We start from the raw sequence: 72,089 nt of genomic DNA, 5'->3' as shown, positions 1-72,089 counted from the left end.
TACAATGTGCCTCTGTCATGATTGTCTTTTTCAGCTCCTCATCATCAGGGACACACCACCTACCATCGAACCTCAAACTACCATCTCAGTATGAATAGAAAATCGGGACACTTTCCCTTTCTCTACTTCAGACTCTCCACTCAACCATCTTAGGATCTCAAGCTTTGTTTACCTCGAATATCATCATAAAGATCGGGCTAAATCACAAATCTCCCACAAAGATCCCCTCTCTCGCATCATATGTATCCCAAACTTCCCCACCTCATCTCTCAACCTCATCAAAGATAGAGCTGTACACAGGGAATGTACACTCTTCCTACTCAAAGCATCTGCAACAACATTGGCTTTCCCTTCATGGTAGATAATATCCATGCCATAATCGCCAATCAGCTCCATCCACCTCCTCTGTCTCATGTTCAACTCCTTTTGAGTGAAGATGTACTTGAGACTCTTGTGATCCGAAAATACCTTAAAGGTCGCCCCATAAAGGTAATGTCTCCAAATCTTGAGAGCAAACACCACAACACCCAACTCTAGATCATGTGTAGGGTAATTCTCCTCGTACGGCTTCAATTTCCTAGAAGCATAGGCAATCACTTTACCGTTCTGCATCAACACACATCCCAACCCATTCTTTGAGGCATCTGTATAAACCTCAAAGTTCTCGATCCCTTCAGGCAATGCTAAGATAGGAGCTGTGGTCAAACGCTCCTTTAATGTTTGGAATGCCTTCTCACAACTCTCATCCCAACGAAACCTGTTCTCTTTCCTCATCAAAGCTGTCATAGGTCTAGCTATCTTGGAGAAATCTTTCACGAACCGCCTGTAATATCCAGCTAAACCCAAGAAACTCCTAATCTCAGCAACATTCTTTGGTGCTTCCCACTTTGTCACTGCCTCAATCTTCGCCGGATCCACAGCTACTCCCTCCTTAGAGATCACATGTCCCAGAAAAGCAACTTTCTCTAACCGGAACTCACACTAGGACAGCTTAGCGTACAACTCATGGTCCCTCAAAGTCTGCAACACGATCCTCAGATGCTCCTCATGCTCCTCCTTAGTCTTAGAGTAGACTAAGATGTCATCGATAAACACCACCACAAACTTGTCCAAAAACTGTCTGAAGATTCTGTTCATCAAATCCATAAACACAGCCGGTGCATTAGATAACCCAAACGGCATCACTACATACTCATAATGACCATACCTCGACGTGAAAGCTGTCTTTGGTATGTCCATCTCTCTAATCTTCACCTGATGGTACCCCGACCTTAAATCAATCTTGGAGAAGACTGATGCACCACTCAATTGATCAAACAGGTCATATATCCTTAGCAAAGGATACTGGTTCTTCACACACACGGTTCGGCTCTCTCTAGTGTAGTAGTCTATGCACAACCTCAAACTCCCATCTTTCTTCTTCACAAAAAGAACTGGTGCTCCCCACGGCGATACACTAGGTCTAATGTATCCCTTCTCTATCAGATCATCTAACTGTTTCCTGAGCTCCTCCATCTCTTTAGGACCCATCCGGTACGGTGCCTTAGAGATTGGCCCCGTCCCGGGTTTCAACTCCACGGTGAAATCTATCTCCCTCTTCGGTGGCAACCCCGGAATCTCCTCTGGAAAAACATCTGCAAACTCTCCCACCACCGGTATCTGATCAACTGTCGGACTCTCTATCCGGTCATCTCTCACATGGCACAAGATCAAAGGACATCCCTTCCTCAGATAAGACTTCAAGGCGACATCTGCAATCAACTTAACTTTGGGTTTGACTAGAAACCCACGATAAGACACACTAACACTCTTAGGCCCTCTCAAAGACACTTTCTTTTGATGACAGTCTATCTTAGCTTTATACTTTCCTAATCAATCCATCCCGACTATCATCTCAAAACCGTCAAAAGGAAACTCTAGCAAGTCTACAGGTAGATCAACTTGCCCAACTATCATAGACACCTCTCTAAACAACCTCCCACATGATACAGACTCTCCCGAAGGTATAAAAACTTTCTCACTCACATACTCATATACTCTCAAACCCAACCTTTTAACATGACTCGAAGATACAAACGCAGTAGAGAAGCCCCGAATCAAACAAAACAAAGGTATGAATACCGTTAACAAGAAAAGTACCAGTGATAACATGGGCATCCTCCTCACCGCTTTCTTGTCCATCATGAACAGACTTTCCATCGGTCTTCTCCACCTCCCTGACAAGATCTTGGTGATGTGATCGGCTTAGCACCCGACCCCGATTGTTGTTGTTGTTCGTAGGCTGGTTTCGATAAGAATTACCGCCGTTGCGGTTACCTCCACCCCGATAGCTCGACTTCCCGGTTAGACCATGACCCAGGACGGTCTATTGCTCGCATAACTCGAGCGGGTCCCCGAGAATAGCTCCCCGAGCCGATCCCCGAAAAGCTCCCGCATACTCGTGCACTCATGTCTCTTGTGGCCCACACCGCCACACCAAAACAAAACAAGTCATACCCCAACTACCATCAAGTTTGCTACTCACACGGCCACGCCCGAAGGAAGCCCCAACACTAAACCACGACCCGAAGAAAACCCTCTAGCTTGATTGTGGTTGCCTTTCTTGTGACTAGACCGCCTCCACCCTCACTCTCGGCCTTTCTTTTCTCACTCACGCTCTCTGAGCCATCTCAACCAGCCTCTCAGCTCTCCCAGCTCTCTCATAAGCTTCCTTAACATCGGTAAGGACTCCCACGGATAACTTATCCATAATCTTGGGTGGCAACCCTCTTTCAAGCCTCAGCGCTAGGTTCTCCTCACTCAGACCCATATCCACAGCATACCTAGACTTCTCATTACACTGCTTGTAATACTCAGCAACTGACATATCAGATGTCATCTTAAACCCATCAAACTCCTCCCTCAGCTTACTCCTCACATGTTCCGGTACAAACTTTTTCCTCATAGCTCTCCGAAACTCTTCCCAAGGTATAGCAGGTAAGCCCTGGTTCACATACATCTCCCTAGCACCCACCTTCACCGTATCCCACCACTTGCCAGCTGCGTCCCTCAGGTAGAACGCAGCTTGTTCTACTCTCATCTCATCAGGACAATGAACCAGGTCCAGGATGTTCTCCATCTCACGATGCCAGTTGTCAAGAAGGTTCGGTTCCCCGGTTCCCGTGTACTCTTTTGGGTTAAACCTCGCTATATAGAGACTGATCTTAGAGTGATCAACCTCCTTATCCTTATTCACTTTCTTTAAAGCCTCAGTGAGAGCATCTTGGTGCTCCAACATCTTAACAACATCATCTATGTTCATGGTCTCCGCTCTCGCATAGTAAGCGTTTCTCTTGGGCGGCATCTTGAACTATATATAAGAAAGGGTAGACATAAACACACGCACTAAACCTCAAAACACGAAAACAGGCTGCCCAGGACATACTCGATCGAGCACTCAAACCTACTCGATCGAGTAAGAGGCTACTCGATCGACTGCCCAGCATACTCGATCGAGTGCCTCGACTCCAGAACCCAAACAGACCTTTTGACCTCTAACATACTCGACCGAGTAGCCCGACTACTCGATCGAGTGACCCCCTACTCGATCGAGTGCCCGAGGTACTCGATCGAGTGCCCAAAAACACGATTCTGGATTCAAAATCGTCAAATACCCACTTGATCGAGTTAAACCGTCTCGACCGAGTATCTCACCTACTCGATCGAGTATCCCCCTACTCGATCGAGTCATGCTGACTCGCCTAAACTACCCGCATGTTATCTCACATCTCCCAACATACTAAGCAACATTATAAACTCAACATGTGATATAGCTAAGCATGCAATTCTACCAAGCTTTTCATAAAATCAACGAAACAGTTATATCATATGATCAAATGCCACATAGTAAACATCCAACATGCTTCTTATTCCAACACAGTTCTTTATGTCTCATCAATCTTTCATTCATATTCTCAACCTTTTACTCCAAGCATTCAACAATTACGACATACTTCATCACATCCACACACAAGCTGACAAACAACAGATACGACTTGACATACATCCCCCCATTTGACCGGTTCAAAATTGTAGGGCGATTTCGCAACTTTAGGACGTCTCCCAAGCCTTTGCATTAGCTCCTACAACCTTTACCCCGGGTTCATTTTAATTGACTCCCTATATTCATTGGGTTCATTGGTTACAGGTTTCAGGATCGTCACTCTGATACCATTTTGTAACACCCCCATACTCCAAGTGCCTTACCAGGACCACCCAGGTATAAGGATGTTACAATCTCGGTTACCCGAGGCAATGATAATCAAATAAACAATAGAGAAACAACGTTTAAATAGAAATACTTAGTGAAAGGTTACAATCTCAAAACCAAAACCAAAAGTACAAATACATGTTCTTAAACTGACTGTTTACTGATCTAACTGAAATGTCATGGAAACTACTAAGCTACAGCGGAAGACTTCTGTCATCATATCGTGGCACATCCCAGCTATCCCAGTACTCATCTCATACCTGCTCAATATCTGCTAAGCATCCCCGAATGGATCACCGCAGGTTTTAAAACAATAATCGGGGTCAGTACTAATTACATAAATCATATAACCAGCTGAACAGAAAACAATACAGCTCATACAATCATACACAATCATCCACTCCACTCCATCTCCGTCACCGACTGTCCACCGGACCAGCCACCCAATGGGGACCGCAGCCGTTCCCACCTAAGCCCCGCTCATCATACCGAGCGATAACCTTGTCCCATTAATGTGCACATCCCCTTCCGTGGCGGGTTCCACGAAGGGCGAAACTAGGGCGTGAAGCCACTCAGCCGAGAACGCATCTCGAGAACCAGAGACAAACAATCACATCCATCAACAACAATCAATCAACAACCGTCACGAAACCAAACAACAAGCACTAATTACAGCACAATCACCACACATTATGTAACTAATACTGAGTAGGGAAACCCTACCTGGAAAGCACAACAATCAGACGATCTCACAACTGATATCAAAAAGCTTCATCTACGAATCCTCCTCCTAACATACAAACATATAATCACTACCAAGCATAACATACTACAAAACCCCCAATTCCCAAATTAGGGTTTAACCAACTTTAAAGAAACATTATAAAAATGGTATATAGGTCTTACCCTTGACGCAAGGATCACAACGGTATAAAGAACGATGAAATCTGACCTCCCAAACTCCGGGATTTGCTAACAATGCGATTAAGGTGATGAACGTACTTTGCTTTCTCTCTTGACAGTAAATTAGGTTTTGAAAAGTGTTTAGAACAATGACGGAAAAGATTATATACCTTAATCGCATAATTAACAAAACCCGAGAAATAACTCCCCGTAAACCGGCTACTCGATCGAGTAGCTAAGGTACTCGATCGAGTACCCCCTTACTCGATCGAGTATCATAGTTACTCGATCGAGTACCCAACAGGTCAGAAACTATTTTAAAACGCAACTTACCCTTACTCGACAGAGTAAGGCCTACTCGATAGAGTACCCAGAGACTTATAAATACGGAGTATTACAGGGGACATAAGCCCTCCAGACAGGCAATAACCCCACCCATGACACAAACAACTGGCCAGATCCAGCGCAAGGAAACCTGGCCCGATCCAGTCGAATAACTAGCCAGATCCAGTACACATCTAACACTACAAATATGCCTTATCAAAACACAAAGAGAATCCATCAAAGATCAATTATTTGAAAACCGAGACAAGATGTTCATTCCAAAAATACCAACCCTATAAACCACACACCTAAAAAGTAACAAGTATCTATTCCAGGAACATCCCCCCTGGATGGGCCAAAACAAAAAACAAAAACACAAGTCTAAATAGGTTTCGAATCAGAAATCGACCCACAACCTTCCACCATTTCCTGATCAGCAGATTTCTCCTTGGAAGGAGGAGAATCCACTTCTTCTTCATGACCCATATTGGCCAAATCATGATACTGGGTGTCCAGAGCTGCCTCATCCCTATCCGGGTCCCACTTAGCCCGGTCAGATTCCGGATCCCTCATTGCATCAACCCGGCCTTTCCCAAAGAAGTACTGAGCAGCATTAGCAAGCCGCGCCTCCACCAGCTCCTTCTCAGCACCAAGATCTTCATTTTTCCTCGGTGATCTGTATTGCACCTTCTCGGCAGTAACTCTCTCTTGACGGCTTCAAGCTCTTCCCTTATAGCTTTGAGTTCTTGCTTGGCTACTTTCTCAGCATTTTTTGCAGCCACCTCGCAAACCAAAGCAGCCCTAGATGCCTCCCTGGCCGACCTCAGCTAAGACTGAAGTACTACCTCATTAGCCCTGGACGTGTGTAAATCATGGTTAACCTTATCCAATTTATCTTCCAAGCCAGTAATTTTAGCCCGGGCGTCCTTAAGCTGACAAGCAGTAACCAACCCAGCATCCAAGCCCTATAGAAGAATGAAAGGAAACCAATTAACCAAACCTAAGGGAAAAAAAGTAATACAAGAATACATAATAATAAAAAAAACCTTTTGCAACTAACCTCCTTAGCTTGAGAAGCAAGAGCGGCAGCCTTTGTCACAAGAGAAGACAAGAGAGACATGACTTTAGTAGAAGACTCAAGGGCATTGTCAGACAAGAACTGGACGCCCATATTGGCAGAAAAATCATTTACCTGTGCCCGAGCAGCATCCATATCATCCAACCGAGTAGGCACTTGCCTGACGCTCCTGATTGGCTGGGCCTGAATAGGCTCTTTCTCTTTCCCCTCTTCCTCAGGAATGACAGCTTCTCTTCTCCTCTTGGAAGGCTGAACAACCTCTGGGGACACAAGCCTGGGCAGCTCCTTGTGAGGCTGAACATCAGAAACCAAAATATCAAGAGTCTTGTCGCTCCCACTACCAGTAGCCTCTTGACTCTTGGACTGCTCAGCAATCCTAGCAACCCCAGCCTTCAAGTCGGCAGCACTGAAGCTAGCCAATTTAGCAGAAGATCTATATACTGAATATATGAAAAATATATATAAATAGGTATCAGGAAAGAAATAGCAGAAAGATGGCAGTCAACACAAAAACATAAAGAAGACATACAGGAAAGAGTAGTGGAGCTAGGCTTGCCTTTAGGTACTCTGACTACACTCAGCTTAGGCTTCATATACCGGGGCAACAAATCCCTGCCCAGACTACCAGGCCAAGTCCTCTCTTCCTCAGGAAGAGCAAGAAAGGCCTATATCCTTGAAACGGATTCCTCATCAAGAGGATCAAAGTTCCAGTCAGGAGCTGCAAACATCCCCAAAATACACAGGTAAAACTTAAATATTCCAAATTCGTACAATGTAAAATGCAAATTAGGAATACAGGAAACCTACCACTCTCCAGAGGAGGATATCTCAGATAATCCAGACCTGACCCTAGAGTGTCAGTCCGGATAAACAGGTAAGTCTTCGCCCAGCCTTTATCATCTCCAGAATCCAGGTTAGTAATTAATGGAGACATTTTTGACTTAATTCTCAAATTGAAACGACTAGTAGAGGGATTTTTCAGATGATATATTGCCTTGATGTCATTAATAGTAATCACAAGTTTATGTTTAGCACATAAATTTTCAATAGAGTGGACAAGTTTCCAAACCATTGGCATAATTTGGAAAGGTGATACTTCCATGGCACGAATAGTATCAATCATTAAAGGAGTAAAAGGCAACTTACAACCAGCCTTGAACGCCCACTCGTAGATGCAGAACCAACCAGGTGACACCCGTTAGCTCGATCGACAAGATTCGAGGATCCAAACTTGCTGAATCAGGGATCAATTTTTTCTCCCTTAAAACCCCATCATAGTTCATTTTCAACAGATTTTCTTCAGGGAAAGAAGATTCAAGAGATAGGAGAGCAGAGAAAACAGAATCCTGGTATTTAAACGCTATAGCACGAGCAGGAGGATCAATTTCAACCACCTGCTCCTCATGAGTGTCTGTTGGTTCAGGTTGTCGCAGCCTTCTGTGAAGCAGGACATTTTTTGACTCCCATATCCTTTATTCTTTTATTAATTTTTGTGGTAGATTAATAAGATTAATTGAAATATTACAAGTAGCAGACTAAAATTCCTGGGAAATAGGAAAGCGTTTCAGAGAGAATATAGCAAGAGAAGTAGAAGAATTTTGGTAAAGAATAAACTCATCATCATTACCGTATTCATAGGGGAAGTATAACGGTGCCAAAACCGTAGAAAACGCAAAACTGTCAGCATGACATCACGTAGCTAGCCGTTGCAGTGTTTAACGGTCACTAGAAGTCTAAGAGTCATTGAGCAGTTGTGATTCTTTTTTATTTTCTGAGCCCGGTAAATTGACATCTCACCCCTGGCCTGATCCAGCACGGGTAAAATGTCAAGGGGCAATTGTTAGGCCCAATTTAGCCTGGTCTGACTTCAGTCTAGCCTAACTTAATTAGGCTGGTTGGGGCAACCAGAGGTCGGGCAATTACAGTTATTATTTGACAGGGAAGCTACTCAAAAGGCCTAGTAGAAATCTCTTGCAGGCTAATCAATCAGCAAATCAACAGGATAATTATGCACAAGCCATATTTCTGCGGAAGACCAAATCAAACTATAAGAACGTGAACATCTCCACATACTGCAACGTGCAAAAAGGAAGAAGGGGAAGTTGTTAAACAAGAATGAGTCAACCGGATTAATAGGGAATGCGCCCTATTAATCACGAAGTGGTTTCCAACGGCTAGGAAGTGTGTGAAGATCAAATGTAAACGTTAGAATAGAGAGGCTATAAATAGATGGGAGAAACATTTGTAAGGGATACAAAACAATACACAAAAATCTTATATAATTAAACATGTTATTCTTATTCCACTGTGTTCTTTCTTTCATTATTATCAGTCAACTGATCCAGCAACATAAACATTGTTATTCTCTTATAAATTATTCCATCCATCATTTTACATCTTTCCAACAATATTAGAACTAGATACCTACACTACTAAATCTTCAGGCCGGATCCTTTCAGGGGAATTCAGGCTAAAACAATTGGCGCCCACCGTGGGGCATCTAGTTCATTAATCAAAAAATCTTCCTCATCACTTTTTCATTCAATACTTATACATAAAAATGGTAGAACTCACTCCAGAACAACAATTGGCAGCCGCCTTGGCTAAGATCAAAGAATTGGAAACAATTCAAGAGCAGGCGGCTCAAGCAGAGGCTGAGATCACAAGGCTTAAAGAATCCGAGTCTAACCTGAGAAAGAAATTGGAAAGTCAGGCTTCAGGCTCCAAAACCAGATTCAAGCCAGGAACCCCATTCTCATCCATTATCAAGCACATTGACTTCTCCAATTTTGGAACTCCGGAGAAGGACACCCCATCCGGTCCACAGATCATTCCCCGACAAAGAAATGATAAAACGAGGCAAAGAATAATGATGGCTATGCTTCAGGAAATTCAGAAACTCTATAACAAGATAGAAAATATACCCGGAGTGCCAGATCCTGTGGCTGAGGTGGAAATTGACAGCTTCGCTGACTCACCCTTTGCAAATGAAATTGCAAAGATTGATCTCCCCAAGAAATTCACCATCCCATCCATGAGAACTTATGATGGAACCTCTGATTAACAAAACCACGTTGCTATATTCAAACAGAAGATGTTAGTCGCCTCAATACCCAGTGAACTCAGGCAGGTTTGCATGTGTAAAGGTTTTGGTACAACTCTGACTAGAGCAGCGTTGCAATGGTTCATCAATCTCCCAAATGGAAGTATCAAGAACTTTGCAGACCTGGTCAATGCCTTTAATCAACAATTTGCAAGCAGTAGAGACATGGCTAAGAGACCCAGTAACTTGTTCAGGGTAAAGCAGCTCCCTGAAGAATCTCTCAAAGAATTCCTGGCCATATTTGTCAAAGAGAAGGTAGTCATTCCCAGGTGTGACGAAGAGACAGCGGTAGAAGCTTTCAGGCAACTGATCCAGCAACATAAACATTGTTATTCTCTTATAAATTATTCCATCCATCATTTTACATCTTTCCAACAATATTAGACCTAGATACCTACACTACTAAATCTTCAGGCCGGATCCTTTCAGGAGAATTCAGGCTAAAACACTTGTCGTGTGAGGGCACTCAAAAGTGGACCCTAAGGATGATATGGGTTTGTCCCGTCCTAGGTAGCAAAGTATTTTAAGACTCCGTGTATGGGTCAAGGTGAAACTGGATTGGATATTTGGAATATGGGGCTCGGAAATAAGAGCCTTTGATGAGCAAATCTCTGGAGCTTGATTTTATGGAGTTAAGGCTTGATAGGATTACGGCTTGTAATGTGGCTTGGAAATGGAGTCTCTTGCCTTGACATAGCCCGAGCACATAAAGGTAGGTTAAAATGACGTGGGTTCCAGTTTTCGAGTCTTGGCCCTAAAGGATGGGCATACTTGACGAGCTTGAGAGGATTCTCAAAATTCGTAACTATCTCCCTGTAACGGTCTCGAGAAGGACTTAGGGTGTGTGATATGAAAGGCTAAGTGAGGGTGCTAGCTGACCATCTTCGTCGATGTCTTGATTCAGACTCAGATTCTTAGTCTAGAATATATCTTTGCTTTTTGCTCAGATTTTTGATTCGTTTTTTGAAGATCAATTTGACTTTGGATATTGACATGGCTTGCTTGATTGAGCCTTCTTCTTTTGACTCTTTTGTCTTGGATTACGGGCATAAATGCGGCCTTGGATATTGATCTTGGTCATTTCTCTTGATTGAGCCTTTGTCTCTGATCATGACTCATATCGTCTTGGATTTGCTTGCTACCATGGATTTGGGCCAGACTAGCACCTTTGGTGTGAAACGGGTTGGTCTTTAGTAAACAGCTTGTTTATTGTGGGGAATGGGCTTGCCTTTCGTCACAGATTGTTAACAAGGGAGATGGTCTGGATTCGTCCTAGAATCTCTTGAGATAAGCTCGTCCTAAATTGGGGTATAGTGAGGTTTCTATTGCCAGACATGGAATAGGTAAGAAAAGAACACGGAGTTTCAGGTCCTCTACAACTTGGAATGGAATATCGTTTAAGTGCACTCACATCGACTGACATGCGTTGCTCGTTATTTGTTTTAAAATGTCTCAAATCAATTCTTGTTGTCACAGGAAAAGGATAAAGGAAGAGGTATGATAGAATATGTGAATTGAAAATTGTACTTTTATTGAAATGAATAATAAATGTATTTAACATAGACTCGAGAAGACATGTGACTCATGGGACAGCCGCAGATTGTCACTAGAAATGGACACAAAGAAAGATACTAGTACAATTGGGGAAACAAAGCCTAAGACTCGGACTCGGACTTTGACTCTATCTTAGATCTAGACTCATAATCATCGGCCCACGCTTGAACATTTACTCTTCCAGCAACTGGTTTCGGCATCTGGCTTTGAACATTCATCCATTTGAGCACCTCGTCCTCATCATTGGGAACACTGGAAGGATAATAGTCAAGAAGAGTTTCCTGATAAGTGGAATATCCATGAGGATTGCCTAAGTTGCCTTGCGAGTTAAAGGTTGAGAGGGACAACTTCCCGCTTTCGATCATATCTTGAATCACATGTTTGAACTTATGGCACACCTCAGTATCATGTCCCTGCTCATGTGATATTGGCAATAGGCATTCTCATCCCAGAACCTAGACTTTTTTTCTGGATCTGGTGTAGGTCCTATAGGTTGAAGAAGACCTAAAGAGGATAATTTGTTCAAGGCTAGGGCATAAGGTATGCCTAGATTGGTGAATGACCTGCGAAGGTTGTTAGGTTTCTTTGACGAAGGCTTCATGAGGTTGTCTTTGTTGATTTTGATTCTTGGATGAGAAGAACTAGAGATAAGTTGCTAATTTGTTGCTTTAGGACTGTCAGGTTGAGGGTTTGGAAACTTTTCATCTCAAGCTTCTTAGCCATTTCAGCAAACTGATTCTCTATGTTGGAAAGCCGAGAGTTTAGGTTATCAAGGGCTCCCTCTAACTTGGAAAATTTATTATTGAAGGCAATGGAAATCATGAGCATTCCACTTTGGATATCATCGTCTTCGAGGACATTGATTTCTTCATCGTCACGAGGATCGAGAAGATGAGAACAATCTAGGGATGGTTCTACATCATGTTTAGTGCTGCTAGACCCGGGAGGGTTGATCTTCTTGGATCGCTCGACAGAAGGTGGCACTAGAAGCTTTCCCTCTTCGATCATATCATGGATGGTGTGTTTCAAGAGAAAACACTCTTCAATATCATGGCCTCTACCTTGGTGATATCGGCAATATTTGTTGCCCTTCCAGAGGTTCACTTGCTTCTCTAAAGGTGGATCTAGAGTCGGACCTATTGGATGTAGCTTACCTTGGGCAGAGAGTCTCTTTAAAGCATTGGCGTAAGACATGCCTAGATCAGAAAGCACCCTTTGATTCCTCTCGGGTTTCTTCTCGGTTATCTTCGGCTTTCTAGGACGACAGTTATTGCAAGAGGTAAGCCTTGGACGACCTAGACTAGAGGTTTCTCTAGGTGGCGTGTTCTTTTCCATCCTCCCATTTTCAAGGGTGAGGACGCGAATGCTCAAATTTTCCACTATAGCTTGAACTCTAGGACCATGGCATAAACGTCTTGGAGAGACACGGTGATTGTGGCTTGAGCTTCTTCGTGACTTTGCTGACTGGTAGAACTTGCTGGATTCCTACTCGACAGAAATGACGCGCATTACAACTCGATTCGACATGGGATCACGCACACTAAGGCAATAAGCAACGAACACATGAAGGGACAGGTAATCACGAGGATAAGACGAAAAATCTAGACTTGACTTGTGAATTCGTGAAATGTCGTGAGCGACTTCTCGTGTTTGAATTCATGGTGCTTGACTTTAATTTAGACTCGAGTGTTGACTTTTACGGAGTGACCCTTATATGGTTGACCTTATTCACGGGATTCATGACGTGTGTTGATTCTAGACTCGGGTATAAGTGTAGATACCCGAGGTATGCTTACAAGTGTTAAGAAGACGACTGCATTTTAAGACTCAAATGTGAGGCCCATTTAGACTCGTGTGTTGAGCCTCGGGACGTGTCATTAGGGAGGTTTTAAATAAAACACGGCTTTAAAAGAAAACCATTAACTCTTTTGTGCACGACTCAGGTACGTGTGACTTGAGATGTCGGAAACGTTTAGATACTAACGGAATTGGGGTATAAGGGTCCAAAATGACGGCGTGACGCCTTAGGACTTGGCTTGAATTTGAAAAGACCCAAAATGTAAAGGAATCCAGGTTTATGACTCGACAGAGTTCCGACTAGGACATGGTCGGTTTGGATTTTGACTCTAACTTAGCCCAATTGAATTTACATGTTTACATTTACATGGTTTGAAAATATTTTGGTTTAATACGTTTTTTTTTTTTTGGATTTTTGATTTTTTTTTTTATTTTGCTTTGAGAATTTACAATGGATTTTTGAAAGATTTTTTTTTTGTTGAAAAAAATAAAATTTGAAAAATCGTAAAATTCGGCATTACTTAGTTTATATATGGGACAAAAAGATTTGAAAATCAATTTTATTGACATTATTTAGTTTATAAACGAGGAATTTAGACACATACAAAGTACATATACAAACAGGCATTATAACGGTATTCTGAGTGCATTTAAAGGGTTTTGGCTTAAAAAAAGGTGGGCTGCCATACCAAGTTATCAAACCCTGGTCTGTGGAGAGGTCCGTGCCAAACATGTGTAAGGTCGGTTCCTAGTCCATTTCCTCGAGTAGTGAAGGCTCTTGATATAACATGAGTATGTACCACGGTATGGTTGACGTCAATCGCTATCTATCCTTAGGCCTAGATAAGAATTTGGACCGTCCAGACGGGAGGATTAGTCGAATAGGTTGGGTTGAGCCTAGGAAGGCCGAATAAAACGACCTAAGAAGGTCGAGTAATGAAAACCGACAACTGTCTCATATAAACTATTCCCTAACCTTGTTCAAGTTTCACCTTTGGCAACACGTAAGTGTATTACTCCCCAGCGGAGTCGCTAAACTGTGGACACGGGGGGCCCACGGGGGCGCTTGGGAAACAAGCGTTTGCATTTGTGGAGTTGCCACCAATTTATTGTGGAAAATTGGAAACCGTTCGAATACTTCGCGTCATGTCAAGACACAAAGTAATGACATAGACACTAAGAACTCGTTACCCTTAGCATTTTATGTCTAGAATGCCTCTCGTAGATGCCAATGAACACGGATGTTCACAAAGATCTGAAGAAAGGTGTGAGGGTACGTATTAGAAAGTCCTTTTAATGAACACCTAATCTCGTCCGCCTTGATAACGGCCTCTACTAATGATCAGGGAAATTATTCATACTCGATATGCTGTCGATTATATGCATGCAATGCAACAAACAATGTTTTGAGCCTAGCATGTGAGAATTAACTAAGCCGGTTAACATGTAATTTAGCACTTATTAATGTCGAAGTAGGGTTTAGGATTAATTACATGTGAGAACAAATAAATAAATCATACAATACAATAAAATAAATAAAGAACTATAATTAAAATTACAATAATTACGACGGTTAATGATTTACGTCAAAAATATATTTAAGATGGATAATTTGAGAAAAACAAGAGAAAATAAATTAAGATAACACGGATAGATTAATGGTGATATTAGGATTAATAGTTGATTAATACGTAAACTAATGAATAAGGCAAAGCAAGAATGGAAGTTCAGAGACAGAGCTCAACCCGGAACAGGCGCAGCAATGCTGCGTCTATTGGAAGAAGCGCACTGGTTACTGCGTCTGTTCCTGAGGTGAGTTCTCGTTGTGAAGTCAGAACTGCGATTTGTTAACGTTCGTTGGTTGATTTAATGAATGATTATTGATATTTGACTCGGATAAAAGTGATTTAACATGTCACTTACATATGAATTGGTCATAAAAGCGGTAAAAACGAACTAAAACGAATTGGAATTGTTTAGGTTAAACTATTAAGACGGAAATCGTGTTAAACAGATGAAAACATATACAAAAAGTCGAATTCCAGAGTTTTGATATGAACGAATCGAATCTCAAAAATCCGGGTTTGATTTGATGACGAAAACCCGCAAATATTGATTATAAGGTATTTAAGTCGGGATTTAAAGGTGATAAATCATTATGAATACGTGTGTTATAATTATTATGTGCGAATTAAAGAAATAAAACACGAAATTAAGACAAAAGGGACGGATTAACAGAGGACGGAGGAAGAAGAAGAAAGGCAGGAACTACGGCAGCCTCATGAAGAGACGCAGCAGATGCTGCGACTCTTCGAAGAGGCGCAACAGTTGCTACAATAATAAAAGATGGGATTTACACCCTCAGACTTACATGTTTGACGAAACGAGATTAACGAAGTTAACGATTATTGATTGCTCGACTCGAATGTATGATGAAAGTGCCCTCGTGAGAGGATTTAGATTAAATTGATTGATTGATTGAGTGGAGTTGGTCAAATTGGTCGGTCATGCAACGTGACTGGTACTGAGAAGGATCCGAGCTTACGTGGTCGATTGATCAAGCACGTAGACGTCAATAAGCTTAGAGCACGGTCTTAGAATGCAAAGGGAGAAGAGAAGGGCGGACACTCGCATGAGAAATATGAGGAACGAAGGTCCCTATTTATACTAAACACACGGAGGAATTATGGAATGAGTAAAACTTTGGAAACAAATCTCGAAAAGATCTGAAAATACGCAGAAAAGAGTTGGGGAAGAGGCGCAGCAGCCACTGCGACTCTTAGAAGAAGCGCAGCAGGTGCTGCGTCCTTTCACCAGAGGTTTCCTCCTGCGGAAGAAAGATTTTCGCGTATCTTTTATGGAATTGCGGTAGATCTCAACTTTCTTATTCTTTAAAATATGATTTTCGGGATATATTTTACCAAAAGAATATAAAATTGAACTATGGAATAGAAATATCCGGAATATACCAGAACATTCCGACTCGGCATTTTAAAACGGTTTATTAGAAAATGAAGCGGTTTTTGACCTGGACTCCAAATGAACTCTAATTACTGTCAAAACGACCGTAGTGGTGCGTAGATGACAACCAAGGGGTAGACACAGGTATTTGAGCTATCACTTGACAATAAACTTACGAACTGTTATAAATCGTTCGGTGTACCAAACATGCGGCCCAATCATCACCGGGTGGTTTGCGGGAGGTGCAGAAGTGAGGTATCTACAGAATTCTAGACTTTGCTATTACTATTTGACATCTACGTGCTTGATCAATCGACCATGTAAGCCTGATTCCTATCGTGGCCCTGTCACATTTGGCATAGACGACCCAATTTGACCAACAACGCTCATATAATTAATCAATCTAAATCCTTGTTAAATCAAGGGTAATTTCACCTTGCAAAAAGTTTGAATCGAGTTACCACTAAAATCGATTTAGTGAATCTTGTGACGCTAACATGTATGTCTCAGGATGTAAAATCCCACTTCAATACTATTTTTATTGTTTTTGTAAGTTTTCATACGTTTTACGTCACATATTTGCCGAAACCATCTTCAAATCTTTCATAAAAATCAAGTTCTCAAACCAAATTAAGAAAACAGACCTTATCAGACGTTAAGAGAAAACACAGCAATAGGCGCGCCTCTTATAAGGATCGCAGCTTCTGCTACGCCTCTTCTAAGAGTCGCCAGTCTAGTTGCTGCTTCTTCTTGTCTTGGTTTGCGTGCTTAATTCATTGTAGATCCGAGGGTTTCACATATGCAAGAAAGATCAATTCCTTTTTTTTTTTTTTCCAATTTCTTTAATTAATTCCAAAGTTTTAGTCTTTATTAAAATTAATTCGGTTTGGAGCACTAATAGTCAATATTAGTCGGTTTAAATCGTTCTAAATCAATCAATCTTGCATTAAGAGGTTCACAAATCTATATTAGGCTCCCTTAGTTTACGTGTTGTATAATTTAAGATCTAATTTTGTATCTTTTAAGTTTTTAATTCGATTCTCATAGGTTTAAATCCAAATACCATTCTGCAATTCTTAATAATCAATATTAAGCAGTTTTAGATCGATTCTTCACATTTATTTCATTAAAATCTTTTGTTTTTTTACTCTCGACTTTCTATTTCGTAATTAACCAGTAAATCAAATTGAATGTCACATGATGAAGATAATAGATTAAAGTTGTATTATCAATTATGATCATGATGTATTGTGTACTATTCATTCTTATGTTACGATATCTAAATTGACTTGCTTGTATTAGATTATGCTTATATTGTTTTTGCTTATATTGGTTTTGATGTAATATGGTTGGGAGAACCATGGTTTACTTCCCACTAACTATGGCATTCATTTTAATGAATAAACAGGTAGCAGGGCGATGCTTATTTACAACGATTGACCTTATTCGTTGTAGTTTATTTTAGTAGTTCGTATATAATTTGTGTATTATCAAGGGATCGAGATCCCGTGAATTCATCTAAGTGGTAGTTTGTATTAAAGTATTTCTTAAACTAAAATTTTGGTTTATGATTTAGCGACTCCGTAGTTTTTAATATTAAAATTTTTAAAATCTCGCATTTTCCACTGCAATATTTGTGTTTTCTTTATTGTATAACTGTGGGGGTTCTCAATCGAAATTTATGATTTGATAATTAAAATTTAGTTTCATTAAATCAAATAAACTAATTGATTACATTGTCTTTAAGAAAATAAAATACTTGATTATAAAGTTCAAAAAATTACTCATGAAAAACCTAAATTTCAGTTTATTCGGTCTGGGGGAAAAAACAATCCCGGACAAGACCAAACCGAAAACTGAAACTTCAAAAAATTGAGGACCGAGGACCGGATTTAAATAAATCCAGTCGGATTTCGGTACAAACCAAATTGTCTTGTCCATACCTAAACTTTGCTCACCATGGGGGGAGTGGCAAGTAAATTTTTCACGATTTGTTTTTAAAATTTTATAGTATTGTAAAAGTATTCGAATAAAGTCTTCAAGTATATATCTATGAAAATGTAGTTTCTTCTGTAAGATTAACTTAATAAAACGAGTTTCATTATATTACTTACTTTTTTTATGAATCTGATTTATACGGTATACGTAGGTCATATTATAAATGAATTTAGTTTCAGTTTAATTCATTTTTAGAAACTAGGTCAATTCTTCATTTAAGTTCAATTTAATTTAATTCAGTTTATTTCAGGTAGTGTCAGCCTAAAAGAATGGGGCGTTATACTCATAACATTTCGAGACATGTCATTTATAATTTTTTTTTGTAATGTATGCGCAAAACTTCTAATAATGAGTATATATATGTAAAATTATATTTTTTTCTTTACGAACTTTATATGTAATACTCCACTTAATCGTAAACGTTATTCGGGTGAGGTACCCCCCCTTGAAGAGATCAATTGATAGGCTTCAATGACTAATGCTTAAAATGATTGAAAATACTACTCATATCAACAAAATGCACTTTCTTTTCTTCTTATCCATACGAAAGAACTCCACTAGTATTAAACGTGCTTGAATGGGAGTAGTCTTAGGAAGGGTGACCTCATGGGAAGGTTGTCGGGACGAGCATGAGGGAGGACAAAATGCGTTAGAAAGGACCTCTGTTGATCTGTGTGCTATGTACACAACATGACGAGCTATCTTAAGTGACCGCTCCCGACCCTAAATTTGGGCTGGGGTGTTACAAGTGGTATCAGAGCAACCCCGTGATGAGCCTATAGTCAGGAGTACCCGGGTCACCCACCTATAGCGGGGAAGGATTTTGGGCTTGTCTGCGGTCAGATGCTGCCAGGGGCAACGAGGACGTTGCATTTTTCAAGTGGGGTGTGTAATACTCCACTGAACCGAATATATTATTCGGGCGGGGTACCCCCTTGAAGAGGTACATTGATAGGTTTAAATGATTAGTGCTTAAAGGGATTGAAAGTTCTACTCATATCAATAACAAAGTGCGCTTTCTTTTCTGGTTATCCATGTAAAAGAATTCCACAGTTAAACGTGATTGACTGGGAGTAGTCTTATGATGGTTGACTTCTTAGGAAGGTTCCCCAGGATGCTCATGAGTGGAGTGAGAACAAAATGTACTGGAAAGGACTTGTGTTCCTCCCTTTTCTTTTGGGCACAAGATGAAAGTGAATTTGGACCACACAAAATACACTATCCCACATAGGGCTGAGCAAAAAATCCGATACGAATTTTTTATCCGAATTCGATCCGAAATCCAAATAAAAAAATCCAAATATGTGGATACCATTTAAATTGGATATCCGATCCGATTTTTTCCGATTAAACTGGATTGGATGTGGATTGTGAAATTTTGAAATTTGGATATCCGAATTTTAAAAAAGTTAAAAATAAGAGGAAAATTTTAAAAACAAACCACGACACACATTATATAATAATAATAATAATAATAATAATAATAATAATAATAATAATAATAATAATAATAATAATAATAATAATAATAATAATAATAATAATAATAATAATAATAATAATAATAATAATAATAATAATTATGCAAGGGAGTAGACACAATTACACAAACTAACAAACCTAAACCCTAATTCTCATCTCGCCTCTCTAATCTATTAATCCCTATCATCTTTTTCTTTTTCATCCTTTCATTCTCCAGCTCACCAGTCATCATTATTCATAATTTCATGAGGTACTTTCTTTCTCTTATTTTATAATCTTTATTTGATGTATTTCAGTTGATTTTATAATTACTTTCCCCAAAAAAATTAGTTGATTTTCAGTCGAGATGATTTCATTTGCTTAATAATATGATGTATTTTTTTAAAAAAATCTAACTTTAAGCTATTGTAAATTAGTATTATCATGTAAAATTTGCAGTTTTAAGATTTGTAAATTAAGGCAGGAATGGATTGAGTTATCTTTTCGAAACAGACAAAACTAAATTGAGGCGGACTTTATTATGCCTTATAAAACTGGATCGGATCCGGTTTCCGAAATCTGGATATACAGATTTTCGGATTCCGGATTTCTAGATATCCTAATTATTCGGATCTGATCTCGATCCCCAAACTTCATAATTTTAAAACTAGATATCCGATCCGATTTTGAAAGCTTGATTGGATATCTGGTTTTGCTCAGCCCTGTGGCACATACATCGGATGTGGCACATACATCAGATTTTGGACCACACAAAAGCTTCCAAATAAAGAAATAGGGAAGAACATCTACCTTAATTCAAAGAAGAAAGAGAGAAATGTGGAAACTAGTTGGAGGGAGTATCTATCTATCTTATTAAAAGAAACTTTTTTCGAGCGATTATAGAGCCTCCACCTTTTATGAATTACCTATTTATTTTTAATAAATAAATTTTAATTAAATAGGTAATTGAAATCTTATCATACAATGATAGAGTTGAATTTAATTAAATAGATAGATAATTAAATCTTATCGTACAATGATAGAGTTTGAGTCATTCATAAAAATCGGTGGACTCAAAACTTTCAATGCCAATATGACTGATAACAGTTTGCTAATTTGTTGTAAAATATTGTTAAAAGATAATGAAGAAAACTCATTTGATTGTTTTTAGAGTTTGTGTTAAAATTGGAATCGTAATAAAAAGAGAAATTAATAAGTGTATATAAGTAGAAAAAAATTACGTCTTCATTGCCCTATGCCTTTATCCCTCCCTCATACTTTCTCTAATACAGGGGCGGATCCAGGATTTAGAAGCAGGTTGGGCTACGTTGACGTCCGTGATGGTTAGACAATTGAAACCCGTAAACCATATCATTGGAGTTGCATATAGTGTACCGACATAGGAATGATGGCGAAGCCTTTTTTTTTTTTGGAGAATTATAATATCTATATATATATATAAAAGAGAGTTTTTTCGAGCGATCTGAGAGCGTCCACATCATCAAAAATCAATTTAGGAAAGTATAATTTTTGATGTAAAAAATAGAGTGGAAAATCTTTTAATTTTTTTAATAAGTATATTTCCTAAATTATATTCAATTGATATTTCCAATTTTTATATCAAACTTTTACATTTCCTTTGGCAAAAAAATATCGTTAAAAAAATTATGAAAATAATATAATTAGCTTTGTGTTAAAAAATGCTATCATTAGAGTATAAATTTCATATTATTTGCACATATTAAAGATGGTGTACTTCTTAATACGTAAAATTGTATAATTTTTATATATTTTGTCCCACATTGGAAAATAAGTAGGTGTGGTGAATATACTACATATAAATAGTAGAATTGTCCCACATTGAAAGATTAGTATAAGGTGATGTGATCCTATGATTATAAATAGGATGCATATTTGGAACTTATATATCCACCAAAAATTTTTTGAGTCTCATAAATATTGTTTTAAAGAGCTCTTAAGATTTTCTATCGTTATCTACGATATGATATAAAAAATAAAGTGGAAATCGTTGGGAACTACTCGGGAAAGAGTTAAGAATATGAACAAGAAAATCAAAAAATAACTAAAGGTTGAACAAGAAAATCAAAAAATAAAAAGGTTTTACTAATGGTAGTCTCCTGACACACTACAAAACTAAAGATTTTACTAATGGTTGTCTTCTGAATGCAGTAATAGAGCTTTAATGAGTCGTTATATGTACGATGTAGAGATCCATATCTAATGATCGAGACTAAGTGGTTTTTACCTTCAAAGAAAAATAATATGTATACAATAGTGGTTTTTTAAGAAGATACATGTATTTCTTGGTATGTTATATCTTTCACATTGAAAAATAATGTAGGCATTATGAACATACTACGTCTAAATAATTAAATTATGTATCTCACATTGAAATAATTGTATACGGTAGGGTGATTCTATAAATATAAATAGGAGGGATCCTTGAAACTTAGGTATTAATCCAAAATTTTTTGATATAAAAGATATATAATTTTTAGTATGTTATATGTCTCACATTGAAAAATAATGTAGGTGTTGTGAATATATTATGTATAAATAATAGAAATGTCCCATATATATACATTTTCTATATTATATTAAAGTGATGCATGTTTATTATTTTGATATAAAAGCTTTATATTTCATTTGAAAAAAAATATCGTATGAAAATTATATAATTAGATTGTGACAAAAAAAATGCTATCATTAGAGTGTATATTGTATTGTATTGTATTTTCTCATTACTAAATCGGGCTGATGTCAAAGTAGGTACAAAAAAAATGGTGTACTTAGTAGTTATATGTTATTTGTCCTACATTGAAAAGTAACGCAAGTGTGGTGAATATACTATGTATAAATATTAAAATTGTCCCACATCGGAAGATTACCGTAAGGCATGGTGATCTTATGATTATAAATAGAAGTCATAACCCAAAATCTTTTGATTCCCTTAAGTATTGTCAGAGATAACTCTTAAAAGAGTTTATATTACTGTCTCTACAATAATGATTTCTAACCTAAGTTAATGTTTGGAAAATCTTTTAGTTATTATAATATATACTATGTATTTCTTATTTTATATTCAAGTGATGTTTCTAATTTTTATATAAAAACTTTTAAATTTCATTTGACAAAATAATGCCGGTAAAAAAATTATGAAAATAATATTATTAGATTCATGGTAAGAAATGCTATCATTAGAGTATATATAGATTTCATATAATTTGCACATATTAAAGATGGTGTATTTCATAGTATGTTATATCCCCCACATTGAAAAATAATATAGGTGTGATAAATATACTACATATAAAAAATAGAATTTTCCCACATCAAAATATAGCATAAGGTGGGTGATTCTATGAGCATCCTTGGAACTTAGGCATCAACCCAAAATCTTTTGAGTCGCTTAAGTATTGTCTTGCAGAGCTCTTAAAAGTTTATATCATTATATTTTCTACCTATAGATTTTATATGTCCATATTGAAAAATAATGTAGGTGTGGTAAATCCGTAAATATACAATGTTTAAATAATATAATTAGAATTGTGTAAAAAAATATTCTATCATTAGAGTATAGGTTCTTATCATTTGCACATATTTTAATTATGATAAAAAAAATAGAAAACAAGCGTCCATGGTAGCATGTGTAATCTATCAAAGTTCAAGGTTACCATGAGAAATTTCCAATATTATAATGATATATTTAATTAAATTTGCATTTAAAAGAGAGATATCCGTACCAATAAAACAATAAAGGGGGTATTATTTTTTAATTGTTATTTTAATGCCACACCATCAAACTGAACGTCCATTTAACAGCCTTTACATTAGGGGGGTACCATGGGCAAAAAAATGGAACCTCAAGAGTACCATAGGCAGATTTTTAAAAGTAGGGGTAACATGAAAAATCTAACAAAACTAAGGAGTACTACCGGAAATTTCCGTATCTCAATTATTTTAAATTTTTTTTGAAGAAAAACAACGTACAAATATTAATGGAGAGTACTTGATCATATTATTAAATACAAATATAACTATTAGATATAATGAGTAGCAATTGTCTGTGTTCGGTATTCGAGATCCGGTTGGTTGTCGAACTAAGTGCAAAAAAGATGGTGTAATTCTGAGTATGTTATTTGTCCCACATTGTAAAATAATGCAGGTTTGATAAACACATATTACGTATAAATATTAGAATTGTCCCACATCAGAAAAAAAAATCCAATTTTTGTGAATATATTACTTATAAATAGTAGAATTGTCCCACATCGAAAGATTAATATAAGGTAGGGTGATTATATAATTATAAATAAGAGTTAACCCACGTATATATTAATTTTTTTTTTTTGAAAGAGATATTTTAATAATATGTAAACAAATCATCAGACATATAATGTAAACATTAAACGCTTATAACGTTTTTTTTTTTTTTTTTGCATTCTAAATAAGTTAATTACCCCGTTGCAACGCACGGGCATTCAAACTAGTAGATCATTATCTTTGAATACAATATTGTTGTATTCACAAATAAGCGGATGTCTCAAATTTGTTTTAAGAAAATTTAGTAATGATCAAATTATTATGGGCTCCGTTTTACTTCTCGTGTTAACAATATATGGAATGCCAAACAAAAAACAAAAAAATATGTTAGTCGTGAGATTTGAACCCCTGCCTAGAGCTGGCAAAAGTTGACCCGATCCGAGGAACCCGACCCGACCCGCCCGAAACCCAGCCCGATACAGCCTGAAAATTGGGTGAACAGAAACCAAACTGACCCGACCCGGACTGACCCGATAACCGATAACAGCCTTATTTTTTCCAACCCGAACCCGACCTGAACAGACCCAACCCGACCCGTGACCGGATATTTCTCAACCCGATAAATGACCCGATAATGAACTAGCTTAATAATGGTTTAAATAACACCAAATTGACATTTATCTTAATTATTTTAACTTAAAACTACAATTAATACACATGCCCATTATTTAAACATAAAATTACCATCTAAAACTAAATATATAAGATAAAATATATGTTGATAACCAGACCCGACACCGACCCGCTAATGACCCGACCCGACTTGCCACCCGCTGATGACCCGATCCGAAGATTACCCGACATGAACCGAACCGACCCAAACCCGTCACTGACCCAACATAACCCGAACCCGATATGACCCGACCCGCTTTGACCCAACCCATAACCAACCCGAATGACCCGATTGCCATCTCTTCCCCTGCCCCTTACATCAAAGGGGGAAATTCATGTAACTACTCTTGCCAACTGAGCTAGGTTGAAACAATGAATATTTAGTGTGAACTGTTTATATTCCTAAAACTAGTTGGGCTTAAGTAGATCTGGCAAAACGGGTCAACGGGTCGGGTTCGGGTCGGGCCAATTCGGGTCAGGTCAATTCGGGTCTCTCGTTGAGTTCGGGTTAATTCGGGTCGGGACGGGTCTTTTCGGGTTTCGGGTTTGTTGCCGGGTCTGTTTCGGGTCAAGCGGGTTGGGTTGTTTCGGGTCGGGTCATTTTCGGGTCAATGAATAATAAAAAAATAGCCATTTCAAGTCTTTTCGGTTTAATTAGAGTTATATTTTGTCGGGTCATTTTTGGGTTTGGTGGTTTCAGATCGGGTCATTTTCGGGTCGGGCCAGTACGGGTCAAGAAAGCTCGGGTCATGTTCGGGTCGGGTCGAGTCAATTCGGGTTTTCGGGTCACATTCGGGTGATGCAGTTCGGGTCACTTCGGGTCTCGGGTCAGCTTTTTCGGGTCGGTTTGCTTTTGCCAGGTCTAGGCTTAAGCCCACATAGCCTCTTAGGTAGATTCGCCCCTGCTCTGATATCATCAAGTTTATTACTCTTATTTTTAATACTCTCTTCATTTGAATGTTTCTACAGGTTCATGCAACCAATCCCGGTCCTTACCAATTTCACGTTTTATGGTAAATTTCTATTTATACATCGTCTACTTAGTGGTCGTTACTAACCATGTATATGAGTCGATTATAATATGTTTCACGCTTACAACCGTGTTAAATAAGTATTTTCGAGCAATTACCAATAAATTTAACTAAAAAATGTATCATAAGAGCTACTATTTGCATCATTGACGGAGTTGGAAGTTGTATCCAAGAAGTGTCGGACGCGGATCAAATACGTTTTTTTAGATCTAACGTCTTGGTTTGTATTAATTGTATTGTATAGCCAATTTTATTAGATGTTCTGATTATTTTCGGTGAGTAGCGGAACTCTACGCAGCTTTGAAAGAGCAAAAATATGGATATTAACAAATTCCCTTCGTTGGAAAACTCATATAACAAAAAGATACTACTCTCACGTCACATGCAATTCGCAGCAGACTAAAATTCTTTACTAATTGTCAAGATACATATCATTTACTACAAATGTGGTGAGTGACAAATTCTAGAACAGCTATTAGCTATTGCATAAGACGTTTTTACACTGCGAAACAGTTTTATTATGTAAAAATACAGCTCATTTATTAGCAATAAATCATTTATCTTTTTTACAAAATTGGACTGCCTCACGGTGTGAAACCGTCTTATTTTATAATTTGTGATTTTCATTGATTTAAGTCCAAGTGTTTTTCGTGGATGACATAAATGCATTTAAGTGGAAAATTAATTGTACCTATATTATGTACTTAAAAGAAAGAGAGCTAAAAAAAGCATGGTAAAAGACTCGAGATAAAAAATGAAATGGAGTGAACCTTGCGTATCATAACTTAAGTACTTAACGTAAAAGATAATACTAGCAGTTTGTTATAATATGAACGAGGCCTTAGAGTATTATAGTGACACATTACATAATAATAATTTAAGTTGACTAAGGGAAAAAAATGTAATCTAGGAAAAACATGTATGTATCAGATTAACAATCTCAATAAGCATGATTATTAAGATGGGAGGAAAGAAATATCACGAAGATGGGAGGAGAGAAAAAGCATGATACTTTATAATTAAGTTGACTATAAGAGTGTAAGGAAAAATAAGAATTAAATGCATACTTTTATACATAAGTATCTAAATAAGTAACTTATCTAGAATATCAATCTTAATAAGTTCATTCAAAGGTACTGTATCTAATAAAATACTCATCTTCCCTTAAAAAAATTAAATAATTAACTTATCAGTTTTATAACTTTATAACACTTCAAATAATTAACTTATTAAATAGTTCAACTCCTATAAGTTCAATTCAGAAAAGTTAAGCTAATTTTATACCCAATTTTTTATAAGTTAAGTTTATATAAGTTCAAGTCGGCTTCTATAAGTTCAGTTTATAAAAGTAAGTTCAGTTCAAAAAAGTTAAATCTCTTATAAGTTCAGTTCGGAAAAGTTAAACTCATATTTTTTTTGTCAAATTAAATATTCTTATGATATATATTGATAATTATAGTCGCTACATATTTTAAGAATAATCGCTCAATTTCACAAGTGATCCAAAAAGTGTACATAGATGACACATCTCGGCGATGATCTTATGTCCAACCAGCTCCTATAAGTTCAGGTCAGCTCATATAAGTTCAATACAACTTCTATATGTTTAGTTCAGCAAAATTAAGTACGCGTAAAAGAGCAGGGTCACCTTAGAATATTATTGCATCAGAATTGGCACAAATATTACAAATTGGCACGAATTTTGCCCGAACATTAAACCTAGTTATTTTTTTAAATGAATTTGAAACAAAGAAAGCAAATGACTAATATAAACAGGCGAGTTAACTAACACACACGGACTAGGTATTTAAGTCATAGTTTGCGGTTTGTTGGACAGATCAACCCATGTGTTATAGTTATAAAGTTAGAACATAAAATGATTATATATATCCCATTATGATATGGTACTCCATAATAAAATAAATTATTATTGTTACTTATAACACTAGATAAGAAAGAAAATGTGGCATGTTTTAATGAGAAAAGGGCAATGGCTTTGTAATGATACGAGTCGTTTATTGAGACCCTTTACAGTGATGATATGCCCTAAAAAATGGTGACTGAGATTTGAATGAAAATAAAAATAGGGCTACAACCTACAATGCTACATCATTATTGTCAGAACTTAATTCATACGAAAACTAAAACAGTCAATTGCATGTATTCACCACTTCCTAATGTACCAATCATATTTGACCAATTCAATGGCCCGTGTTTTGTGCTTCACTTGGGATAAATAATTAAATATACATATAAAAAAGAAAGGGTCTGATTTCCTTTAAATATCTGATCTGATTTTTTCGGGTGAGGTCAATTCGGGTTACGAGTCACATTCTGGTGATGTAGTTTGGGTCAATTTCGGATCTCGAACCAATCTTTTCAAGTCGTGTCAATAGGGTCGGGTTGCTTTTGCTAGGGTTAGTCGTACCATTATTTCACGGATGACTTGGGTATGAATTTAGAATTTGTATACAAAATTTTGTGGATTTGGTTTAACTTTTTTGTGGCTAAGCGGGGTTGTCTAAGATCAGGTGCAGCCATGGATGCGGGAATCGGGTCTATTAGAAATTGAGAAAAGATAATTCATAAGAGAAAATGTGTTATTGATATTAGTTCGTTTGTGTCTCGAATGATTACATTGCCTCGATATTTATAGTACTCACGAGATCTAAATCGTATCAACTAATATCGCAATATAATATAATTATTCTAATACATATATTATTCCGATTACGATAATATTATCGTAATATTCCTCTAACATCCCCCTCAAACCCATGGTAATTTGTCAAAATTTCCATGGGTTTGCAAGGTAGACAAAGAGAAACGGCTCTCTTTTCGAATCAGTTTCGTCGGATGAGAACGTCATCGCTTTTCGAATCCACCAAATCGTTGAAATTTCGTTGTCAAGAACGTCGTATTTTTTCGAACTTGACAAATATCGGTGCGTAACTCGCCAGTCGATGCATATAGGACTCGCCAGACCGAATTTCGTGTAAATCGCCAATAATTATAACATACCACATCACCAATCAAAATTCGATCTCACAAAAAAATCCCAACATGCAACGATTGCATTGCTTTGTTGCTGCTTTTAAATTGATCATTCATTAGTCAATTCTATTCCTCAATCACGTAGGATCAAGTTACGAACAAAAGAAATGCCAGATCGCTTGGCAGGTTATCGGAATTTTTTTTCAAATAAAAGAAAAATATATTATCGTGATAAAATCCCGCCGGAGGGCACCGTAATTCATTAGCCTCTCCGGCAGGGCAGCGGAATTTCGTGTATTTTAGGCCTCAAGAGCGTGAGGCTCTGATACCATATTAGAAAATGAGAAGAGATAATTCATAAGAGAAAATGTGTTATTGATATTAGTTCGTTTGTGCCTCGAATGATTACATTGGCTCGATATTTATAGTACTCACGAGATCTAAATCGTATCAACTAATATCGCAATATAATATAATTATTCTAATACATATATTATTCCGATTACGATAATATTATCGTAATATTCCCCTAACAGGGTCTCCGATTTTTGTCACCGAATTTACAAGTTTTATTGATAAAATTCAATACAACCCTCGAAATATACTATACTTGTGCATTAATATTTGAAGCTTTAATTTTTTTGTTATCCACAGGGGCTTTGTAAAACGTCCCTAACGCTATAGATAAACGATCTAATGAAGGGTTGGTGAGTAAATTACCACATCATAGGCGACTTCCAGTTTTTATAAGAAGTTAAATTACTACATTTATACAGTGACGGAATTGAGTTTAGATCCTCTATTTCCTAAAAAAAATGGAGGGTCCATTTACCTCCCACAAATTAAGGAAATATTACATTTATTTTTTCATTGCTTTTCCCTTTACTTGTCGGTATAAAATATGGATCGTTAGATCGTCGTTTGGTGAAATAATAAGCGTTGAAATAAAACGGGTCCATGTGAGAATTACATGTTGGTTTCCCACATTGAAGGAATAGAGAAAGTGATCTACTTTATAAGTAAGGGACTACTTCACCCATTGCTGATGGAACCTCCTTGGACTTTTAAAGGGGACAATCTCGCCTCCTCAACGGGCGGGGCCCATACCCATATGCGACTCCAATATGGTATCAGAGCCCAAGGTTTAGTCCTGGGTTGTGAGACAAAGATGGGTCTGAAAAAGCGACGGCGTTCTCGTATGACGAAAGGCGAAACCGGGCCACTATTTGGCGGGTCCGAAAAGCGACAATGTTCCGCCCGTCGAAATGTTAGATTTTGAGTATGTACGAAAAAGGAATTGACAATAAAACTGCACTGAATCGACTCCGCTTTCCTAATAGAATAATTCGACCCTTAACAGTGCCTGGGTATAATCGAACTTTCTACTAAGATAAGACGGTGCCCTCTGATTTTTGGCACAAAAATCAGAGACGTAATATAGAAAATATTTTGTGTAGAATGTTAAACGTTCTTTTGATGCAGTAGAAGATTATAATTTTCTGTAACTTTTCTTCTCATCCTTATTCTATTTATATAGAAAGAGAGCCCCCGTCATAGTTATTCGAACGAAAACTATTCCGCAATCCCGTAAATAATTATACGAGCGTACACTCCGTACTTCCCGAACTCGTATTATATTATTTAGAAATTACCCATCATTGAACCGATATTAATTACGCCAAATGAACCGGTAATTACTCTTAAATCACCAACAAGAAATAGATTCGAAAAAGAATGACGTTCCTGCCGGTCGATCGAAAAGGAGATCTTACATGTGAGGGGGCGTGTGAAGAATCACATGTTGGTCTCCCACATCGGAGAAGGAGAAAAGTGTAATCTATTTAACATGATATCACAGCCTAAGGTTTAGTCCTGGGTTGTGAGACGAAGTCGGGTTCAAAAAGCGACGACGTTCCGGCCCGACGAAACAGGTTCGAAAAAGAATGATGTTCCCGTCGATCGATCAAAAAGGATACCTTACATGTGAGACGGGGCATGTGAGAATCACATGTTAGTTTCCCATGTTGAAGATTTAGAGAAGAGTGATTTGCTTTATAAGTCAAGAGGCTACTCCACCCATTGCCAATTGGTTTTGGGATGGAACTTCCTTGGACTTATAAAGTGGACACTCTCTCCTCCTCAATGGGTGTGGCGCAGACCCATATGCGACTCTAACATTCACATTTTTTTAAGGAATAGAGAAAATCCTAATTGCATAGTATCTTTTAGCGTACAATCTGGGTTATTTCTCTCTTGACTCGCATTGATTTAGCTTTAACCTCCGGATTAGCCAGCAAAAGCTGCTTCTGAAGAGTAATTAAAAGCCACAAATTCTCCTTTACGACGGAAATACCCGTCGCAAACTTGCGACGGGTCAATTACATACCATATTTTTCGCGGGTCGGGAAACATGGTATAGACAACGCACTGGTGATCATTTATTGCATATTGTACGTGTGTGTACTTTGCATGACACTTATTGTCAATTATTTGCAATAAGTCCTCATGGCCTTTAATGCCATATATCTCCATATCTCTCTCATTAATGCCACACTTTCTTCTTCACTCTCCTGCGTCTTCTTCTTCAGTTCCAAATTGTGATCCTTCCCATTCAAATGAGTCTATTGTTCAACATTTTTAAGAAACCCCAAAAAAATAAATCCCATTAAAATCTTGCTTGTGTTGAAATTATATATGCGTCTTAAAAATCAGTTGTCAAAATTTACATTCATAATATCTCAAAAAGGACTTCTTGCAAATAATGGCTGACGAAAATGGAGCCTTAATTGATGTTACTATGGTGGACGAAGATGATGATTATGTCATCATTCAAGGAGGGTTTACGAATAATAGTAAAGGTATGTATAATTAGGACACATTTTTAATGCTTACAACAGAATGTTCACATTTCTTTCACAAAGGTGTTTACTTTTGGGGCAGATGTCAACTGTCAACTAGAATAAGGCATATAATGTAAAATGCAGTTGTTGTGTTTTATTTTATTCATGTCAATACTTTTCCTTCTCATGTGACCACTTAACTAGATTATGGCAGTTCATATAAATGCACATGTTGGTATTCATAAAGGTCTACACTTTTAGTTCAAATGTTACCCTGTCAACTATAGAAAGACAGATAATAGAATTTGCAATTGTTGTTTAGTATTTTATTCATGTCTATATTTTTTTGTCAAATGTCACCCTGTCAAGTAGACTATCTCAGTTTGCAATTGTTGTTTAGTAATGTATTGTTGTACATACCTTATGGGCAAATGTCACCCTGTCAATTAGACTATCTCAGTTGGCACATGTTCTTTAGTATTGTATTGATGTCTATACCTTTTGGGCAAATGTCACCCTGTCAATTTGACTTTCTCAGTTTGAACGGACAAAATATAGTTTATTTCTGTCTATATTTTTTGGGCAAATGTCACCCTTTGAACTTCACTATCTAAGTTCATTTTAATGCACTTGTTCTTTTGTATTTGATCAATGGCCATACTTTCTTATCTAATGTAACCCTGTCAACTTCATTAGGTACTAATTATTCCAAGTCACTATCGGGGAGGACAACAGATAAATGGGAAGAGATCTACGAGATGTATCGGAAACACTCACAGGCTGTTAGTTTCAGCATTAGGAAATCAACTTCTCGTAGAGCAAACGGGCCTGGCACACCTGAAATCGAGAGATACTTTGTGTGCTCATGTGAAGGAAAACATGGGAATGGTTTACCTCATATTGCTCTTAACCAATCTAGGAATGCCGCAATCACGCGGTGCGAATGCAGAGCTGGCCTAAGGTCGCAATTAAACGAGGATGGGCAGTGAGAAGTATTGCAACATATCACAGTTCACAACCATGCATTGACTCCCACACAGTGGCAGCAGCATCACCGATCTGAAAGGCGAATAAGCGGTGCCGAGGCAGAGACTATTAGGGCTCTGACAGAAGCGTTAGTCCGCCCATCTGTTCAATACAAGGTGGCGACTGTTGCAGCGGGAGGTGAATCATTTGTTGGACACACAAAGAGGGATCACATTAACTTTGTACACAGGCTGAAGAGTAACGCGATTGAGGGCGGTGATGCAGCGACACTTGTTAATCTTTTAACGAAAAGACAAGCGGAAAACCCTGGTTTCTTCTTCCGTGTGCAATTCAACGAAGAAGGGAGGCTATGTCACCTATTCTGGTGTGACTCAATGATGAGGGAGGATTATCGATTGTATCATGATGTACTTATCTTTGACACAACGTACCGCACCAATAGGTACAATCTTATATGCGGTGCCTTTGTCGGTATAAACAACCACTGGTCCAATGTGATGTTTGGGTGTGCTTTTCTATCGGACGAGAAAGAAGAATCATTTCAATGGTTGTTAAACGTGTTTAATGAAGCTATGGGTGATGATCTCCGTCCTGTCTCCATTTTCACCGACCAAGACAAAGCAATGACAAACGCTCTTGAAGCGGTATTTTCTGTTTCAATTCTTAAATTTCGCACATGATCCAACAATTCTTTAATATGTGACCACTGAGGCTATGTTTTGTCAGTAATCATTGTAATGTCAACATTTAGGATAAATTTGGTCACAATTTGGTCAGTAATTTATCACCATGTCAACTGAGGTTAGTAGATATTTGACATGTCAACATAATTCCAATATGTGATGACATGTAATACCGTTTAATTATTGCACAAAGTTTACACATGTGACCATATTTAGGACTTATGTTTACACTAATATCAATTCCAGAGATATAAACATCTACCCTCGAGATGGTAACACTATTTTCTATGTTGAGCAGGTGTACCCACAAAGTAGACATAGGCTATGCCAATGGCATATCCAACAAAATGCCATCTCTCACTTTGGAACTTTGAAGTATGATAGACCATTCCAGAATATGTTCAACCAATGCCTCAATGGTTACTTTAGTGAAACTAAATTTGAAGCGACTTGGCGAATTATGACGACAGAGTATGGCCTCGATAACCACCCATGGTTCAACCGACTTTACAGCCTACGAACCAAATGGTGCACTGCGTTCAATAACATGTACTTTTCAGCGGGTATTCTATCTTCGCAAAGGAGCGAGAGCACAACCATACAATGGGTTTTCAAGCTTCAAAAACAACTTCAGTTACCGAATTCTTTGGTATATACGAAACAACTGTCCGGAGATGGAGAGGAGAGGAGGAGCCGAAAGAATTCAATTGTATTAGAGCGACCCCGACCTCCGTGTTCCTCCTTGTGGACCTCTTGCAACACGCCTCACAGATTTACACTCTACATCTGTTTCGTGTTTTTGAGAAAGAGTTTGGCCTTGCCATGGGTACCCGTGCATCTATTGTACAATCTGAGGATTCTACCCTATTGTACAAGGTCCACATCGACGGCAACGAGGGATCATCCCATCACGTGACCTATCATTGCGAGAACCACCTAACTTACTGCACTTGTAGGAAGTATCAAGTGATGGGTATTTTATGCAGTCACATCATTAGGGTCCTCTACATGCACTCTGTCCAGGAAATCCCGTCTGCATATATTCGAAGGCGGTGGACGAAGTTCGCAAAGACTGAGGTGTGGAATCGTTTACTCCCGGCAGACATGCGCCGAAGCGCTGCAAACGAGGCTGTCAATTGGTGACGTTCAATGTTTACAAATGTCAACAATCTGATAACAAAGAGCCAGAGCGTTAAAGAGGCTAGGTCAATTGTCGAGAACTTCTATGGTACGGCCAACGCTGGAGTGACCTCTCTACTTCAAAACCTTGCTATGGACGTGGACCATAACACTCAACCATTTGAAGACCATGCTGTTTTAGACCCCGTTCGATGTACGATGAAAGGGAGGAACCAAAGGAAGAAAAGGGCCCTCGGTAAGAAGAAAAGAGCAAAGAAAACCAATGACAACGCCCAGTTCAATGCTGATTCCTACACGCCAGTACCGCGGCTCCTGTGAGTGCTTGAGTTGTTCTAACAGTTTCACCTTTTGAGACCGACACCTACCTACTATGTATCATTTTGGCGCAATAACTATGTCGTCTCTTAGTTTTTATTTTAAAATTATGTTAAGAATGATGTACACGTGACCATTATTGCATAATTTGGGACCTTTTCTTATGTGGTAATATAATAGTATTGCATGTATTGCAGTTTATATATCAAAGTGGAAAAATATTCCCAATCTAAGTTTTTCCTCTCCAAAATGTCACCATAAATTAATTGATAACATAATAGCAAAATATGGTCACAGAATTGGAGAATGATGTACACGTGACCATTATTGCATAATTTGGGACCTCTTCTTATGTGGTAATATAATGGTATTGCATGTATTGTAGTTTATATATCAAAGTGGAAAAATATTCCCAATCTAAGTTTTTCCTCTCCAAAATGTCACCATAAATTAATTGATAACATAATAGCAAAATATGGTCACAGAATTGGAGGTGTAATGTGTAAAATTTGTGTATTTTTATAGGACCTTTAATCTTTCATTTCATTAGATGGCCTCTTGATTAGTGGTCATCTTTTACGTGGTAACATAATGGCAGAACATATGAACATATAATAAAGGGTGTATGCTTGAGACTGCCAACATAATAAGAGACTATGTGAACATTTTACCAAATACGCATGTATGTCATTAAGCTTCCAGCTGTTTATGTTGCCATTGTTGATGGATATGGTATCATAAGTACTATAACCACACACATTCTTACCAAAAGTCTTACTTGGCATATCAGATTCTAATAACCAACATCAATTCGTCTTTGCTTGTTTATGACGGAGATGCTACACTTCCAAAATAAAAGTTATTCACCAAATTTCCAAGCTAAGAAAACGGGCATGTCCAAAATACGAGGCCATAAACATCACCCAAAATGAGGCCCTACATAATTCGTCTTCCAAAATACAACAAACCCAATCTCATAAACATCAATAGGCTGTGCAGTAGCCTTCCTTCCCCTGTTGCGCGTGTTAGCCTGGGTCATTCTCTGACTTGGTACAGCAATCTCATCAAGTCCAAGTAAAAAGGATGGTGGATGAACCATTTCGACATCAATCAAGGCGTCCAACTTCTCTCCAAGTGCATTCTAGGCAGCAACAAACTCTGGATTCGCCAACGCCTGTGTGAACGACCCTTGCGACTGCGCGCCTGAAGCTCCACTAGTCATCACACTGGACTTGGACTGAAGTTCCACACCACTCTCGTCATGGGCTCCCAACTCTTGCATCAGGCTCTTGTGGATAACATTTACCACACTAAGATTCCGCCTTGTTGTCATCCAATTACGGACGCGGACCTATAGAATATGCAAAAACGTTAGCAGTGTTTATAAATGGTCACATTTTAGCATTTTACCGAAAACATTAATCAGAAAGCTATAAACTATACGATAAAAAAACATGCAATAGTTGTAGAGAGAATCATACATCGTAGAACGTGGCCTGCAACTCTTCATTTGTGGGAACTCCGTCTGGTAGTGGTAGCTCGACAAAATGCAGTGGAGGGTTCCTTGAAGCTGGTTCGTTCTCAGTTGGCCTACGGTAAAGCCTTTTTGCCTGGTGCCTTGATACGGGATATGTCTGAAGTTCCCAAACGCCAATCCCGAATCCCTGATGATGGACGTAGGCTGCCACCTCTTGGGCCATTCTCTCCTTCAAGCGCTCGTAAGTCCAATGCTGGATCAGGGGTAGACTAGTCTTCTCCGGCTTGCCCCACCACGTGCAGCGGTGGAAGTACATCATCTGCAGGAACATGAGACAACCGCCGACGTTCTTGGTGTTGTGGGTCCTCCAGGAATCGATAGCTGCGTTCAGACGTAGTAGCACCAACGAACACCAATCCCAAGTAGCAATGCTGTCCACATCCTCCACGGCTTTCACAAGGCGAAAGTCAATATGGTTATGCACAATAGGTGCCAAGAATGTCCCCATGGCAAACACGACAAACAACTTTTTGAAATGAGGTCCTCCATCAGCCAGAGCCAACATCTCCTGCCTAACAGCGTCAAATGACAACTCATCCTGTCTGGACAGCTTGAAATGGTCACGCCAAACCTTAACCACATCCCGATCGGTCCTCGCATCTATCTGTTTATCAGTACAAGGTAACATGAATGCATCGTACACATCGTGCCTCGTTAGGACAAACTGGACGTGCCGGTTAAAGAGAAACATCCGGGAGCTCGGATCATATTTACGCATCAACCAATCAAACATATGCGTTTTCAGCTCTAGCAGGCCACCAAAGCCAATTTCCTCCACATCCTTCCTCTGAGACTCCGTCAACACACCAATCAAGTTGAATAACTGTTTAGGTGACCCATGGCCATCCACCTCTTTCGTTTTCCTATGAAGAATATAGAAACGACGACATGTTAATATGACAACTTAAATGACAACAAACACAGCACATTTAAAGACAAATACAAACAACTTCACAAATACATCACACTTGACAGCACTTTTGTTAATAATGTAAGGTACACACACTCTTTAACAAAAATGAAAACATTACAAGACACATTTAAAAGACACATAAAAATGACAACAAACTCAGTCCACTTTGTTACCATTTAATTTAACTACAAAAATCTCATAAATGGTTACTCAATGAGTGAAGACACATAAAAAATAACAAAAAAATTCCACAAACTTGTCACCATTTTGAAACAATGTTGTTAATAGTGTCTTCTACATACAATTTCAATAAAAAACGCTGACATCAAATGAGTAACACACATAACAAAATGTCAACAAATACACCCAAATATGTCATCCTTATCATTTCATAACAATTTACCGACATTTAACTCAGAAAGCAAACATTAGAATACCAACCCACATACCAATATGACAGGAAATTTCGGCCATCTTGTCCACATTTTTACCATTGTTGTTAACAGTATAAGACTAACATACATACCAACAATGTATCATTTCATTAAAAAAATGACAACAAATTTATATCACGACAAACACCTCACAAATGGTTACTCAATGACTGAAGACACATCAAAATTAACAACCAAATTCCAGAAACATGTCACCTTCCACGGCAGCAAAATATAACGACATTAAAAGAGTAACACACAAACCAAAAATGTAAACAAATCCACCCATTATGTTACCCTTTTTATTTCATTACATTTGACCAACATTTGAACACCCAAATAGTAAACAAACATAAAAAATTACTACTATCAAATTTTTTTACCAATATGACAACAAATTTCGGCATCTTGTCAACATTTTTACCATTGTTGTTAATAGTATAACTTACTTTCAATGTCAACACAATATAAGGACATTATAAGACTAACACACATACCCAAAATGTATCATTACATTAAAACAATGTCAACAAATTCAGCCCAATTGTTTTCCATTTTATATCACCACAAACATTTCACAAATGGTTACTCACTAACTGAAGACACATCAAAATTAACACCAAGAATCCAGAAATTTGTCACCATTTTTCAACATTATTGTTTATAGTTTAAGTTACCTACCAAGAGAACAAAATATATCGACATTATAAGAGTGACACACGAACAAAAAATGTAAACACATCCACCCTGAATGTCACCCTTTTCATTTCTTTACATCTCACCCACATTTGAACACCCAAATAATGATCAAACATAAAAAAATTACAAGTTTGAAAAAAAATTGTTACCACTTTCAAGAGATTTGTCAATAATCAACATCACAAGTTTCAGATCAGAAAAGACTACTCACTTTGCCAGCACCAAAGAATATTCACCTCCCTTTCGTTTCTTCGACCCCTCACCAACCTCTCTCTTCCGCTGAATCATTTTCAAGGCCTTTGGCTCCAATGCACAATCTGCCAAATGTGAACAAACTACTGTAAATAATGTCCACACTTTAGAAAATATGTCGACAAATTCACAGAATATGTCAACAACTCACCTTTTGTCAGCTCTCTTAGCTTTCCAACCGCTTTCTTTTTCACCGCCCTTTTCCATGCATTTACCGCCATCTTCACAGCTTCATTCACAACGTCTACAATTTTCGACAATAAAGGGTATGACGAGAATGGCTACAAAAAAATTAACACAAAAAAATAAAACAGTTCAACCAAGAACTTGCCTGTATCAACCTCCTCCTCTTCTTCCACGTCTGTCTCAATACCGTCTTCCTCCTCCTCTTCCTGTTCATCTTCCTCAACTGCCTTTCCCTTGCCCTTATCTCTTGCACTCCCTAAACTAAATGTCACCTTCTTGCGCTTACCTTTACCTACATCCATTTCCTCATCACCTGTACCTTCGGCAGCCACATCAGTCTCCTCAACTTCATCCTCCACTGCCACAACCTTCTTCCTCCTTCCAGCAGTTGAAGATCTGGACTGCTTCATAGCCACCGGCACTTCATCCTCCCTTTAAACAAAATGACAACAAAAGCACCAACGACATAAAATCAGAAAAGGAGACCATAATAAAAAAAAATTATATTCATTTGCATGTCTCGTTTTTAATCAATCATAACCATAATTATTACCCCAAAAAATAATAACAATAGCCACAGAAATACATACCTACTTCACCGACTTCGTCACTCTTGCTTGCGGATCTTGTGTTCTTCTTCAGTGTGATACGTTTTGTCACCATGTTTATTGATAATGTTTTATTATTTTTTTGTTAATTAGGAACGATCTGCAAGAAAATGAAAGGTTTATTTCAGAAACATTTGAATGGGGAGAGAGAAGGGGGTAGAGTAAACGGTGAGTGTAATTGTGATATAGAGAGGGGGAGGTTACATTGGGAAGGGGTGATTAGGAAAGGGTAATGCAACATAATTAATGCACACGGAAAAAAGTCTTACTTGACTATTCATATACAGTAATTAATGTCGACCCAATTTCCACGAATACACCACTATCCGACCCGTCACAACCTTGCGACGGATATCTCCGTCATAAGCAAGACGGACTGATTAAAAGCAGGTGAGCCTGTAAGGAGATGAGTTGATGGACCATTTGTTCCATCTGTTCGAGTTTAGCCATTAATTTAATGGTGATAAGTCCCTAATATTGTTTATTTAAGAAAATTTTTTTGTCCTCTTACCACAGGATGAAGTTAGAATTTCATTAAGGTTGAAACTTCTATAATATTTATAAGTATAAAATTGGAAGAGATTTGTTCAAAAATTAAGATCGGTGGCAAGATACACATCTATATCTATATCTATATATATAATAAGAAAAACACCAGCTAAACATCCAACTTTTTGTCACATCAATATTTATCACTTATTCCCTCTTTAGCACCAAAAAAAAAATATTTATCACTTATTCACTTATTTACCCTCCATCTCATCAACAACACATTTCCTTTAAAAAACGAATAAAGAAAAACCACCAATCAACAACTCTTCATAATCCCTCATATTCATTACCTATTTTAATTTATAAAGAAAAGACCACCAAGTTTTGGACGTGGGCCCACGGGGGTCGCTCGGTGAAAACGAGCAAGCTTTGCATTTGTGGAGTCGCCACCAATTTATTGTGGAAAATTAGAAACCGTTCGAATACCTCGTGCCATGTCAAGACACAAAGTAGTGACATGAACACCAAGAACTCGTTACCCTTAGCATTCTATGTCTAGAATGACTCTCGTGGATGCCAATGAATACGGATGTTCACAGAGATCTGGAGTAAGGGGTGAGGGGAACGTATTAGGAAGCTCTTTTGATCGAATATCTAATCCCGCCCACCTCGATAGCGGCCTCTACTAATGATTAAGGAAAATCATCTATACTTGATATGTTGAAGGTTATATGCATGCAATGCAACATCCATTAGATTAATCCTAGCATGTGAATTAACTAAGTCGGTGAACACGTAATTTAACATGCATTAATGTCGAGGTAGAAATTTAGGTTAATTGCATGTGAGAGCATACAACCAATATGGTGATAAAGAAATACAATAAAAAATACAATAATCCTCTATTTACTAAATGAATAGGTGAAACTCCCATTTTTCCCGCCTAAAAAATATTTCCTAAATTGGGTTAAGTATTTGTAGTATATACTACAAGTGTGATGGTTATAAATGGGCATAATTTTACATATAAATATTTACAAGATTCAATATAGTACATTCCTTACAAATTTATCTCCGGTTTTTTTATGATACGAAAATTCTTTTTTTTTTCTTTTAAATAATTTTACGATAAAAAATTATTGACATTTTATGATAAGAAGTTCGACTAAAAAATATGTCGACCGGCTCAATTTAAAATCTGTAACGGGTCTAAACAAATTACCTCATTATAATTTGGATCACAGAAACACACTCGGAGATGATACGGTTACACTCAGTGTATAGAATCTTCTATACACCAATAATAAAATTTCGACATATGGAACAATTTAATATTACTAATAGAGGCGACATGGGGAAGAATCCTTCTTCTACTTAAAGAATAAAAGCTCTCTAAATTTTTGCCGCCTAAGTGAAATGTTTAATAATTGGTCTTTGCTCCTCACATTATATCATATTAATACCGCCTAAGTGAAATGCTTTATGATTGGTCATCACTCCTCACATTATATCATATTGATTCTACAACATAAATAGAAGATACTACTACTAATTTTTAATTTGTAAACACACATTAAGGAGATATTTTAATTTTGTTATACATGTGGTACTGCATTAATAATACGTATGATATGAGACAAAATATTATGCACAATTTTTTTTAATAATTCTATTTTCCTGTCTTTTGATACGAAGGTACTACAAGTTGACTATCTCCTTTTGCTATTTTTCTAATTTTATTGTATAATTAAGTCATTACTTGAGGTTATTCTTTTGGTTAATGTAATCGTATAATATTATTATACATAATAGTGAAGTAATTTATATAATTAGGTACAGTTAAAACGTCAATCTTATCTGGTATGAAAACTATCAAATTTTCTCTATTATATCGCTTAAGCATGTTACCAAGTTATAATATTTAACGTTTTTGTAAATTATTATCTAAAATACCGCGCATTTGCGCGGGATCTACACTAGTTGAAAATTACAATAATTACAACGGGTTAATTGATTTACGTCAAAAGTACACTTAAAACGGATGGTTTTAGAAAAGAAAGGGAAAATAAATAAACGAACAGATTATTAGGCAATAATACGATTAATAGTTAATTAATACGTAAACTAATAATTAGGTCAAAGCAACAACAGAAGTTCAGAGGCAGAATTCAACCCAGAACAGGCGCAGCAGAGCTGCGTCCTTTGGAAGAGGCACAGTGCTCACTGCGTCTGTTCCCGAGGTAAATTCTGGCTGTGAAGCCGGAATTGCATATCGTTAATGTTCATTGGTGATTTATATGATCGATTATTGATATTTGACTCGGATAGAAGTAATTTAGCATATTATTTACATGTGAATTGGTCATAAAACAATAAAATACGAGATGAAGCAAATTAGAACAAATTAATTACAAGATTAATTACGAGGTTAACAATGAATTAATTTAAATAAGTTAATTAGGTTATTAATGCTAAACTAATGGCGATGATGACGATAAATAACAGATGAAAATATACAAAAGTTGAATTTTAGAGACTTGATGTTGATGAATCGAACCTCTAAAACCCGGATTTGATTTTAATGACGAAAACCCGCAAATATGAATTACAAGGGATTTAAGTCGATAATTAAAAGATGATAAATAATTAATGATCTATACGTTAAAAATTATCATGCTAATGAAATAAGAACAAGCAAAGACGAAACAAATAAACAGACGAATTAAACAAAAGACGAAGGAAGAAGAAGGAAAGCAGGAACTGCGGCAGCCTCAGGAAGAGGCGCAGCAAGTGCTGCGTCCCTTCAAAGAGGCGCAGCAGTTGCTGCGTTCCTTCTCGACATCTGTCTCCCGTTAATCCGTAAAAAGAGTTTGAATAAAGGTTTTATAAATCGGTTTTGAATATATTTTCGACGTAAACGTTACAATAATGATTACAAAAATAAAGTACAATAATAAAATATGGGATTTACACCCTCAGACTTACATGTTTGACGAAACGAGATTAACTAAGTTAACGTTTAGTGATGCTCGACTCGAATGTACGACGAAAGTGCCCTCTAAGAGTAAAACGAACAGAATTGATTAAGTTGATTGTTGTGGAGTTGGTCAAATTGGTAGGTAATGCAAAACGAGACTGGTACTCAGAATGATCCGAGCTTACGTGGTCGAAAATTCAAGCACATAGACGCCAAAAAGCAAGGGTGTGGTCTTACAATGCAAAGGGAGAAGAAAAGGCGGACACTCGCGTGAGAAATATAAGGAACGAAAGTCCCTATTTATACTAATCACACGAAAGAAGTAGGGTTTCGGTAAAACTTTGGATGTAAATCTCAAAAAGATCTTTAAAATACGCAGAAAGGAGCTGGGGAAGAGGCGCATCAACCACTGCGTCTCTTGGAAGAGGCGCAACACCTGCTGCATCCTTTTCCCAAGGGTTTCCTCCTGCGGAAGAAATATTTTCCGCGTTTCTATTATGCTATTGCGGTTAATCTTAATTTCTTTATTATTTATAATATAATTCCGGAAAATATTTTATCAAATATTAAAAGATTGAAAATATGGAATAGAAATACCCGGAACATGCCAGAATATTCTGACTCGGCATTTTAAAGGGTTATTAGAAAATGAAGACGGTTTTTGACCCGGACTCCAAATGTACTCTAATTACTGTCAAAACGACCGTAACGGCGCGTAGATGACGACCAAGGGGTAGAAGCGAGTATTTGAGCTATCACTTGATGATAAGCTTACGAACTGTCATAAATCGTTCCGTGTACCAAACATGCGGCCCAATCATCACCGGGTGGCTTGCGGGAGGTGCAGAAATGAGATATCTACAGAGTCCCCACTTTGACTGAGGCTTTGACAAGGCGAAAGTCAAAATATAGCCATCAGGTCAATCGAATATTACAACCTGACAACTACGACGACGCGAGGCAGCTCAAGGGGTCTGAGCCAAGGACCTGTCGTCGGGAACATTTTAGAGTCTGTCGACTATCTAGGAGGGTCGTTTAAAGTCCATTAGACTACGTAAGGAGGCTCGCCAGCCATAAGAAGAGACCGTACCTGAAATTCCTTGAGGCTCCTCACTCTGTCGGACTCCAAGGGAAAATAAAACATAATATTTGAAGGATTGAAAGGGGGCAGCAGGACGTCGGTAGAAACTGCTGGGAGAAATCTGCTTGGGTCGATTTTCAAACAAACTTCGGCAAAATTCGAGTATGATGTTTGAACTCCACGTGTTGAGAGGGACAATTGGCTGTCGTGAACTCTCGTTGTGGGAACATAATCGAGGCGTGTCAAAACACCTGTCAGAGCATATTGGCTCCTTGTGGCAAGCGAGGTCTTGATAAGGTACTGAGACAGTTCACAGTTGGCTCGAAAATACGGGTCCGGGCGAAGAATAAACATCAAATGGACCAAATATACGATATATGGGGTTGAGGAAGAGGCGCACCAAAGATGGGCCCACAAATAACAGACTTATAACGAATTTTTGAAAATTGATTTGGAGGGAAGCTTATAAAGAGGCACAACAAGAGCTGCGACTCTTGGAAGAGGCATAGCACCTGCTGCGTCCTTTCCTGGATGTGTCTCTGTCTGAGTAAAAACTCGATAAAAATCGTGTTTTATTCATAATTTCGAAACATAATTTCTTCAAAACTCTCTCAAATTCCAACCATTTTCCGTCTAAATTTGATCAAGGTCTTGCATTTGCCATGACTAATCGAGGTATGTGTATTATTTTTACATTAATCTTCCGTATTTGTGCAATTTGGACCGACAAATTAGGGTTTTCAACCCTAAAATGTCGAAAAATTTGGGGCTTTTCCCCCAAACAATCCTGCCTTGTAAAATTGACTTTTTAAATGAATAATTGGTAGTATAAGGATCATAACCATGTGCTCATTTCGAATTTTCATCGAGTTTTGAGCATTTGAGTGAAATTGTGATGGTCTCATAGCTGAGTCGTAAATTGCTTCGAAAATAGCCTTCGGATTGCCCATTTGTGACGAGACTTGATATTTGGAATCCTTGTGTGATGGGCAAACTTCCTACCATTTCGGATTTTTGATTTGTGATGGCTTTTCCAGGACACTTTTCTAGGACATAATCGCTGTTATATCGAAATACTGTCGAAATTCCGACTCTAACCCATGACTAGGCTTGTATTTAGGCTTGTCTTGACCCATATTGCCACATAAATGGACAGGATTTTGGGAAAATGGCCAAAGACGGCGAGAAAAGAGCGATTTCGGAGCCTTGAAAGCTCGAAAATCCCCTAACTAAGGCTCGTCGTCACCTAACGCGGCCTAAATTACTCTACTTTTGCAGGTGATGACGCTTATACATCAAGGAGAGGTCCCATGGACGTGGACACTGTTCTTGGCCCTTTTCTTACGCTCCAGGAGGCGTTAGAGGAGGCTTTTGCTGCTGCGGCGGCGGCTGCTGAGGACGAGGCCGTCGAGGAGGAGGCTGCTGAGGAGGAGGCCTCGAGGCAGGCCAGTGTGGGACGAGGTGGTCGTCAGCTGAGGGGAGCACCGGAGTGGGCTGAGAGATGGGATAGCCGACATCTCATCTGGGTGGCGGAGAGTCACCTGTCTTACTGGACGGTGAAGAGCTTGGTAAATTGAATTCATTATTCTTTCATTTACCTTCTTTAATCCATCATTTGCTATTCCTTTTTTCTTTCATTCGAGCTAAAGATAGCTCTTGCTTTGCATCAAAATAGGAAGTCGGGAACATCAGGTCTTTCTCGAGTTACACGACGATGATGGAGGCTTACGGGAGGCTGTCAGCGGAGGAGCAGACCATCGTCGAGTCGGGAGCTTTCGGGGCCTTGGTACGAGCGTGGAGGGATATCAAGGGAAGGAAGATTCGGGCTAACCTTTTCCTGATTCGAGCGTTCCTTGATTGGTTCTGGGACACGACCTCGAACTTTCACATGCTTTTTGGCGAGGTTGGGGTCACGTTGGAGGACTACGGCATGATCTTTGGTTTGCCATGCGGGACAGAGGCTGTGGTGTGGCCAGAGGCGGCCAAGAGAGTGGACTCAGCTGAGGCTAGGAGCTTGATCGGTTGGAACCTGGCGGCGAAAGCTGCTACGATTCCCGGGTTGGTGCCGAGTTCCTACATCCGGGATTACTTTGCTGGGAAGATCCCGACGATGGCGACGATCGATGGGAGGGAGATGGCTCCTCCCCCTAGTACTGCGGAGCAGAGAGCTCATCTGTGGCTCTGGTGGTTCTTGTCTTCGCTCTCCCTCGGAGACAAGGGAGAGAGGTTGTCGACGAAGCTTCTTCCCTTCCTTTCTGACTTGAGTGGCCTTGGTCGTTGGGACTGGGTCACTGCTGGCTTTGCGGTCCTCATTTGCTACATGAGGGCCATGGTTCGTCCGGAGTGGTGGAGAAAGGGACTTCTCCTGCCACTGTTGGTCCTGCACTGCTGCTGGAGGTATGAACCTTAATTTCGTATCATAAAAAATCATTTCCTTTCATTATCGAATCACGAAAGATCGTCATTGATTATCATGTTTTGCAGGCGTGGGTGTACTCCTACTGTTGGTCCTGGACTTCTTATGCTACTGTTGGTCCTGGACTGCTGCAGGAGGTATGAACCTTAATTTCGTATCATGAAAGATCATTTCCTTTCATTATCGAATCACGAAAGATCATCATTGATTATCTTGTTTTGCAGGCGTGGGTGTACTCCTACTTTCCGAGCTTCGCGCCCAAGAGGACGGAGCCGAGGGAGAGAGCTTATCCCATTGTGAAGGAATGGGTGATGTGCCGTACGAAGAGTCAGCGCTCTTCTCACGACGTCTATCGACGGGTGGTGAACGCCCTGCAGTTAGATGGCGTGAGTATCCTATCTCATTTTCCTTTGTCTGCTTTCTCATTGCTTTCTTTTAGAACTGATCATAAGAATGACCTCTTGTTTGCTTATCTTAGTGGGTGCCCAGGCCTTGGGCGGACTACACTGGCGCCCCTCCTTTTGTGGCTGAGGTCCTTCGACCTAGGAGTTCGAGCCGGTTGCTGCTGAGGACGTCGATGGGTCCCGTGTGGTACTTGGGCGAGCGTTTGACTCGCCAGTGCTCTCGAGATGTCTTCACGGTCGCCATCGATCCTCCTCGGACGATGTTTAGGGAGCCTTCCGATGCTGAGAGGGAGGCTGACTTGGCAGACGTCGGTGGCGACGCCCTCCTTCTTCCTGACGAGGACTACTTGGCGTTTTTATACCGGAGGTTGGCGTACTGGCTGGTCGTGGTAAGTGCTTCACTGTTCTTTCGATTGGTTTGAAAATATGATGAATGATCATCGATTAATGGAAACCATTTTAATTTTGCAGGAGGTTGAGGCAGCGAGTGTCGAGCCCCCAGCGTACCCCGAGACCCTCGAGTACACTGATGCGGCGGGGATGACGACGATCTCTGAGCTTCGCGACTTTGGCGAGGCGGTGACAGATGCTGTTCTGGACGAGTGGCAGCATCTGATTCGGAGGGTAAGTTCCCCAATTTAATTAGCTTTTGTATTAGAATACATTTGTTTAACCTTGTCCAATCATTGAGAATCCTTGTTTATTGAAATGCAGGTAGCACCATCCCAGTTCGTGGCTTTGTGGAGGGTAGCCAACCGGCTACGGGCAACGGCCGTCGAGGCGCTTGCTGGCGGTCGAGGACGTCAGGTATGAACCTTCCGTTTACTTCATTTTTGAATTTTCTAACTTTCTTTATGCTTGAAATGATTGACATGAGCCAATTCTTGTCATTTGCAGAGGGAGCGTGACTTGGAGCGAGATCTAGCGCAGTCCCGAGAGGAGACAGCTCACCTGCTGAGGGACCTAGAAGTCCGCGACGCCGAGATCGCTGCTCTCGAGGTGAGAGTCACTGAGCTGGGCGGCGACCAGTAGTCACTTTTTGCTTTTTGCTGTTTTTGTTGTTGGTTGTACCGCATACACCTTTGTACATTTTAGGACTTTCATTTTGGACTTTCGAACTTTGTTTCGGGCACGAGCCCCCAGTTTTGTGTACATATTTCCTTTTGGTTGTATATATGGCGGCCTGAGTGCCTTTGCTGCTGGGTTATCTTGTTTGTACCTGCAGGTTAGCTTTGAACAGGTTTGGTAGATGATGGTTTATGCCGTCATGCTGCCGAAATTTACATAGAAATTGCACATAAAACACATATTTGTACACATGGCCTAAATTAGCGCAAGACACAGACTCGAAAAAAATGCAAAAAAATTTCCGAGAATGACCGGACGGTAGGGAGGGTTACCCCCTAAACAAAATGAAAATAGAAACGTATAAGTTTGAAATGTAATACAAAACGGGAGTGAAATAATTCCCCCAAAAAAGAAAAATAAAAAGAAATGGGTAAGTGTGAAAATAAACAGTTAAATTGGTGAAATGATTCCCCAAAAAAGAAAATTAAAAAGAAATAGGTAAGTGTGCTGGATTGACGAAAATGCCGATTTTGCCTCGAAAAGCATGCCTGTAAGACTAGGAAACTCAAAATATGGTAATTTGACGGAATTACCAAAAATAATAACCCATATGAATAGGAAATTATGCTTAAGGAATTTAGGAAAGATCCAACGCGGAAAATCACATAAACATCTCTGAGGAAGAGCCCCAGCATGAGCTGCGTCCCTTTGAAGAGGCGCAGCAGGTCCTGCGCCCTTTCCCCAGTGTGTCCGTCCTGACAGATTTTAGGAAACTGCTTTTAGTATAAATATAGACGTCGATGGATGTTTTATTCATAATTCTTCCGTCTTTCTTCCGTCTATTACATAAAACTCTCTAATTAATCATACAACATGAATAATTTAGAAATCCGTCTCAAAGAATGGATAAACGAATTCTCAAATATGGAGAAACACGATATGGGTGCCTACAACTTTGGATCGATTTTGAGCTTGAAACTAATTAAGGTGGTCAAACCGTTCTTGGATGCTTTTCTTGAGTATTGGGATCCTAATTTCCATGTGTTTGCTTTCCCTGGAGGCGATATCTGTCCGTTTCCTGAAGAAATTGCTGCAATTAGCGGTTGGGACCCAGAACATATGGCTGTTATACCCTCTTCTTCTCAAGGGTATAAGAACAAATTTAGGGATTTGCTTGGGTTGACAAGAGCTGAGGTTGACCATCTTGTGACCTCAAAAGGAGTCCGATGCTTGATTTTATTGATCGGTTCATAAATAGGGTAGACCTTTCTATCTCCTATGTCGCGAGGCTTAGGCCATTCGAGTTTTGCCTATTGCATGGTTATGTCCTCCAATGGCATGTTGATGAGGATGTGAGAGGTGATCCTCACTATTTGAGCTTAGTTGAGCAAATGGAGCTGCGCAAGAACCCAGCTTGCCTATGTTTAGGAGAGATCTTATTGGGGTTGGATAATAGGAAAGCCAACCACGACCTTCCTTATTTAGGAAGTCCCATCATTTTGCAGGTAAAAGAATACAACTCTTTTTTCTTTTTCTCTTTTTTTTTGTTTTTTTTTCTTTTGCTTTTTTTTCGTTATTTTTTTTTTGTTTTTTTTGTTTTGTTTTTGAATTTTTTACTAATAGCTTCTTTGGTAGGTTTGGCTTATGGAGCGTTTGCGGCTGATCGAGCCCCCAGTTAACGTTCCTGGTTATCATGCTCGCTCAATTGCAATGAGGACCAGGCTTTACATGGTGGACTTTACTCGGGTTTGCAACTACTGGGAGAACAAGTTGAAGAACGAGGATGGTCCCCTGATTAGATGGATTGTACCCTGGTGGCACCTCAAGTCTGTTACTGGAGTATCGTCCCTGGATCCTACTCGATCAGTGCGTATTCCTGGCTTGGAATTCATGATATGCATCTTCCCCGAGAGACTGATGAGACAAGTTGGCTTGAAACAGATGATTCCGAAGCCTGATACTGTTCCTCGGACTGCCATGGCGCTTATTACCGGGAGTTGCAGAGAATGGGCCATCAAATGGGCTCAGAAAAACATGTGGTTCCTAAACTCTTCTATTAGCGCATTATGGGTATCAGATTCCTACTTGCAGTGGAGGAAGGCTACTACTCCTGAGGAGCGCGAGAGGCTAAGAAAGCATGAGCCCGTTGACTACAAGGTTCGTGATGTAGAGAAAGAGAAGCACTTAACCGAGGGAGAGGAAGAAGTCGGATTCCGAGTTGTTCATCCGTCGAAGAAATCGAAGACCTCTCCTTTTTTTGAAAAGGTGGTTTATAAGAATGGTAAGGTTAGACCACGAGAGAGACCATTGGTGATTAGGTCTGAGATAGCGTAGGAGCGCCCGGCTCGTGGTCGAGATAAGAAATATGACAAGAATGACAAAGGCAAAGGAAAAATGGAAGAATAGCCTAAGTCTTAGTATTATTGATTATTATTATTGTTTGTAATAAAATGGTGGGGTTTTTAGAATCCTAGCCTATTTATTTTATCATTATTGTTATTATGTGGCATACTATTATTATTATGGAAAGAAATGAATAAAAGATTAATTGGTTATGAAACTGTCGTGATTTTCTTTTATTATTCTTGTCAAATTCCAAATGCATATTGTTAGGCCCAGTTTAACCTGGTCTGACCATAACCTGGTCCGACTCAATAAAGCTGATTGATTGAGACGAAGACCGGACAAGACTAACTACTATCTAGCTGGTGAAGAATATTATGGCAAGAAGACTACTAAATCCTGGAAGAGAAGCCTGATAGTCAGTATATCATAGCTTGGCGGATTACTAAAAATAGCCTGGATTGAGCAGATAAACAAGAAATGCGATTGTATAAGCCAAATAACCGTGCCCTATTCTCAAGGAAGACCAAGTCCAAACCTAAAACTATTTAATCCATGAATCTGGACGGAAAGAAGAGAAAAAGCTAAGGATTGGTTGAGTTGAGAACGGGTCAAGCGAGCTAATAGGAAGCGTGCCCTATTATTCCTAGCAAACACTCCTACAATTTGGGGAAGAGGTTGCTGATTATAAACGTTGCTCATTATAACGTTAAGGAGGGATAGAACTATAAATAGGAGAATTTAACAATTGTAAAGATATTCATTGTTAGTTAATTTTATCTATACTTTATCTTTTTTTTCACTCTTGAGCATTCAGATATTCATACAACATTGTGCCCGGTCTATCAAAATAATAAAAACGTTATTCTTTATACTTATTTCTTTCTTTATCATTTATTCATACCATTCTAATCTTATAGAACTAGATACCCTGATCACTATATAACTAAGCCGGATCCCTTCAGGAAAATCCTGCTAAAACAATTGGCGCCCACCGTGGGGCATCTAGTTCTTCAACCAATAAAATTCTCCTTATTATCTTTCAATTAATATTCACACACAAAAATGGTGGAACTCACCGCTGAACAACAATTAGCGGCTGCTCTGGCCAAAATCAAGGAATTGGAAACAATCCAAGAGAAAGCAGCTCAGGCTGAAGCAGAAATCAATAGGTCAAGGAATCGAGTCTAGCTCAAGAAGAAATTGGAAAATCGGGCTTCGGGCTCCAAGACCGATTCGAACCAGAACCCCATTCTCATCCATCATCAAAAACATAGACTTCTCTAATTTTGGAACCCCGGAGAAGGATACATTATCCAACACTCCAACCATTCCCAATGATGAGACAAACAAAAACCGAAGCCGAATAATGATGGCTATGCTTCAAGAAATCCAAAAACTCCACAACAAAATAGAAAATATACCCGGAGTACCGGACCACGTGGGTGAAGTAGAAATTGACAGCTTTGCGGATTCACCCTTTGCAGATGAAATTGCAAAAATTGATCTACCCAAGAAATTTACTTGTCCCATCCATGAGAACTTATGATGGAACTTCGATTCACAAAATCATGTTGCCATATTCAAACAAAAAATGTTGGCATGCCTTAATACCCAGTGAACTCGAGGCAAGTCCGCATGTGCAAAGGCTTTGGCACAACCCCATCGATCAAGCATTACAATGGTTCATCAATCTCCCAAATGGAGGTATCAAGAATTTTGCAGAATTGATCAATGCCTTCAATCAACAATTCGCAAGTAGCGAGATATGGCCAAGAGACCAAGCAACCTGTTCGGGATAAAGCGACTTCCTGAAGAATCTCTCAAGGAATTCCTGGCCAGATTTGTCAAAGAAAAGGTGGCCATTCCAAGATGCGATGAAGAAACAAAGAGAGAAGCATTCAGCAAGGAGTCCTGCTTGACGATGATATTTATGCAGATCTGACCAAGAAAGCATGTCCAACCTTTGCCACCGTTCAATCCATCGCCTTAGAGCATGTCGATTAGAAGAAGACCTCAACTTCGGGACGAACTCATCCGGAGGAAAGCGGGGCTATGGACATACTAACAGAAAAGCTCCTACCGAAAGGAGGCAATCCCAGATCGGACCCTATTCCAGGCCCGAACGATCCAAGTCAATATGGCACAAGAACATAAAGGTAACCTCTCTAGTCTCCCAACTATTCCTGAATATAACTTCTCTATTAATACTGCAGGATTAATCAAACGCCTGGAAAACCTGGGAGATACGGTCAGATGGCCAAAGAAGTCCGACAACCCCAGGAAAGATCCAACAAGATGGTGTGACTTCCATCGGGACATCGGACACACCACGAAGAATGCATTCACTCGGAAACAAGTGGCATATCTTCTAAAGAAAGGCTACTTGAAAGATATAATCCAAAGCAGACAAAGAATAAAGATGAAGGACAAAATAAGAGAGACCCGAAAGCGGCAGAGATCCTCCTCCTCCTCCTCCCATCTATGAAGTCAAATTCATAAATGGAGGATCGAAAATCTGTGGTCCAGACCATCACTCTGCACCAAGAGAATATCCAGGGAATCCAGACTCCAACCTCCTTCCAGGCCCGAGTCATTGCCTGCTATTACCTTTGATGACTCGGATCCGCAAGGAATATCGGTCTACACCATGACACTGGTAATCACAATGCAAATCGGCACGACCAAAGTATCAAGAATCCTGATAGATGGAGGAAGCTCAATCAACCTGGTGATGCTTGACGTCCTTAAAGCTATGAAGATAGACGAAAGCAAGATCATAAAGAAATCCAGCGTCTGGTTGGATTCGGTGGAGAAACAAAAACACCCCGGGAGAAATCGGCTTGCCTACCTATGTGGAGGGCGTGGCTTCATATGAGAGATTTGGAGTAATGGATTGCTTATCCTCGTATAATGTAATCCTGGGCGGACCATGGATCCACAATGTCAAAGCAATCCCATCAACATACCATCAATGCGTGAAAATTCCAACGAGAATGGGGATAACCACCATCGAGAGGAGAACAAAGGATTGCTCGGAATGTTACACTCGGGCTTTGAAACCCTCAAAGTCAGGTAAGTCCCTTGCATAGCAATTAAAGTCACCTGTCGGGGAAGAATACATAGCACAAACACGGATGGAAACAGAGAAGTCATATTAGACCCGAATTCCCCGACAGAAAGTACTTGTAGGGTCGGATGCACCCGACTCAATCGGACCAAATCGGTCACTTTCTTAAAACTAAAATGTCTTGTTTTGCTTGGTCACATTTTGATATGACTGGTATAGATGCTGATGTTATTACTCATAAGTTGAACATTGACAAATCCTTTAAGCCTGTCAGACAAAAAAAGAGAAGAAAATTTGCTTTAAAAAGGCACGAAATTATCAACCAAGAAGTTGACAAGCTACTGGACATGGGAATGATCAGGGAAGTAATGTACCCTGACTGGCTTGCAAACGTGGTAGTCGTCCAAAAGAAAAATGGCAAATGGAGAGTCTGCGTAGATTATACTGACTTAAACAAAGCCTGCCCAAAAGATCCATTTCCCCTACCACACATCGATGCAATGGTAGATGCCACTGCAGCCACGAAATGTTGACATTCATGGATGCCTCCGTGATTCAATCGAGATAAAAATGCATCCAGCAGACCAGAAAAGCACAGCTTTCATCACTGAAAGAGGTATATATTGTTATACTGCTATGCCCTTTGGATTAAAAAATGCAGGTGCAACCTACCAAAGGCTAGTCAACATGATGTTCAAAGATCAGATAGGAGACACCATGGAAGTCTATATAGATGACATGGTAGTCAAATCAAAAAAGGCGAAAGACCATGTCAAAGACCTAGAAGTAGCCTTTCAAATATTGGAAAAATTCAATATGAAGCTCAACCCACAAAAATGCCACTTGAGTCTCGGAGGGCAAATTCTTGGGCTACATGGTGACAAAGAGAGAATAGAAGCCACCTGAGCGATCAAAGCTATCCTGGAACTAGAACCACCAAAGACAGTCAAAGACATACAAAAGTGACGGGAGAATAGCACCCTGAATAGATTCATCTCAAGATCATCGAAAAAGATGCAAATCGTTTTATAACCTGCTAAGGAAGAACAAGGACTTTCAATGGACCCCGATCATCAGCCGCCTTTGAAGACCGAAAATATACCTATCCTCTCCACCCTTGCTGGCTAAACCGGTCAAAGATGAACCCCGACAAGTATACCACGAATCCACAAACTTCTTTATCGGTGCGATCCCGGTCAAAGAAGCGGACGGACAACAAAGACTGTCTATTATGTAAGTAAAAGTCTGCTGGATGCGAGAGATCGAGTACGACCTACTAGAAAAATATGTTTTAGCTTTAATAATGAGTTGCACAAAATTAAGACCATATTTTGAAAGTCACCCTATAATAGTCAGAACAAATCTTCCTATTAAGTCTGTACTTAGGAGACCAGAATTGTCCTGGACGAATGTGCAAATGGTCGATCCAAAGCAAGCACATACAATATAACGTTTGAACCAAGGACAACAATTAAGTCACAAGCACTAGCAGACTTTGTGGCTGATTTTAGTCCGACCTTAGAACCCGACCTAATAAAAGAAGTAAATAAACTGACCAGCGACCAAACAGACCTAGAATGGACCCTATTTGTCGATGGAGCGACCAACACAAGGGGCACAAGCCTAGGTGTAGTACTAAAATCACCACAGGGGGATAAGATAGTACAGGCTATAAGCTGTGCATTTGAGGCCACCAACAATGAGGCAGAATATGAAGCCCTGATAGCCGGGTTAAAGGTATGTATTGATCTTGGTGTGCAAAATTTAAAGGTACGCACTGATTCCCTTCTCGTCTCCAACCAGGTAAATGGCATATATCTTTGCAAAAGACCCCAAAATGATGCTTTATCTAGATGTTGTTCAAATGCTAAAATCAAAGTTTAAAAACTTTAATATTGACCAAATTTCCAGGGACTTAAATACCCAGGCCGATGCCTTAGCCAGCCTAGGGTCCAACTTTAGTCCCCTTGATTTTGACAAAATACCCATTGTGCATTTATTAGAACCTGCAATAAACAAACAAGATGAAAGTTTCCCAATCTACATTGCTAATTCTTGGACGAAACCTTACTATGATCTGGCTACAACAGGAATCCTACCCTTAAATAAGCAAGATGCCGAGCAATCGAAAATAAAAGTCGCCGTATACTATTATTGACAACGTGCTTTTTAAGAAATCGCAGTCGACCTTACCTCGGATGCCTGGAACCACGGGAAGTCGAGCGGATATTATCGAAATCCATGAAGGATCTTGTGGAAATCACAAAGGTGGAAGAAGCCTGGCAAGCAAAGTACTCGAAACGGGATATTATTGGCCCACCTTAAGAGCCGATTGCCTGGATTTTAGCTCTAAATGCAAAGCCTGTCGATTCACGGACCATATATCCATCACCATCGAAGAACTACATTCCATATCCGCACCCTGGCCATTTATGAAGTGGGGCATGGATATAGTAGGAAAACTACCTCAAGCACCCGGACAAAAAGTTTTCATGCTAGCAATGACTGACTACTTCTCCAAGTGGATAGAAGCTGAATCATACAGGCAAGTCAAGGAGAAAGATGTCATAGCATTCATCAAACATAATATCATATGTAGATATGGCATCCCCTCTGAAATAGTATGCAACAATGGCACACAATTTGTGGGAAAAAGAACAAAGACCTTCCGTGCTCAATGGAACATCAATCTGGTAACATCCACGCCAGGATATCCAAAAGCCAACGGTCAAAGGAAATCCGAGAACAAAGTGGTGATCACCGCATAAAGAAAAAGCTGGAAAGAAGAAAAGGTAGATGGGTGAAGAGCTCCCCTGGTCCTTTGGGCTGACAAACCACGCCTAAAACATCTACGGCCAAACCCCTACTCCTTGGTCTATGGATGTGAAGCGATGTACTGGCTGAGGTGGACATTCCATCAGCCAGATGTAGCCTGAACACAACAACAAACAACATACCTCTAATGGAGGATAGCCTGGACTTAACAGAAGAGCTAAGAGATGCAGCAAGCATCAGATTAGCAGCATACCAGCAAAGAGTTGCGAGAAGCTACAACAAGACTGTCAAAGCCAGGGTGTTCAGGGTAGGAGACCTCGTTCTCAGGAAAGTATTCCAAAACACAAAAGAGAAGAATGCTGGCAAATTGGCCCCAACCTGGGAAGGCCCCTATCTGATTGATTCAATAGTCGGCCAGGGAGCTTATAGACTACAAACCCTGGACGGAGAAATGATCCCAAGAGCTTGGAATATTACACACTTAAAACTATTTCACATATAGAATATATTTGCACAATCCAGGTATAACTTTTTACTTTAAACACTTCTTGCCTGAAAACTACATGTATGATACTTGCAATTATATGAATAAATGCCGTATATGATTTCTTCAAATTATGTGCCCAAGTACTTACCTATACTCTCATAATTACTTAGTGAAATCTTCAACACTTGTTTTACATATTGCATCTTATTTAAAAACAAATCTTAAAGATTGGGGGCCACCCCCACCAAATATCCAACTGATATCCAAAATTCAGTTGCAAAATAGGCCTTTAAATATTGAGCTCAACATAACATACAAACCTGGAAAATCTATTCCTAGACTGTATGACATAAATGGGTCATAAGCCCTCCAGGCATGTGCAAGGGACATAAGCCCTCCGCACAGCAACAACCCCACCCATAACACATTAAACTCGCCCGATCCAAATAATAAGCGCCCGATCCGATCGAAAAAAATTGGCTGATCGGTCGTATAATCGGCCGATCCAAGACACGTCTAACATCACAAAAGTACTTTGTCAAAACACAAAAAGAAGCAAAACAAAGACCAAATATTTATTCACCCAAAATAATTGGCCCTACCTAATAACCATCCATTCCAGGGACATCCCCCCGGATGAGCCAAAAAAGTTTCTGATATACTCTAAATATTCATTCCAGGGACATTCCCCCTGGATAGACCAAAACCCAAAAGAAAAACTAAGTTATTTTTGAGCCAAGAATCGACTCACAACCATCCACCATCTCCCGATCACCGGACTTTGCCTTGGAAGGAGGAGAATCCACTTCTTCTTCTTGACCCATGTTGGCCAAGTCGGATACCGAGCATCCGTAGCTCGTCTCATCTCGGTCCGGATTCCAATCAGCCCGGTCGGTTCTGGGTCCCTCATAGCATCAACCCGACCTTTTCCGAAGAAGTCTTGAGCCGCATCACCAACCTCGCCTCCACTAACTCCTTTTCAAAGAAGAAGCTCTTCATTCTTTTTCAACCGATCCCGCATTGCCTCGCTTCTCACCTCCAACTCCACTGACACCTTCTCGGCATTTTTCGCACCACCTCACAAACTATAGCACCCTGGTTGACTCCTTAGCTGCTGCCAACCGAGATTGAGCACCACTTCATTACCCCCGGATGAGTGCAGTCACGGTTTAGCCTATCCACTTTTCCTCCAAACGGTAACCTTGGCACAGGCGTCCCTAAGTGACAAGCGTGCCAGACCAAAGATCCAACCCCGCGTACATACAAAATCAATTAGGCAAATACAAGGTAAAACAAAAAGCACATAAACAATAAAAATATCCCTCTACAACTAACCTCTCTAGCACAGGAAGCGAGTTCAAGACCCTTGTTACAAGAGAAGTCAGAATAGAAACCACCCTGGTAGACGAATCAAGGGTACTAGCGGACAATAGTTGGTCGCTCATCTTTGCGGAAAACTCATCTATCCGAGCCCGGGCATCATCCATGTCATCAATCCTAGCAGGCACTTGCCTTATACTCCCGAGTGGTGAGCCGGATAGGCTGTTTCCCTCCTTCCTCCTCTTCCAGAATATCATCCTCCCTCTTTCTTTTTTGAGCCTGGATGACCTCTGATGACACTATCCTGGGCGGATCTTGAGGAGGCCGGACATCGAAATCGGGATATCCAAAGTCTTGTCACTCCCACTAGTTTCCTGGCTCTTGGGTCGCTCAAAATCCTAGCCACCCCACCTTCAAATCCTTTGCGAAAAGCTAGCCACCTAGCGAAGATCTAAACACTGGATATATAAAAAATATACGTAAATATCAAACCAAAAAGTGACAAAGACAACAACCAACATAAAAGCAAGCGAAGACGTACGGAAAGAGCGAGAACTAGGCTTGCCTTTGGGTACTTTAACCCCAGATCGGCTTGGTCTTCATATACCGGGGCAACAATTCCCTGCCCAAGCAAGCTGGCCAAGTCCTCTCTTCCTCAGGAATGGCAAGGAAAGCATCTATCCTTGCAATAGCCTCTTCATCTAGAGGATCGTGATTCCAATCAGGAGCTACAAACATTACAAAAACAAAATATACAGGTAAGATTTATGTACCTCACTCTCATTCAATATAACTACAAAATAAAAGTACAGAAACCTACCACTCTCCAAAGGAGGATATCTCGGTAATCAAAGCCCGATCCCGAGTCTCGATCCGGATAAACAGAAAAGTCTTTGCCCAACTCTTGTCGTCTCCAGAATCCAGGTTAGTAATTAATGGAGTCATCTTTGACTTAATTCTCAAATTAAAACGACCAACAGAAGGATTTTTAAAATGATATACTGCCTTAATATCATTGAGAGTAATCACAAGATTGTGTTTAGCGCATAAATTTTCTATGGAATGAACAAGTTTCCAAACCATCGGCATAATCTGAAAAGGTGACACTTCCATAGCACGGATGGTGTCAATCATTAAGGGAGTAAAAGGTAACTTACAGACTGGCTTTGAATGCCCATTCGAAAATACAGAACCAACCAGGTGATACCCGTTAGCCCTAATCGGACAAGACTCGAGAATCCATACCTCGGTCGATTCAGGAATTATTTTCTTCTCCCTTAGTATCTTGTCATAATTTGTTTTCAACAAGTTCTCTTCAGAAAGTAGGGATCCAAAGATTGAAGGGCGGTGAAAACAGAATCCTGGTACTTAAAAGCAACAAATAGCGAAAGGAGGATCAATCTCCATCACTTCTTCTTCCCGGACGTTTATAGGTTCGGGCTCGGCAGCAGCAGACTTTCCTCGGGATGTAGGCGTTTCTTTGCTCCCATGTTCTTAAGTGTTTGATTTATTATAGAAATTGTTGAGAAAATACAGAACAGGATTACTGAGAAATATGGAAGAATTCCAGAAGAATTTTAGAAGAATATTTAGCAAAGAAAGTGGAGGAAATTTGGTGAAAGATAATCTTGCCCTAAATACCGTATTTATAGAAAATCTATAACGGTGTGAAAACCCTAGGGATTGCAAAACTCTCAGCATGACATCACCTAGCCGTTATAGTGTCCAACGGTAACTAGGAGTCTAAGAGTCATTGATTAAGTGTAAGTGACCACCTAGCCGCTTCTACCCATTTGGTGAAATAATCGATTGCCACCAGAATGAAACAGTGACCTCCTGTTCCGGCTGGGGTGATCTTTCCGATGATGTCAATCCCCCAAGCAGAAAATGGCCAAGAAGATGTCATGGTGTAGAGTAATGAGGGAGGGACATGTTGCACATTCCCGAAGATTTGGCAGTTGTGGCAACGTCTGACATATTTGATGCAATCGGATTCATTGTGGTCCAGTAATTAATACCCCAAACGCGTGATTTTCTTTACCATCATTGGTCCACTCATGTGAGGTCCACATTCTCCATCATGAACTTCTTCCATCACTTTTCGTGCATGTGAATGATCAAGGCAACGCAAGACTACACCAAGAGGTGTTCTTTTATACAATTCTCCTTGCATGAGGACGTATTGGGAGGCTAGTAAGCGTATAGCACGTTGTCCCCATTTATCCATATCTGGTGGATAGGTGCCGTTGAGTTTGAAGTTCAGAATTGCTTGGAACCGAGGTTCCTCTGGGTTTTCTTTTTCATCTGTAATTTGGTGCACGTAAGCCGGCTCTGACCGTCATTCTATGCATAAAGGCATTTCTACCATATTATCCGTCATATTCATCAAAGATGCAAGTTTCGCAACAGCATCTGCAAATTGATTCTCTTCTCGAGGTAGGTGTAGGTAAGTTACTTGATCGAAGAATTGGGCCACTCGGTCTATTCTGGCTTGATAGGGTGCTAGGCTTTCACTACGAATTTTCCAAGACCCCGTAATTTGGTTGATGATCAATGATGAATCTTCATGTACCCGAAGATTCTTGATGCCTAAACCTACTGCTGCTTGTAGGCCAATGAGACAAGCTTCGTATTCTGCCGCGTTATTTGTCACCTCGAAGTCGAGTTTGATAGAGAGTGGTGTATGCTCACCTCCAGGAGAAATGAGCAACACTCCTATTCCAAATCCTCTTAAGTTCGATGCTCCATCAAAATAAAGGTCCCAGGAGTCTACATCGATTTGGAGTATGTCCTCATCCGGAAACGACCAGGTGTCTATTGCTTGTGCATCATTGATAGGATTTTCTGCAAAGAACTCGGCGACAGCGTGTCCTTTTATAACTTTCAGAGGTACATATTTGAGATCGAACTCTGAGAGCATTAAATTCCATCTTGCTAGGCGTCCATCGAGAACGGGCTTTTCGAAGAGGTATTTGACGGGATCCATTTTGGAGTATATTTTAACAGAGTAGCTAAGCATGTAATGGCGTAGCTTCTTCGTTGCCCACACAAGAGCGATGCATGTCTTTTTGAGTGGTGTGTACTTGCACTCATACTCTAAGAACTTCTTACTAAGATAGTAGATAGCTCTTTCTTCTTTTCCCACGGTTTGTGCCAATATAGCTCCCATGGCTGTTTCGGTTACTGTGAGATATAAGCCAAGAGGCTGATCTCGTTGGGGTGGCATGAGCACTGGTGGTTTGGCTAGTATCTCCTTGATTCGGTCGAACGCCTTTTGACAGTCGTCATCCCACATGGTGTGGTCTGTTTTCGTTAACTTTTTTAAGATAGGTTCATAGATCATGGTGAGTTTCGATATGAATCGACTTATGTATTGCACCTTGCCCAAGAATCTTCTAACTTCTTTCTCTGTTTGAGGTTGCAGCATTTCGATTAGAGCTTTGAACTTGGAAGGGTCTATTTCTATCCCTCGTTGGTTGACAACATATCCCAAGAGTTTGCCGGATGTTACTCCAAATGCACATTTCTGAGGATTGAGCCTCATGTTGTACTTTCGTAGTCTCGAGAAGAATTTGCGAAGGTTCGCAATGTGCCCCTCTCTATCTTTGGACTTGACAATCATATCATATACGTATACCTCAACTTGTTTATGCATCATGTCATGTAATAGTGTAGTTGCGGTGCGTTGATACGTAGCTCCGGTATTGATTAACCCAAACGGCATAACCGTGTAGCAATAGGTGCCCCATTGAGTGACGAAGGCGGTCTTGTGCATGTCTTCTATGGCCATTTTGATTTGGTTATATCCCGCGTATCCATCCATGAAGGACAACAACGCGTGATCTGCTGTATTTTCCACCAATATGTCGATATGTGGTAGAGGAAAGTCGTCCTTGGGACTCGCTTTGTTTAAGTCTCTGAAATCAACACAAACACGGATTCTCCCATCCTTTTTTGGTACGGGTACTATGTTGGCTAGTCAGTCTGAGTACTCGGATATTTTGATGAACCCGGCTTTGAATTGCTTATCAACTTCTTCTTTGATCTTAAGAGCCCATTATTTCCTCATTCGACGAAGCTTCTGTTTTACGGGTTTGAAACCTGGTTTTATTGGGATTCTGTGCTCTGCGATATCCCTGTCGATCCATGGCATGTCTTTGTAGGACCAAGAAAAAACGTCCTTGAACTCGTGTAGGAGGTCTATAAAACTGGCCCTTTCGGCGGGGCTCAAGGTCGTCCCTATCTTAAGTTCTTGGGGTTCTAGTTCGGTTCCTACGTTGATGGGTTCGGTGTTCTCTATAACTGGTCCCCCTTCCCCTTCTTGTAGTATTTCTTTAGCTATGTAGGGAGGTATTTCGATTGAATCTGGGTCGGGGTCATCCTCATTATCATCGTAAACAGAATTGCATTCAGAATAACACAAAGAGTAAGCAGAACCTGATTTATTCATATTAAAATTTGAAAAGAGTTGGAACAAAGAAGCCATTTGTTCAGTAGTCAGTGGCGGTAAAGGGATAGCTGTTGGGACATTTCCCGAACTACTGTTACTACTCGATGCTAAGCTAGGAGAAACGAGGGGAGTGGGACTGACGACAGAAGGAGACTCTCTAGGGACTTCTCTAGACTCCGACTCTGATTCCGACTCTGACTCTGACTCAAATTCATCGTCTTCTAGTTCTCCTTTGAACATCTCTCCTTCTTCATTGGTGAGCTTGAAGAGTCTTCCTTGGTTGTTCTTCCACTTGATCGACTTTCTCCATCCTTTTTACTGATTGGAACTGGTTTCTGTGATCAATGCGGTAGGGTTGAAGTGATCGTCTTGAAGTATCATGGTAATGATCTCGTCCTGCGCGACTCTAATAAATCGATCTTCTCCAAATAGTTAGCTAACAGCTTGTTCGTCTAAGCAAGGTGCTTGAAGAGTCTTGACGGTAGGAACTGTTTCCGTGGGAATAAAGTAGCAATCGTGAAAGATCGTGATTCCAGCTAGTTGCTTTCCTATGTAGTGCCAAGGCTTGGGAAACCCGTGAAAGCATTCTTGACTCCCTTCTCTGACGAAGTATCCATTTAGGGTAGGGAGATAGGGTCGCATTTGGATTCCCACGTTCTTGCGGTTTTGGAATTGAGTGAGCATTTCTAGGGCTTCTTCCTTGGTGGGTTTGTACCCTAATCCTAGTGGTATCCTTGTGAGTTGCCTTCTTTGTAAGGTGCAAAGGTATTTCTTTGGACAAGATTCAATGGCATTCCCGGCAAGTATCCCTGAGATTTGAGTATGTGGTTGACCACCAAGTTAGAGTAGGGATCGAAGTACAAAGGTGCCAACTCACTTCTACAAGGTTTATGCTATGGAAGCCCCCAAGTTCATATACTGGATCTGCAATTACTTGGTTGCTTGATCTCTTTTCTATTACCGCCTTGATGGGTGACGAAGTGATCGTCACCACTTTACCATCTAGTGGGATCTTGATTTTCTGGTGGAGGGTGGATGTTACCACTTTGGAAGTGTGAATCCAAGGTCTTCCCAGAAGTTTGTTGAAGGATGCTTCGATGTCCACTATTTGGAAGTTAACCTTTCGCTCGATCGGCCCTGTGGCTATGGTAAGGTTGACTAGCCCTACCACTTTTCGTCGTGTACCATCATATGCGCGAACATCTTGATTGGTATGAGTCCAATCCGACTCTTTTATGCCTAATTTGTATGTTGTTTTCAATGGTATGACGTTGACTGCCGAGCCATCATCCACCAAGGTCATTGGCACATTTTTCTTTAAGCAAGTGACAGTAATGTATAGAGCCAAGTTGTGACTCGCGCTGAAAGGTGGAAAATCTTCATCCGAGAAAGTAACTGGGTTACTTAGCTTAGTTGAATTTTGGAAGACTAAGTTGACTACGTCATTAGGTGTGGAATCACGCGCCACGTTTAATTTGGCCAAATCTTGCAGTAAAGCTTGGCGATGTGGGAACGAGCTTGCAACTAGGTGCCAGACTGAAAGATCAGTCTTTGTCTTATGTATTTGCTTTAGTAAATGGTCAGTAGAGGTATCCTCACTATCATTTGGCGTGACAATGTTGGTATTGGTGATTGGACCATTTACTATGGGACCATTTTGAGAAATGTTTTGATATGGACGTCCCGAACGAGTAAGGTGGTCTATGTCTTGGTCCTCACTGTTTTGGACTATTTCCTCACTAATTTTGACTAGGTAGTGTTCAGTGAGGTATTCATCTTCATCATCATCGGCCCATACTCCATTGATAGTAGCAAGTTCTCTCAACCTTATGATTTCGGCTTCCAATTGGATGATTTGGCCGATTAGCTCATCAACCACGGCTACTATTTCTTGCATTGAAGCATTTTGAGAGAGATTTAGTGGCGCACGTTCTTTGGGTGTTGTACTTGGATTACGTAGGGTTGCCACTACACTTTCTAGTTCTGAGACTTGTCTATTCACGCTCTTTGCCCATGCGATAAAGTCGGTGATAGTAGGGGAAATGGTGGAGTAGTTCCCTTCATCTTCTATTGCATGAATCTCTTCTTCGACTGGAGAAATGAGGCATGACCAATCTAAGGTAGATTCTTCACTTGTAATCATCAAAATTCCAAGAGGATTCTGAGTATTGTTAGGCTTACCTCCCGGCGGTATTGGTAGGCGACCGTCTTCAATCATGTCCTGAAGTACATGTTTTAGCTTGTAACATTTTTCTGTATCGTCTCCCTTACCTCTATGATATTCGCAGTACGAATTCTCGTCCCAGTATTTGGATTTCTTTTCTGGTTCAGGTGTAGGCCCTATGGGTTGGAACTTTCCCTGTTTTATCAATCTCTTCAGAGCGTTAGAGTACGTATCCCCAATGTTTGTGAACTTTCTTTGTGGGTTACTCTTCTTTGATGGTTCGAGAAGGTTAACCTCATCAGTCTTGCTAGTATATCCGTAAGAACGACTTGTCGAGCCTTGATATCCATGACCTACCGTTTTGGACAAGAGTCCTTTACGGATGTCATCTTCGATCCTTGTCCCTAGTATAGTTAAGTCCTTGAAGGTCTTAATGTTTTGGTACCTCAAATGACTTGCAAAAATGGGCTTTAAATTGTCCACGAATTTTTCTACGAGGGTAGCTTCATCTGGACGCTCGACAAGTTGGGTACTAGTCTTCCTCCACCTACTTAGGAAGTCGGTGAAGCCTTCTTTCTCATTTTGGGTAAGAACCTCTAAGGTGCGCATATTGACTTGGATCTCAGCATTATCCGCATATTGTTTAGCGAACTCAATTGCGGCGTCATTCTAAGTGGCGATCTTCTTGTGTTCTAGGGAATAGAACCATTGCTTCGGGATGGTATCAAGAGATGAAGGAAATATCCTTAAGAACATCTCGGGTTGGATGCCTTTGATAGACATGTAATCCTTGAAAGCACGGATATGGTTCAAAGGGTTTTTATGCCCCTTGAATTTCGGGATATCCGTCATATTGAAGTTGGTTGGCAATTTGGAACTCACGGCCTCATACTTGCGATTGTTTTCCCTATAGATATCATCCCCTTTGAGGTACATCAATTGTTCCTCTAAGTATTGGAGTCGTTTTTCAGCTTCAGTCAGACCTACGGGAGGGTTGACTTCTTGTGCTCCCACAAAAGGTGGAGGATTATCATTCACGAAATCATTCACAAAGTCATTAGGCACTTCACTTTCTGCAGGAGGCAACCTAGTTTCTACAGCAATAATTCGACCCTCGATCGTGTTGAGGCGATCGTACACTTGGCCTTAGCTAGTTTGGAGATGAGCGAGCGCGGCTAGGATTTGATCATTACCATTCTGGGGTTGACTGTTGCTTGTGGTGCTAGTGTCAGGCATCTTGGAAACTAGACAAGAGATCGACGGCGAATCAAAACAAGATCGACCATTCTAGCACACTTACTCAAAGAAAAGACTCGACTTGTGAGGTGAGAGTGTGCCACTCGTGTCAAGTGAGGTTTGAAAATGACAAAGCTTTGAAATGTTCGTCCTAGTCAACTATAGTGTAGTTGTAGGAGTGGACTCGAAGTGAGGCTTTGAAATGGGCTTTTGAGGCCCGAATTTTGACTCGATAATTGGACAGAGTTTTGATTGGTTTTGCGCTAAATTTGGCCTTTTCGAAAATATTGCATTTTCAAAAGAGGTTTTGATTTTACAAAATTTGTCATGGTTTCGTTTAGAAAATGGTGATCACGTATAATACAAGCATTTATACAGGCATTATAACGGGATGCTGAGTGCATTTAAAAGGGCTTTGCTTTAAAGGGTGGGTTGCCATACCGAACAATCAAACCCGAGGTCTGTGGAGAGGCTCGTACCAAACAGGAGTAAAGCCGATTCCTAGTCCATTTCCTCGAGTAGTGAAAGTCCTTGATACAAACACGAGTAACTACCATGGTACGGTTGACGTCAATCACTATCCACCCTTAGGCCCAAATAAGAATTTGGACCGACTAAACGGGACGATTGGTCGAATGGGTTGGGTTGAGCCTAGGAAGGCCGAATAAACGATCTAGGAAGACCGAGTTATGAAAACCGACAACTATCTCGTATAAACTATTCCCTACCCTTGTTCAAGTTTCACCCTTGGCTACACGTAAGTGTATTATTCCCCAGCGGAGTCGCCAAACTGTGGACGCGGGCCCACGGGGGTCGCTCGGTGAAAACGAGCAAGCTTTGCATTTGTGGAGTCGGCACCAATTTATTGTGGAAAATTGGGAACCGTTCGAATACCTCGTGTCATGTCAAGACACAAAGTAGTGACATGAACACCAAGAACTCGTTACCCTTAGCATTCTATGTCTAGAATGACTCTTGTGGATGCCAATGAACACGGATGTTCACAGAGATCTGGAGTAAGGGGTGAGGATACGTATTAGGAAGCTCTTTTGATCGAACACCTAATCCCGCCCGCCTTGATAGCCGCCTCTACTAATGATTAAGGAAAATCATCTGTACTTGATATGTTGAAGGTTATATGCATGCAATGCAACATCCATTAGATTAATCCTAGCATGTGAATTAACTAAGTCGGTGAACACGTAATTTAACATGCATTAATGTCGAGATAGAAATTTAGGTTAATTGCATGTGAGAGCATACAAACAATATGATAATAAAGAAATACAATAATTGAAAATTACAATAATTACAATGGGTTAATTGATTTACATCGAAAATACACTTAAAACGGGTGGTTTTAAAAAAGAAAGGGAAAATAAATAAACGAACAGATTATTAGGCGATAATACGATTAATAGTTAATTAATACGTAAACTAATAATTAGGTCAAAGCAACAACGGAAGTTCAGAGGCAGAATTCAACCCGGAACAGGCGCAGCAGAGCTGCGTCCTTTGGAAGAGGCGCAGTACTCACTGCGTCTGTTCCCGAGGTGAATTCTGGCTGTGAAGCCGGAATTGCATATCGTTAATGTTCATTGGTAATTTAAATGATCGATTATTGATATTTAACTCGGATAGAAGTGATTTAGCATATTATTTACATGTGAATTGGTCATAAAAACAATAAAACACGAGATGAAGCTAATTAGAACAAATTAATTACAAGATTAATTACGAGGTTAACAATGAATTAATTTAAATAAGTTAATTAGGTTATTAATGCTAAACTAATGGCGATGATGACGATAAATAGCAGATGAAAATATACAAAAGATAAATTTTAGAGACTTGATATTGATGAATCGAACCTCTAAAACCCGGATTTGATTTTAATGACGAAAACCCGCAAATATGAATTATAAGGGATTTAAGTCGATAATTAAAAGATGATAAATAATTAATGATCTATACGTTAAAAATTATCATGCTAATGAAATAAGAACAAGCAAAGACGAAATAAATAAACAGACGAATTAAACAAAAGACGAAGGAAGAAAAAGGAAAGCAGGAACTGCGGCAGCCTTAGGAAGAGGCGCAGCAGGTGCTGCGTCCCTTCGAAGAGGCGCAGCAGTTGCTGCGTTCCTTCTCGACATCTGTCTCCCGTTAATCCGTAAAAAGGGTTTGAATAAAGGTTTTATAAATTGGTTTTGAATATATTTTCGACGTAAACCTTACAATAATGATTACAAAAATAAAGTACAATAATAAAATATGGGATTTACACCCTCAGACTTACATGTTTGACGAAACGAGATTAACTAAGTTAACGTTTAGTGATGCTCGACTCGAATGTACAACGAAAGTGCCCTCTAAGAGGAAAACGAACAGAATTGATTAAGTTGATTGATGTGGAGTTGGTCAAATTGGCCGGTCATGCAAAACGAGGCTGGTACTCAGAAAGATCCGAGCTTACGTGGTCGAAAGTTCAAGCACGTAGACGCCAAAAAGCAAGAACGTGGTCTTAGAATGCAAAGGGAGAAGAGAAGGGCGGACACTCGCGTGAGAAATATGAGGAACGAAAGTCCCTATTTATATTAATCACACGAAGGAATTAGGGTTTCGGTAAAACTTTGGATGTAAATCTCGAAAAGATCTTTAAAATACGCAGAAAGGAGCTGGGGAAGAGGCGCAGCAACCACTGCGTCTCTTGGAAGAGGCGCAACACCTGCTGCGTCCTTTCCCCAAGGGTTTCCTTCTGCGGAAGAAAGATTTTCCGCGTTTTTATTATGGAATTGCGGTTGATCTTAATTTCCTTATTATTTATAATATAATTCCGGAAAATACTTTACCAAAGATTAAAAGATTGAAAATATGGAATAGAAATACCCGGAACATTCCAGAATATTCTGACTCGGCATTTTAAATGGTTATTAGAAAATGAAGACGGTTTTTGACCCGGACTCCAAATGTTTTGTAATTACTGTCAAAACGACCGTAACGGCGCGTAGATGACGACCAAGGGGTAGAAGTGAGTATTTGAGCTATCACTTGACGATAAACTTACAAACTGTCATAAATCGTTCCGTATACCAAACATGCGGCCAAATCATCACCGGGTGGGTTGCGGGAGGTGCAGAAATGAGGTATCTACACAAGTAGTAACTGTTCACCCATTTACTTGTGTAAGGCGACCTTAAACAAGGTTATTATAAAACGGATCATTTTAATAATTGTCTTTATTCATTACCCTTTTTATGTTTGGGTCCTTGGCCACTGGTAACCTGCTGGCTGCTGCCACAGTATACTCATTGGTGTTGTTAAGGCAGAGATTATCAACATAAGCATTTTTGAATAGCTCCTTTATCTGCATTATCTTCCTCTCTGACCAGCCGCTATCTATAGCTGCCTTATAGTCCTGCCAGTTACTATTATTCATATAGACATGGTTGGCCCATTTGACCCATAAATAATCTTTTTTGAGCAACCAACCACCAAGTGTATTTACCTAATAAAGCCTTATTCCACAATTTAGAAGCCTTAATCCATATACCTCCTTCCTCTTAGAGAGTACAACATCTTTCCCAATTGATATTAGGAGCTCTTAGGGAAGAGTCTTTACAACCTAAGAGATAATTTCTACATATAGAATTAATCTTGTTCATTATCCCATTTGGGATGAAAATATTGTAGCCCAGTAAGAGTGAAGAGAGGTTAAAACAAGATTTAATAACACCAATCTGCCTACATATATATGAAAGATGTCTCCAACCCAAAGATCTAATCTTTGATTTTATGAGTTAGTTTAAGGCCTTCATTCTTAGTAAGTTTTTTGATGAGATAGGAACCACCAGGAATTTAAAAGGTAAATGTCTTTCCTGAATCCAGAGATTTGAATGATATTATTCATAATATCCTGAGTTACTCCATTGAAGTAAATATCAGTTCTCACCTTATTGAGACATAGCCCAGAAGTTATTGAGAAAGTAGAGAACCCCTAAGCATCCTTCAGAGACGAATCTACCCTTTGGCCAAATGGGCCATGGCCCGGGTAATTCCTGAAGGAATATATAACATAGTAGTAGAAGTTTGGTCAAAGATTTGTAATTGGCTCAGTGGTCACATGTTTGTCAACCAGATATTGCTATTCTTTGAAAGATCACCTGTTCGACTTCAGCTAGCTCTCATCTTAGTTTTTTTTAAAAATTTTGTTACTACTCTTATTATACGTATAATTAGGCCTTTTATTTTACAATTTTCTTATTCTTTGTCGTGTAATCACTTCACTATTCGTTTATACTCCACCTCTTAAATCTTACGCCCTCCGTTTTAATTATTTATTTATTTCACTATTCGTTTATACTCTACCTCTTAAATCTTTTGCCCTCCGTTTTAATTATTTATTTGCCTTCACTTAAAATATCTCTCACAAAAAAAAAATGCTTTTGACAAAGGGAGTATTATATTTATTTTAACATTATAAGTGATCCTTGTTTGGTAAATAATTTCATGACCATAGACATAACGCCTAAAAAAAACTCTTCCTATGTATAAAATCCTCTTATATAAGGCCTATTTGTTTCTAATTCTTTTTCATCATATAATAAAATTATTGTATGTAAAAATTTTTTATAAAACATTGTAAGAAAAACAATATATACTAAAATAAGTATTTAGTTGTATGTTTAACACGGAGTATAATACTCTAAAAACCATACCCATACATGCTCTAGTCCAATTTTTTTATCGTTTTTTTATCATAATACCTCTCACAAAGAATATATAAAAAGTAAACAATAGGAACAAATTTTCATCGGCAATACTAAATAATGGCGTCACGACCTACGATAACTGAGAGTAAACATCGACAAATTTGATCAAATCTGATGTGAATACGGTACGGTGTCCTTAACGAAAATTCTACGAGAAAATTACCGTATCAAGGGACGCGAAAAATAAAACAAAAACAGTCCGAATAAGGCTTGGGGGCCGTGCAAACCGTGAAGAAAGGGATGAAGAACCTCGGGAAAGACCAAGGCCAAGTGCATGGAACTACCTAGTTTTTTATACCACCTAGTTTTCTTAATCGCCTAGTTTTCTTCCTAGTCTTTTCTAGTTTTCTTCTAAAGTGTTTCCTAGTTTTTCTACACTAGTCAAAACTAATAACTAGGCACCTAGAACTCATGCAAACATTGAAAGCTTGCCTTGGAGCCCAAGCATCATTCGGCCTATATAAGGCTTGGCTCTCTTCATTTGTAAGCATGATGTTTTGAGTAAAAAGTTCACCATGTGTGAGAAATTTGTCTCCTTATTTGTGTTGTTACACGAGTAAAAGGCTCAAGAGGTCGAAACGAGTTTTTCGTACCTTGCTTAGACCGAGGACGCGATCCAAAGTTTAAGTCGGATTGTTTGACGCGTATCAAACAATTCACCCATTGACGTAACTATAGGTCTAGTTACGGCAAATATCCCATTGTTTTCGAGGTCTTCATTGATCTTGAAACAAATATCCCCTTTATTCAAAAACACAAAAACAACCTTACAAAAATGTCTTCCGCTTCCGCCAAATTCACATCAAAAGTGGTATCAGAGCTTCGGCTCTTGATCACCCAAAAAAAAAATCAAGACGGTCCTGAGTAAGTCCAAATCAATAAGTAGTTGAATATCCAACGCAATTGGTATTCAAAGGTTAAACTCAACGAGGTTGTTGGGGTTTAATCGATTGGATCTTGAAGGCACAGATTGAACAAAAAAACACAAAAAAAAAAAAAATCAATGTTCACGCCGTGCATCGTTCACGATGCTTGTTCATCCGCAAAAAAAAAAAAAAAAAAAAAAAAAAAAAACAAAACAAAACAAAACAAAAATTTCATTGGAAGGCACAAGAATCGGGACGACGCATTGGAGAAAAAGGGTAAGGCTTGTCAAAGTCACGACGTTGGTTGAATTTCCAATTGCTATTGGAATTCAAAGGTTAAACTCGAGCGAGGTAGTTCGAGGGTTGATCGGCTTTTGATAATCCATATCTTTGGTCCAAGAATCGGGACGATTCTTTTTAAAGAAGGAGGAATTGATGTGAATACGGTACGGTGTCCTTAACGAAAATTCTACGAGAAAATTACCGTATCAAGGGACGCGAAAAATAAAACAAAAACAGTCCGAATAAGGCTTGGGGGCCGTGCAAACCGTGAAGAAAGGGATGAAGAACCTCGGGAAAGACCAAGGCCAAGTGCATGGAACTACCTAGTTTTTTATACCACCTAGTTTTCTTAATCGCCTAGTTTTCTTCCTAGTCTTTTCTAGTTTTCTTCTAAAGTGTTTCCTAGTTTTTCTACACTAGTCAAAACTAATAACTAGGCACCTAGAACTCATGCAAACATTGAAAGCTTGCCTTGGAGCCCAAGCATCATTCGGCCTATATAAGGCTTGGCTCTCTTCATTTGTAAGCATGATGTTTTGAGTAAAAAGTTCACCATGTGTGAGAAACTTGTCTCCTTATTTGTGTTGTTACACGAGTAAAAGGCTCAAGAGGTCGAAACGAGTTTTTCGTACCTTGCTTAGACCGAGGACGCGATCCAAAGTTTAAGTCGGATTGTTTGACGCGTATCAAACAATTCACCCATTGACGTAACTATAGGTCTAGTTACGGCAAATATCCCATTGTTTTCGAGGTCTTCATTGATCTTGAAACAAATATCCCCTTTATTCAAAAACACAAAAACAACCTTACAAAAATGTCTTCCGCTTCCGCCAAATTCACATCAAAATCGGCCCAGGTAGCTATTTTGTCCTAGCTTCGTCCC

The 72,089-nt window shown here is 39.5% G+C and overlaps 1 protein-coding gene across 1 annotated transcript; it reads left to right on the top strand.

The window, feature by feature from the left end:
* Window positions 1–31,170: 31,170 nt before the first annotated feature.
* LOC141649664 (protein FAR1-RELATED SEQUENCE 5-like) lies at window positions 31,171–34,062 on the top strand. The gene is made up of 5 exons (XM_074458348.1): window positions 31,171–31,267; window positions 31,946–32,106; window positions 32,290–32,880; window positions 33,218–33,390; window positions 33,480–34,062. The coding sequence occupies exons 1-5, from the start codon at window positions 31,171–31,173 to the stop codon at window positions 34,060–34,062; spliced, it is 1,605 nt and encodes a 534-aa protein (XP_074314449.1).
* Window positions 34,063–72,089: the final 38,027 nt, after the last annotated feature.

This window comes from Silene latifolia, chromosome 3, assembly GCF_048544455.1.
Source record: "Silene latifolia isolate original U9 population chromosome 3, ASM4854445v1, whole genome shotgun sequence".
Lineage (NCBI taxonomy): Eukaryota > Viridiplantae > Streptophyta > Magnoliopsida > Caryophyllales > Caryophyllaceae > Silene > Silene latifolia.
This window is presented reverse-complemented; position numbering and strand designations above follow the sequence as displayed.

Coding starts and splice junctions, on each gene's coding strand:
- LOC141649664 (XM_074458348.1), top strand. CDS start 31,171: ATGGCTGACGAAAATGGAGCCTTAATTGATGTTACTATGGTGGACGAA. Junction 31,268..31,945: donor GTTTACGAATAATAGTAAAG/GTATGTATAATT, acceptor CAACTTCATTAG/GTACTAATTATTCCAAGTCA. Junction 33,391..33,479: donor TGGCGAATTATGACGACAGA/GTATGGCCTCGA, acceptor TGTACTTTTCAG/CGGGTATTCTATCTTCGCAA.